Consider the following 72,089-nt stretch of genomic DNA (forward strand, 5'->3'; position numbering starts at 1 on the left):
ATTCAAGAAGTCCTTAGAACTTGTGGAATCACTGAGTTGTCTCTTTTGTTGTAGTAAAATAAAGAAGCCATCTAAGGCTGTGGTTCCATAAGCAAGATTTGTGCCTTTGCAGCATTGAATTCATCATTTAATCCTTTTAGAAAACATATGACATACTCTTTTTCCATTTGATCTTTTATCATTTTAACCATTCCACAATGACACATGACCTCACATGCATAGGAAGGCATTGGTCTTAATGTTTGAAGTTCTTCCCATAAGGTCTTGATGTCAGTAAAGTAGTTTGAAATTGCTATATTTCCTTGCTTTATGGAGTGTAGTTCTTGAAGCAAGTCTGACATTTTGAAGTAGTCATCTTTTGAAAACCTTTCCTTGCTTTATGGAGTGTAGGTCTTGGAAGATTGGTTATGTGCTTCAATCCTTTGTTTTTCCTGCTATGTGATGTGGTAAGTTGTTGATACTAGCTTTTCTATTCTTGGCTAGAGTTTTTGGCCAGAGAAAGACTTTCTTGATGAGTTTAGTCAGGATTCTTGACCAATTTGGATACGGCTCTTTGCCTAAAAAAAAGATTTTGAGAAGAGAGAAAAAAAAGCTCTTGATACCATAAAACGATTTTGAACTGAATAATACTTCTCATGTTATTGAATGATAGCATCAAAGTGTCTTTTATAGTACAAAACTGGTTGCTTAAGAAGCAAGCAAACCAAAAAGTACCTAGCTAACTTAACTAACTTTTGATGAGAACTTAACCATGTGATCAATTTACTAAAATGTACATTTGTGCTCTATTAAAAAATAAAAGCCATGAATTATGCTTGAGATAGCCCATAGTTGATTTTTAGTCTAGGCCATATTCGTGTATTAGTCTTGGTCATATTGGCTGGATTTTCTCGTTCAGCTTTGTGCACCACGTCTTCCTTGTCTTGGTCTGTCTCGTGCATCACACCCATGTTTTCTCGGTCAATCTCATGCGCCACACCCACATTGCTTCAGTCATTTTCATACACCAAGGTCATATTATCTCGGTCAACTTATTGTGTCATGCCTATCATGTCTCGGTCATTTGTATGAGTCACACCTAACGTTGTCTCGATCAGTTTTGCATGTCAAGCTCAATCTGTCTCGGTCACTTTCACGAATCAAGACCAAGCTTCCTCGATCATTTCAATGAGTCAAGGTCGTTTTGCTCTAGCAGTTGGTGTAGTAGATGATGCAGGTTTTGTCCCTTCGTTTCAAGAAAGATTGATTTTCTTATACTCCAAAATTAGACATTCACAGCAGGATTTACCACTTTCCCGTGGGAAGTACTCAAGCACGGGTTCAAAGAAAAGTGTTGGGAGTCTTGATGATGTTCAATCTAATGGATGGGTGGATGCCATGATGACCTTTTCTCCATCAAAGAAAAAAAAGGAAGAAGCTGCTTAAATTATCAATCAATGTCATAATCTTCTCATTGGAAGCTTGTGGATTTATTTCTTTATGAGCATGGAAGATATTGCTGCTTGCTTTCTCTATTATTGTATTTGCAACTAGATATGTTTTATCTTCTTTCTCATTGATGATCCTCACATATGTTGGTGGTGTGGTTCTCACCACACTGGTGGCTCTCCCTAATTGGCCTTTCTTTAATTAGGGATATTCCACTCACTCTTGGCACAAAATCTGCTAACCAAGAATCTAAAGGTGGCTAGAATTTATGATACATTTTTCTAAGGTCGTGCAGAAATATTTCTTCAACAATTAAATTGAGATAAAGAAGATCGTTCTCTATCAAAGAATTCATCTTGAGGCTTCTTGTATATGTTCTTGGGATTTGAGATGTGGACTTTATTGTCTTGCATTGTGTTTCTTTTCTCTTCAAGCTGCAAATTTTATTACAACACATTTGGAGCACATCTCATGCAAGACCCTCTCTAGACTTGTTAACATGAAAGGTTTAGAATCATCCACCAAAATCATGGAAATTGCAGTATTAAGATCTTGTTTTCTGTAACACCGTGAAAATTTCATATATTTTATTAATTATTTATTTTTAACAAAACCTAATTTTAGAAATTAATCGGTAATGAATTAGGCTAAACCGTAGTTGAGTGTTAGTCCTTTTTTGTGAATTCATATCTTGTGGTAAATTTTCGTAATTTTTTGTGACGAAAAGTGTTTCGACTGCTGTCGGGCTCAAATTCGCCTGAATTCGGCCCAAAAATGTGTTTTTGAGTTCCGTAGCTCGGAATCGAATTCCGATTGCGCCTTTGACTTTGAAATATTATTTCGAGTCAGGATAGATATCAAGTTTATCCAAAATGCATTTCCAAATATTTTTCCACTCCGAATTCGGCATTTCGAAATTCTAACCGTAATCGGAAGATTTTAATATCCAACCAAGTATTAGCCGACAATACTTGGACATGGTCTCATCATGAATAATTCGCCGAAAAAGTCACCTCATTTTCCTGAGTGAAACTTGCGTGGCGAGCAAGCGAAACTACTCATCTTTACACTAAATTTCGTAAACCCTTCACTTATCCATTGCACCATTAATCTTGGAATCCCTTGGTTTGCCTCCATAAATCAGATTCAATTTGCCTTAAATCTGATTTATTCCCTTTAAAAGAGTCATTTACTCTTGAAACCTTTGGCTTGCTTCTCTAAGGCTAATTCGTTTCCTTTAAAAGGACCATTTAACCTAAAGCACCCTTGACATTTCATTCCACTTTATTCTTCATTTGGCTCTCAAGAACTCCAAGGTAAGTTCATAGTTCTTTGTTCCTAATCTCTTAGAAATTTAGTCGTTCATTGTTCTCGATATTCGAGTATAATGTTTATGCTTATGTTGCGAATATTTTCAACCGTCAAAATTTTCTAAAAAACCTTCCTATCTCTTATTATATGCAAGAGCGCGAAAAATGAGTTTTCGTGAATCTAGAAATTGTTGTTTTGAAACTATGAAATCTTGTCGTTCATGGGGCTGTTTTAGTGTTTTGAATATATGCATGTTATTTATGTTGATGAAAGATGATGATTTTGAAATCAAAGAAATATTTTAAACCGAAATGTCATTTTGATCATGAGATCAATCCTTGTGAAAAGGTGTTGAAATGATCATGAACATGATAGGGATCGGGAACGAGACTTTCGAGGATAAATGATGGTTTGGGATTATTAATCTTGGACCGGATGGATGAAAGTCTCAGATGTTCTTAGAATGGATTAAAATGATGTTTTTTATCTTAGAGTCACTAGGAAAGCGATTTAACTCGTGAACCATTGATTTGTGTTTTGTGTTAGTTTCGAGGCGTTCGAAGTCTGACAACCGATCCACTCACGAAAAGGGAATCAATCACGCTATAACCTAAGGTGAGAGAGAATACATCGTGACATAGTGGTGTCCGAATATGACACACGGATCTCCCAACTATCTTGAAAGTTGGGAGTTATTGATGTTTTGTTAGAAACTCATACTTAACCAAATCAATTCGTGTCTGGATTAAGTACAATGTTTCTTTAGGCTGAATGCCCCTAAGATAGTATAAAATGTCAAGTCTCGTGGTTGTTATCCGTGAAGGAACACCACTCGAGAACAATGGAGAGTTTCGATCTGGTAGCCCAAAAGGGCGAGGAAAATGGTCCTGGTAAATGGACCACCTCGCCCGGGCGAACCAGCCTCACCTAGGCGAGGGAGAAACAGAGAAGAATGGTTCTAAATAGCGCTTGGGCGAGAAACCTCTCGCCCGAGCGTTTCTCGCCTAGGTGAAGGCCATAGGGCCCGTTTTGGGCGTTTTTTGCGTCCAAGCGACCGTATTTCGCACGGGCAAGGCCAGACAGGTATTTTGACCAGTTTTGGTGGATTTTTAGCTTGAGCGACAGTCCCCTCGCTCGAGCGAGAACCATGCAGGAAATTGAGTCTGTTTTGAAGAATTGGTCGCTTGAGCGATAGTGTCTCGCTTGGGCAAAAGACAAACATAAATTGTGACTGTTTTTGATTAATTTATTGCTTAGGCAATATCCCTAGCTTGGGTGTGAAGTATATTTACACTTGTGAAAGACTGTGGCTCAGAGGATTGAGTCTAGTGTCCAAATCAACAAACTTATATTGTTACTTTTGGTTCTTGCGCCTTATGTGGACAAGGATTCCGACGAGGATGTCGTGAGCAAGGCTATGCCTAAAAAGGATTACATGATACCATGCAGCGTGGTCGTATGACCGTAAGAGGCTTGGCCATGTGGCCGTCCAAGGTAAGTCAGCGATGATTCGTAGTGGTAGGGATGTTATTCCTATATTATATGATACCACGCGATCGGATCCCACAAGAAGCATTCCTTTGGGATATGTCTTAGGATGGGCCGATCATTTTCAAAGACTAATTAAAATATTTACTCGATTAACTTCGGTTAGTGTGCATATTCATTATAAATAATGAAGTAGTAGAGAGGAAATTTATGGGAGATGAACGAGCCCCGCGATGTTGAGAGGGATGGAGATGGCGGTGATTCGTCAGAAAAGTCTTGAGGGAGAGTCTAGGTGAGACGAGTCCCCTGTATTCCTGGATAAGGTATTCTGTTGGATCGCACAGTTCTCACAGCGCAAACTAGAGATCTCTGCAACCCCTCTTTGCAATCAGGATCAATGAGAGGGATGCCCAGAAAGTGTTTGATACGACACCATCCTGAAATGGACCGTTCTTTGGAACCGATCGATCACATATATATACATATATATATTTTCTAGGAATAATTTTATGTGCGATCGAATCGGCTTGTTATGGGACATTTACTCTTGGTTATTTCCGAATAGTATATTGGAAGGATATTGGTGTAAGGATGGATGAAATAAGCGTAACATTCATACATTGAGATCGTGGATATTAATCCCTATGATCTGAGTTATAACTGCATTCATCATTGTGCATTATGTTTGTGATCTATATTGTGTATATTACGCGTGTCTGTCTGGATGTGATATTTCGTGTAATTTCATGTCGTCAATGAATTATATTCATTATATGTCTTACTCTCTCTTCTCTTCTTTTCTTTTCTTTTTGCATGTTCTCGGTTCACGTTCTCGTTCAGACAGACTGTACGGCGAGGATTCGGAGCTACTTATTCTCGATTTCCCAGGAGGGGACATGGAGTAGTGATGGACATAGATCTACCTACATAGGCCCTTGTGTCTTAGAGCTAGAGATGGTTTGTGACGGCTCTACGATGCGCTTCCCTTCTCAACATGCAAACTTGGAGGCTTCATTCACCTTGCCTTCTCGGAGATTTGCGCCTACTGCGCCACCCATTCAGTCTTTGATCCCTCATGGACCCATTGATGTTGGACCATCTTCTCGGAGACATAGTAGGGATGATGTGCCCAGTTCCCCACCAGGGAAGAGAGATGCTATACCGACGCCGCCCGATCTTCAGGCAGAGGCGAGAGTGGGAAGAAAGTCACAGGGTTCGTCCAAGAACCTAGAAGAGGAGCGAGAAGCCGAAGAGGAAGACCGTGTGGAGTTGGTATGTATAGAGGACTCCATTGAGGTTGTGGACCTTTCTTCTGATTCTGAGACGGAGGAGGATCCCAGCGAATGTTCCAGTACACCCGCTAACCCCGGAGCTAGTCGTTAGTGGTCATTTCTATTTCTAGTTGCCCTTGAGGCGAGTATCTGTGTAGGGTACTTATAAGGTTCTGAATAAACCAGACTATTGTAGATATTTCAGTTTGGATTAAGATGTATTCTACTTTGTCTTTGTATATATTTACAGTTATTTCAATACAGGATCATTCCACGAATTATTGTTGTCTTTTCCGCATTTTAGGTTACTAAATGTGATGTCCCGAAAAGGAATTAAATGTAAATGAAGAGTTTTACATTTTATAAAAAAAATTCCCCATTTTTGGGCAATATTGTTGGAGTAATTTTCGGGGCGTTACAACATGGTATCAAAGCGGTTCTTTTCTATTCGGCCTTGGGAATGGCCTCACATGCTTTCTTGTGTGACTTGTATGCTTAATTGCTTGCTTGAATTATTCGGTTGAGAATGTGACCCATTCTTTCATATCTAATGATGTTGTCAACCGATTAGCATTGCCTATAGTATCCTTACCCTATGACTTAATGTTATCTACACCCGCTAATGAATATGTCATAGTGTCAACTATGTGCTATGGATGTCCTATAACTTTAGATGAACGAACCTTTTGATAAGTGTCAAACATACCTAAAAATCATACACTTCTATGGCACTTAGCTTAAGCATAATTGAGAAAAACCAACTTAAAACAATATTTTTTGTATAAAATATCACAATTTGGTATATTTGTGTTTGTATTGCCTTTTTATGTATTTTGTAGGAAATAAAATGAAGAAAAGAGGAGAAAATATTCATGGTCAAAAAGCAACAAAAGTCAAGAAAATCAAGGTGCTCAACCAGACAGCTGAGCGTGGAAGAAGCTCCGCTGAGCTGACATGGCCACCTGCCTGACCTAGCCACCTGCCTGACCTGGCCACCTGCTTGACCTGGACCAAACTGCTCAACCAGGCAGCTGAGCGGACATGCTTAGCCGCTCAGCCTAGCACCGGACTAGGCCTGGCACGGTCAGAAATATGCTTGACACGGTCAGACACGAGCTTGGCACAAGCCAAGCTGTTAAACAAGTTGCTCAGCGTTCAAACCAAGCTGCTCAACGGAGAACCAGACTCCTGGCCAGATCAGCAAGCACCAAGCCGCGTCCCAGTCAACACGGTCACAAGCTGCTGAACAAGCAGGTGCGATGGGCGGTGTTTACCAGACTTGACTTAACCATCAAGCAAACCATGAAGTCATCCATGAACTCACCTCAAGTATCCAGCATAGGCTTTTCAGAAGTAGCTCACAATAGCTGGTCTCATAGTCCACAACTAGCTTTGATGAGTCATACACAAGGAGGTGACTAAGCTACTTGGTCAAGGGACCAAACCCATGCTGAAGGGTTTGGACAACTGCTGAGTGGTCTAGCTCAGTAGCTCAGGGGTCTGGAATGGAGTCTATAAATAGAGGCCATTTCCTTCGAGCAAAACAGATTGTAATTGACAATTTCTTCACTAAATTCTCTAAAAAAAACACTTGAAGGCAGAATTCTCTCATGTAGGAATTCTTTCTTAGTTTAGAGTTTTCATTTTCAAGTAAGTTTTGTAATTTGTAGTTTAGAATTCAAGAGGAGAAAAGGAGAAGGCAAATGAGATACAAAAATCAATTTTGTACTCTCATTTGGAATTCAGAAGCTTCCAATCCTTGGATGGATAGCTCATGCTCCTAAATATTTTCTTTTGAACGAGGTTATGTCTTTTCTACTTCTTCTTAATTTACAAAAGTTTGGATTTTAATCATTCAAGTTGGTGCTTTGGTTAATATTATTTGTTTGAGAAGAACTTAATGCTCTTTTTAGATTGATCACCTAAAAAATGATTTCAAGTCAAAGCTACTTGTCTCAAACACTTAACAAATAAAATTTGGAGTAGTTGTACTACTTAGTTTATTTGCCAAGTTAAACATGTTTTTCTTAAGATCTTACATTCATCACTCATTCAATATTAGAGTCACCAATGGTTAGGGTGTGACAACCTAATCTCTTTTATGGTCGTAGTATTGTTTAAGTGATGAATATAAGTGTTTATGATTCTACCATTTTTAGGTTATACACTACAAGGATGATTTCAAACTTTGGTGTTTGGGGTTAACCAAAGTAAAACATAAGAACTTATCTAAGTAGTTCAAACTCAAAAGAAGATGAGAAATATATTTTCCTTATTCAAAAAGATTTTGTCTCCTCAAGAATTTGTGAATACTTAGTTTATTTTTATTGTATGTTTATTATGTGTACTTGTTCATATTCACATTCAAACCAACCAAAATATGTTTAAACCATTATTTGTGCTTTCACATGTTTGCATGATCTATTTTATTAGGCAATTCCTTGTGGTTCGACATAACCGTATACTATACTACAATTGAATCTTGAAAGAGGTGTAAATTGTAAAATAGTAAAGTGTTATCAATAAATTTATTTGTTGAAAACACCTTTTAATATACAAAAGTTATGAAACTAACTTACTAATTTTTATTTATTGTTATTTACTTTCCGCATTTTCTTTATTAATACCAACCTTCCTTAAGGAAGAAGTTTGGTTTGTTAATAAAATGAACCCGAAATGGAGTAAATAAATAAAAAGTCACTAAATTTATTATTCTTTTGTTCTTTATTAATTTCTTTGTATCTAACAACTAATTATTCATCACCTTTATATATTAGAATACCATTAAATCGATGTTGGAATTTATTCCACAAAATCGAGATGATATTCAAAGGTACTTAATAATTATGTAATAGGTAATTGCATCGNTGTAATAAGGGATTGCTTCGATACCATTGTACCGGTGTTAGAATTTATTCTAACAAAGCCGAGATGTGGCAAAGAAGGAATGTCTTATTCACATGATTATTAAGAAAGTAAGTTGTAACTGGAATATTCTTGAAACCATTATACCGGCGTTGGAATTTATTTCAACAAAGCCGAGATGGCGAACAAAGAATAAAACTGAGTTCTCTTACTTACAAAAGGAACATAACGAAAATGAGAGTATTAATCTTTCAACAAATTGACATTGCTGTCAGGATGATTTGTTAAGAGAAGAAAACTCCCAACTAAAATGAAAACACCAAATTACCCTTTCAACACCTTTGCAGTAGACATGATATGTTTACCCTTAGTCCTATTAGATATCATCTTTGGGAAGGATAGGTGGTCTAACAACCATGTTCTCTTGAACCGCTTTAACAAAACCATAATCTTTAGCGATCCTAAGAACCTCATTGAATCCTCTTATGAAACCAAAAGCATCACCGCCAATCAAATGAAGAAACTCTTGATGGATGGAGCTCAAGTATTTATGATGCTGGAATCATTGGAGAAGAAATGTGGAGAAAAGATTCAGAACCTACCCGTGGTTAGAGATTTCACCGCAGTTTTCCCGGATGATATTCCTAGTTTGCACCCAGTGTGGGAGATAGAGTTTGCTATCGATCTAGTTCCTGGAACTGGACCGATCCCTATAGCTCCCTACAGGATGGCACCATTGGAGTTAACGGAGTTGAAAAAGCAATTGGAAGACTTACTATAGAAACAATTTGTAAGACCTAGTGTTTCACCATGGGGTGCTCCGGTGCTATTCGTGAAGAAGAAGGATGACAGTATGCGGCTGTGCACCGACTACCGACAGTTGAATAAAGTCACCATCAAGAACAAGTACCCATTGCCAAGAATTGACAACTTAATGGATCAACTAAGAGGAGCTACCGTATTTTCAAAGATCGATCTTCGGTCAGGATACCACCAAATACACGTGAAGTCAGAGGATATTCTGAAGACTGCTTTTCGGACGCGTTATAGTCACTACGAATATCTTGTGATGCCATTTAGTGTAACTAATGCTCCTGCAGTGTTCATGGATTGCATGAATCAGATTTTTCATCCATATCTCGACACATTTGTGGTTGTATTTATCGATGATATCCTGATTTATTCGAAGAGTCAGGAGGAACATGTGAAGCATCTAAGGATAGTGTTGCAGATTTTGAAAGACAACCAACTCCATGCCAAGCTGTCAAAGTGTGAATTTTCGTTAGAATCGGTGAATTTTTTTGGACATGTGATATCAAGTGAAGGAATTGATGTAGACCCTACTAAAGTAGGAACGGTGATGAAATGGAATTCTCCGAAATCCGTAACGGAGATCAGAAGCTTCCTCAGTTTAGTGGGATACTATCGAAAGTTTATTGAAGGATTTTCGAAGTTGGCATTGCCACAGACTACATTAACAAGGAAAGGCAAGGCTTTCGTCTGGACAGCGAAGTGTGAAGAAAACTTTCAAGAATTGACGAAAAGATTGACTACAACACCTGTGTTGATTCTACCAGACCCGAAGGAAAACTATAGCATATAATTTGATGTGGCTAAACAAGGCCTATGTTGCATGTTGATGCACCAACAAAAGGTGGTAGCTTATGCTTCACGACAATTAAAGACACATGAGCAGAATTATCCGAAGCACGACCTGGAATTGGCTGCGATCGTATTTGCTCTCAAGATCTAGAGACATCACCTCTATGGAGTAAGATTTGAAGTCTTTAGTGATGACAAAAGCTTGAAGTATTTGTTCGACCAAAAGAAGCTGAATATGAGACAGAGACAATGGATCGAATTCCTTAAGGACTATGACTTTGATCTTCAATACCACCCTGGGAAAGCTAATGTGGTGGTTGATGCCTTGAGTAGAAAGTCTCTGCATATATTAACCATGATGGTCAAGGAGATGGAATTGATTGAGGATTTCAGGAATTTAAGCCTTGTGGTGCAAGTAAAACCTAAGAGTTTGATGTTAGGTATGCTTATAGTAACAAATGAATTTCTAGAACAACTGAAAGGCTTGCAAAGTTCAGATCCAGAATTGCAAGAGAAGAGAACCTTGTTAGTTGAAGGAAGAGCCCCAGAATTTCAAGAAGGAACCGATGGAGTGTTGCGATGCAAAAACCGAGTATGTGTGCCAAGAGACCCCGAGTCGAAAATGGCGATCTTAGATGAAGCGCATAATAGCAAACTAAGTATTCATTCTGAAGCTACCAAGATGTATCAAGACTTGAAGAAGATGTTCTGGTGGCCCGGTATGAAAAGAGAAGTAGCAGAGTATATCTCGCGCTGCTTAACATGTCAGAAGGCAAAGATCGAGCACAGACAACACGAAGGAGAACTACAACCTTTGGATATCTCCGTTTGGAAATGGGATAGCATTGCAATGGATTTTGTAAGCGGATTTCCTCGGACTCAAAAGGGTTATGATGCAGTTTGGGTGATAGTGGATCGTTTGATGAAGACAGCTCACTTTCTACCCATCAATATGAAATACCCCTTGGAAAGTCTAGCAGAGTTATACATCAAAGAGATTGTCCGATTACATGGTATTCCTACAAATATCATATCGGATAGAGACCCACGTTTCACTTCGAAGTTATGGAATGGTTGTATTGTTGCTCTGTTGTATGCCATATTGTTGAGCATTTTTTGTGCTGTATTTTGGAGACACGCTTGTATTCCTATTTTGATCATAGTGGAGCTTGATTGACTGGCTTGTGCCCGTAGTATTTTACTTCACACATCAGAAATATTTTCCACATTAAAAGTCTCTTGTGTGTTCTTACTTAATGACATTATTTGTTATTGCTCCTCATATATTCTAGCAAATTGAGAAAATTATTATCTGCTGTATATACTCTATTAGAGTTTTCCTTGTTATTGTGTTGAATTTCTCATCAGAATGGCATCAGAGCTATTTGGTTTGAGGTGATTTGACTTGCTTGAATGATGGAGGCAAATACACATAGAAGGACATGTTTGAATGACACTATCTATCACTTATGGAAAGGAAAAATAAAAGATTTATTATTTGTGAAGAATTTGCATATTCTTGTGTTTGCTACTGAGAAGCTAGAGTCGAAGTCTGATGAGGATTGGAGTTTTCAACATCAACAAGTTTGTGGTTTCATTCATCAGTATGTAGAAGACAATGTCTATAATCACATTGCTAATGAGGAAAATGTAAAATCTTTATGGAATAAAATTGAATCATTGTATGCTTCTAAATCCTTGTATGGTATACTTTCAGGATTGAAGAGAGCAGAGTTGTAGAGATATTCTCATTGCATGACTAGTAAGTAGACCAGAGTATCCTTTAAGAAACGTCATTTTTCAAGGAAATCAGAGTTGCTTGAATTGGTGCATTCTGATATTTGTGATCCATTGAAGGTAAAGTCATTTTGTGGTGCATTTTACTTTGTTACTTTTATTGATGATTGTTCAAGAATGCTTTGGGTCTATGCTTTGAAGACAAAGGACCAAGTGCTTGAAAAGTTCAAACAATTTCATGTTTTGGTTAAGAGACATTCTGGCAAGAAGCTAAAATGCATTCGTACTGACAATGGTGGTGAGTATTGTGGATCGTTTGATATTTACTGCAAGCAGCAATGTATTAGACATGAAAAGAGTCCTCCTAAGACTCCTTAGTTTAATGGCTTAGAGGAGAGGATGAACAAGACTTTGATTGAAAGAGTTACGTGTATGCTTTCTGAAGCAAAATTACCTAAACATTTATCGGGTGAGGCTTTGTACACAACAGTGCATGTTATTAATCTTAGTCCTGTAGTTGCTCTGAATTCTAAGGTGGCAGACAATATTTGGTTTGGCAAGAATGTCAGGTATAATGATTTATGAGTCTTCGGTTGCAGACATTTGTGCATGTTCCAAATGATGAAAGGTCCAAGTTGAATATGAAGACAAGGCAGTGCATCTTTATTGATTATGGTGAAGATGAATTTGGCTACAGTTTGTATGATCCTGTTAAAAAAAAGGTTGTTAGAAGCTGTGATATGAAGTTCAAAGAAGACCAAACCATTGAAGGTATCAATAAGACGAAGAAAACTACATCCGAGGAAGATAGTAGATTGTTTGATATTGATCTATTTTAGACGTCTGTACATGATTTGGATATAGTTGAGAATAACATTCAAAATGGCGAGCAACATGATTATGGTGGTGATCAGCAGCTTGGAGATGAGTTAGATATTCCCATTGATATTGGTAAATATGAATATGAGATGTCACAAGATGAAAATCTTGGTGATTCTCTTGAACCACCTCAAGTTCAACTTCAGATGTCTAACAGTTAGAGGAAACCATCTACCAGGTACCCTTCTGATAACTATGTTATTGTGACAGATGGAGGAGAACCTGAATATTATCATGAGGTCATGGAGAATGAGGAAAAAAAGAACTGGTTTGATGCAATGCAAGAGGAAATAAAGTCCTTGTATGATATTCACAATTTTGATTTGGTCAAATTGTCAAAAAGGAAAAAGGTTTTGGAAAACATGTAGATTTATAAGATGAAGCAAGAAAGTAATTCTACATCTCCAAGGTATAAAGCCATTTGGTGATTAAATGTTTCAGGCATAAAAAGGGTGTTAATATTAGTCAGATTTTTTCTCTCATGGTGAAGATGTCATCCATTAGAATTGTATTAAGTTTGGCTACTACTCTTGATTTGAAGGTAGAGCAAATGAATGTATAAACTACTTTCCTTCATGGTGATTTGAAGGAAGAGATTTATATGAAACAACCTGATGGTTTTCTTATTCAAGGGAAAGAAGACTATATGTATAGGCTGAGAAAGAGTCTATACGGTTTGAAGCAGACTCCATGATAATGGTACAAGAAGTTTGAGTCTGTTATGTGTGAAAAAGACTACACGAAGACTACTTCTGATCACTGTGTCTTCATTAGAAAGTTTGTTGATGGTGATTTCATCATCGTGTTATTATATGTTGATGACATGCTTATTGTTGGAAAAAATATTCCATGATTGACAGGTTAAAGAAGCAATTAGGCAAGTCATTTTCCATGAAAAATATGGGAGCTGCTAAGCAAATTCTTGGTATAAGAATTATGCGAGATTGGCAAGAAAAGAAACTCTGGTTGTTACAGGAACACTATATTAAGAGAGTGTTACAGAAGTTTCAGATGGAAAATGATAAGGTGGTAAGCACTCCTCTTGCTACTCATTTTAAGTTGAGTGTTAAAAAATGTCCTTCAAATGAAGCTAAAAAAATAAACATGCAACTAGTTCCTTATGCATCCGTCGTGGGCAGTTTGATGTACACAATGGTGTGTATAAGATCAAATATTGCACATGTTGTTGGTACAGTTAGTAAATTTTTGTCAAATCTAGGTAGAGAGTATTGGAATGTTGTGAAATGGATTTTGAAATATCTTTGTGGTACTCGTAGTTTGAGGCTTTGTTTTAGAGGTGATAAACCTACTCTTGTGGGCTATACTGATTCTAATATGGCTCGAGACATTGATTCCAAAAAGTTCACATCAAGTGACTTGATTAAGTTTGCAGGGGGAGCTGTGACATGACAATCTAGGTTGCAAATATGCATTGCATTGTCCACTACTGAGGTAGAGTTCATTGCCATTACAAAAGCATGCAAGGATTTGCTTTGGGTGAAGAAATTCTTGCAAGAGCTTGGTTTTGTCCAAGACAAATACTTGTTATTTTGTGATAGTCAAATTGCAATTCATCTTGGGAAGAATTCAAGTTTTCATTCTAGGTCCAAACACGTTGATGTGAGGTATCATTGGATACGTGATGCTTTGGGTGCTAAGTTGTTGGAATTGACTAAGGTTCATACATACGATAATGGTGATGATATTATGACTAAGGTCTTATCAAGGTGGAAGTTTGAAACTTGTTGTGAGATCACCGGTTTGGCGATTCTCTCCACATAGTTGTGAGGAGGAGATTTGTTGGGTTTGGACTCTCTTCCTATATGGAGAAAGACCCAATTGGAAAAAGTATGTGAAGTGAGTTTGGGCAAAAGGAGGCAATAGAAAAGTGAGAGAAGTTGAAGAAAAAACTCGCAGGAGCTCATAACAGTTGTGAGAGATTTGCGACTACGTCTTCGTTTATCATTTGATAGGGCTAAAATTTGGATATTAGGTTCACAACTTCTGATACTTCATTCTGAACAGTTGGATTGGTGAGAAGTCATCCGATGTGGTAGAAAATGAGCCATAACAATGGTTATTTTTTTTCGTTTTTCTGCAACTATTTTGTTCTCATTTTCAAGCTTGTTGCTCTGTTGTATGCCATATTGTTGAGCATGTTTTGTGCTATATTTTGAAGACATACTTGTATTCCTATTTTGACCATAGTGGAGCTTGATTGACTGACTTGTGCTCGTGGTTTTTTACTTCTTACATCGGGAATGTTTTCCACGTTAAAAGTCTTTTGTGCGTTCTTACTTACTGCCATTATTTGTTATTGCTTCTCATATATTCTAGCAAGTTGGAGAAATTATACCGCATATACTCTATTAGTTTTCTATGTTATTGTGTTGAATTTTTCATCAATTCTTTCATTTCTAATTCAAGCTTATTAGTTTTTATTCATGTCATATTTGAAGACAAATATATTTATATTTTGATGTTATTATTTATAACTAATTTTTTACTAGAATTAAGTATTTAATGTATTGTCAAGACTTGATTGTCTCTATCTCTTCATATTTATGTCAAAAGTGCTGCATACCTATTCAATTATCCGATTTGATTTAACTACTATGTTATTTGTCCCAGATGATTCTCAGTGTTTGCTTCTTACTTGTGGACATAGGTTTTGAGTGGTGATGACAAGATTTAGCTAGATATGATTTCGTAGTAAAATGTTTATTCTTAATATGATATTTATTTTGTTCTGAAAAATATATATTCAATTTATATTTCACCGGTAGATATTAATGTTTTGTAATGAATTATTAATTCTTAGAAAACAAAATTATATTCTCCACTTTTATTAATAATTACCTATAATATTAGGTAAATTGACCATAATTTAATCCACACATATTAATTTCATAAATTAATTAAAATGGGGCTGTACAACTCTCATTATATTATCTCTAAGTAAAAGACACAACTTAAGAGGAGTTTTGTTTAGAATCATTATTACTTGATGATCTTATTTTTTTGTTGGTACACATTACTTAATGATCTTAAAACTATATATATATACAGAGAAATATAGAGAGAGAGAATTCTAATTAAGAATCGATAGAATACTAAGAAATAATCTACGATATAACCAAAATGTAATAATATAAAAAACATACTGTACCAAACTAAAAATAGAAAATAGCATAAGCCCAATTAAGCGATTTTGTCTAATGTTAAAAGGGGATTAAGTTAAAAAAAAGATAGTTAAGAGCTTAAAGTGTAAATTATCGATAAAACTATTTCTTTAGCACCCTTTGGGTTCTACAGTGTAGCACCACTTTTCTCTGTGCGTGTGCGGTGGTGAAAAGGGTGAAGATGGCTAGCGGCGGTTTAAAGAAGATTGTGGCTTTGGCACTCACAGAAGGTATTACAGAAGCACGAGCCAGAATCTTCGGTCATCAAATCAACCCTACTGGTCAAAAATCTGCTCACAAACTTCTCCGCAAAAAGCTCATCGGTGAGAAAGTTGCACAATGGTACCCTTATGATATCAAGAAAGATGATCCTCTTGTTATGGCACGTCAAGAACAAGAGTAATCTCTCTTTTACTCTGTTTTACTCTCTTTTTTTGCTCATTTTCAGGCACTTTTGGAATGCCTGCTACGTGTTTGTTTTATGTCTCTGATAATATTCCATGTTTCTTTGATTTTCACTGTGTGCAAATTTCTGGGTTTTACTTATTTTTTCTATCAATGAATGGAGTGATACCATAAAGTGTTTGGGTAGGATGAGAAAACATACCAGATACAATAGGATTATGGATGAATGTATTGGAGATAATACTGTAGCATATATTGTAGAATTTATGATAGAATCTTGCCATAGCTGATACTTTTTTGGTATAACCAAGAGTATCCCAACACCTAATAGCTAAGGAACTAATTCTCTTTCGAGGTGCGTGGCCGCCCCTCCAATAGGTGTCACTCCATGGAATCAACCTTTTGGCCTATCTGGCTGATATGAGCATATGTGAAAAAGACGTATAGAAGCCCCTATGAGGAGATCATGGAGGGTAGCCTACTATAGACTTATAGAACCCTATCTAGTGGGCAAATGCTTTGTTGTTGTTTGGCATGAGATTTGACAATTGAGAGCTTCATTTAGCTTAGAAAATATGTGTAATATGAAACCCATTTGCACAATTTAGTCATGGTAAATAAGCTGCCTCAATTTGGAAGTTGAGTGCAGTGGTGAGGTGTGGACTGTGAACAACAACAATATTGGTTGTTCTTTTATGCAACATGTTAACCCTTAACAGTATCTCATGTGTGCTACATTAGAAATAAACTCCTTAATATATTGACATTTACATGTTAATACTGTTTATATATTACTCTATTATTCTTCTGTTTTTTGTCTCACTTTCTCGGTATTTTTTGTTATTGCTATCCACCATATGCCTTCGAGCTTAGTTTACAATTTTTGAACCAAAATGATAAAAGGAATAAGGTTCAATGCAAATTATATTTTGTTTAAGCTTCCTTTACTAGTTACAAATCACCTTCTATCAATGGGCTGAGTGATAGTCTGGAACTATTGTCACTCCCAATTGTCTATTTACTCTATCTTTTTACCAATCATAATTTAGATTTATTTTCTTTATACAATTTATGATTGGTTAATGTGGAGTGTGGATAGACAAGAATGCCAATGGATCACTCCCATCAGAGATGGTGACAATTTCTGTTAACTTTTAGTTATAAGTTTTCTGTTTCTTTCTCATGATGAAAACATCTTAAATAGTTAAACCAGGTGATGTTACTCTCTGGTTTCCCCTGTGAATTTAGCAATGTTGTGTTGCCTCAAGTGCGTTCTAGTATTATCATTGATGTACATGTAGAAAAATTAAGCAAGCAAAATTTATGAAGGATGTCCTTTATGTTGCTATCAAAATCTTCAATAGCTTTTACTAATTATCTACATTGGTTTCCACTCATTCAAGACTTTTGATACACTTATTATCATGTTCTTTTCAGACGCTTGTCGAAGCTTGAAATGTTGAAGCGGCGGGGAAAAGGACCACCCAAGAAGGGCCAAGGAAGGCGTGCTGCCAAACGCAACAAATAAATTATCCTTTTGCCTGTGGCTGGAATCATATTGTGGGTACTGTTTTGAGTTAAAGACAAGTAGTCTGTTCTGTAAAATCTCTCTGAATTTGGTTTCCTGCTATTGGAATGTTTGGTTCCATCTTGCCTTTTTCACTTTAGAGTAAATGTAATACACCAGGAACCATTAACCTAACTCTGGCTGGTGTTACTAGGTCTCTGTCCTTTCTATGCGAATTAATTTTCCAGAAATTGATTCAGTCTTCTTTGGAAGTTGGATTATGAAGTTAAACTAGTCTTTTTCAGCTAAATGTTTTGCTATCCTCCTAATATATCATTCTAAAAAGAAACGAAGGGGAACAATAAAGATAAAATAGTTTGCACAACCTATGGAGACAACTACGACAAAAGCGCGAAGGTTACTCATTCCTTTCACCATTTCATTACATAACATCACCAAATCCCTACTCAACCTTTTAATAGTGGAATGATTTAACTCACAAAAACTTTCAAAACTTTGATTTTCTCAACATTATTTTTATCTAACGTTATTAGTATCCTAATGTGAAGATCAGCAATTTAATTCTCTAACCAACAGTTCCTCAAATGATTAATGAAATGATTTGCAATAAACTTGTATGTTATCTTGACTAATTAATCTAACTTTATTCCTAGAATTTTGATACACTAAATGATATTTTTTAGTTTATACTCAAACATGATTTCCAACAACAAATTTAAGATCTAAAATAATGCTCCAAGTGATCAAACTAAAACAAGAATAAACCGTAGAAATTATTGCAAGGACATGAATATAATGAAATGAATGAAAATAGATATATCAAAGTGAGTAGCTATATATAATCCCGACAAGAGAGAAGTTAGTTACAAATTTCCATGGTAACCTACAAATGGAGAAGAGAAGATAAAGACCTTTCATGGAAGAGCAATGCTTTCAATATTCAAGTATCTCTCTCGATTGAGTTGTAAAACCCCTAAAATTACTAGCCTAAGAAAGCGAAAATGATCGACAAAAAATACGGGCATTATGTATCATTCTTGTTTTGTGACCTACCGTTTGCTCAATGAGAATATATTGAATATGTTGTTGATTTGATAGTGCATATTGAAGTTCTATATGTTAGGAACATCCTATCTAAAAAATATTCTCGATCCAATGTTGAATGACTGGAGTATCACATTTTTTTCTCAAATTGCTATGGTTTGAATCATTACATTTCCTTTCAAAATATACCCAAAAATAAAATATTAATTATGATATATTGATAATTGCATGAATAAATAAATTATACTAAAACTGAGTTAATTAATTACAAATGTAATCATTTGGAGTCGAAAAGTACTATGAAATGATATCCACAATTTGTAAATCTTACAAAAAAAGATTTCGGCAATAGAAGATGAATCTCCATTTCAAATTTCATATATTATGGTCACTAATGATAAAAGTTTAATACTTTATATAATAATAATTAACAAAAAGAGCAACCATGACAAATGTATGGAAGTTATGGCATTAAATCAACACATTTTTTTAGTACTAAACTGAAAAATAATTAAATAACCAAATAAAAAATTTATTATTTTTCAATGTACTTTCCATATAAAAATTTCCTATTTCGAATTTCTTATTTTTTAAATATAAAAGAGAAAAGAATAATTAAATAATAGAGATGAAGATGTGTAAGAGAAGAAAACTTGGGCAGCTTTTAGGGAATAAAGGAAGAAATGTGGGGGAAAGGTAATAAAGATAAAATAGTTTGGACAACCTAGCAAGAGAGCTAAGACAAAAGTGTAAAGGTTACTCATTCCTTTCACCATCTCCTTGTTCATAACTATCTTCCTTTAACACCTTATAACATAACTGCACCATAATTTAAATCCATTATTCAACCTTTCAATAGTGGAATGATTTTAACTCACAAAAACTATGTATACTTTTGTTTTTTCAAGACTATTTTTATGTTATCCTGACTAATGAGAAGAACAACAGGTTAATTCTCTAACCGTTATTTCAAAGTGGTTTATAATAAGATTGTATGTTATCCTTACTAATCAATATAATCCTAATAGAAGTTCAAGAGAAATATTTTTTTTCTTCCTTTGGGTTAGATGAGAGTATGGGAAGAGAGAAAAAAAAGTGTAGTAGAACCCATATATTTTGTTTCTCCTTTCATGTGGAGAGAAAATGGAACAAAGATCTATTGTCCTAAACTATATCTTAAATTTTGTTCCGCACTAATGATAATAGAGCAAGAACAGAAAAAATAATGAGTATTTGATTTTTTTAATTAATATGACATATTTTTCATTAATGTGAGACAAAATTTGCGAAATTATTTAGGATAACAGATCTCTATTCGAGAGGTTTGAGAGATCTTTCTCTTTTCTTTTTATCTAAAATCAGACAACACAAAAATCTACTATATTTCTCACATATTTCTCACATATTTCTCTCTTCTTACTTTCTCTTGTACAACCAAATGAAGTATAAATGACATTTATTAGTTTAGACTCAAACATATGATTCCAACAACAAATTCAAGATTTAAAATAACGCTTTAAGTGATCTAACTAAAACAAGCATTAGAACAAAAATAACCCATAGAAATCATTGCATGAATATGAATATATTGAAATGAATCAAATTAGATACATCAAAGTGAATAGCGACATATAATTTCAACAAGAGATAAGTTAGTTACTCATTTTTATGGTAACCGACAAATAGAGAAGAAAAGATAAAGACCCTTCATGAAAGAGCACTAAGGTGAGTTCCACAAGGTTGCAATGCCTTCAATCTTCAGGTTTCTCTTCAACGAGTTATAAAAGCCCTAAAACTACAAGCCTACGAAAGTAAAAATAATATGCCAAAAGTACGAGCATTTTGTCTCATTCTGGTTTCGCGGCCTACAATTTGCTCAATATGAGTTATTTTGAACAATTCGTTGATCTGGTCGTGCATATTGAAGTTCTATAAGTTAGAAAAATCATATCTAAAAATATTCTCGAACCAATGTTGAATGATTTGAGTATCACAATTTTTCTCGGATGCTCTAATTTGAATTCTTGCTCCTTTCAAAATATACCTAAAATTAAAGTATGAATTATGATATATTGATAATTGCATATAATTAAAGTATACTAAAATTAAGTCAATTAACTACCCATATAATTAGGGTTGATAATGAACCGAACCAACTTGGTATTCATTCAAAACTCGACTCGTTATTTAGCTCGATAAACTTGGTTCATGAGCCAAATGAGTCGAACTTGAATTAGAAATTGAGCTCGTTAAATAAATGAGCCAAATTTGAGCTAGATACAGTTCGACTCGTTAGGTTCATGAGCAGACTCGATATACATATATGTATATATATATTATAATAATACTAATAAACTAATTTTTTTATGTTTATTGTTATTATACGAAGACTCATGTTTATTAGTATTATATATAAACAATGTTATATATATAATTTTTTTGTAGTATTTTTAAAATAAATTAATTATTTGAGTTGTCTAAATGAACAAATTCAAACTGAACCAAACAGTTCAATAACTTTAATCGAGCCGAACTCGAGCTAAAAAATAACTCATATCGAACTCGAGTCGAGTTTCGAGCTGAACAAATTCTTTTTTTTATCGACAATTGTTAGTTATTAGTATGTTAGTATTTTGTTGTGGGTGAGACTCCACCCTCAACCTCCTGCACTCCATTCCTTACGACCGCCCTCTTCACCATCAGACCACCTTATGAGTCCCTGAGCTGAACAAATTCTTATCGAGCTGAACTGGGCCGAACTCTAGTTCAACTTGTTTCCATCCCTAAATGTAATCATTTGAAGTTGAAAGATACTATAAAATGATACCACAATGCGTAAAACTTGCAAAAAAATAATATTCCGATGATAAAAAATGGACTCATTTTAAATTTGATATATTTTGATAAAAGTAACATTTATAAAATAATTAAGAAATGTGTGAAAATTATAATATTAAATCAATACATTTTCTTGAGTACTAAAATTAAAAATAATCAAATAAACATTTTATTATTTTTAATGTACTTTTCATATAAAAAATTTCTATTTTATTTTATAAAAAAGAAGAAGAATTAAACAATAGAAATGAGGTGTAAGGAGAAGAGGTTTTTAAGAAATAAAGGAGAAATGAGGGGGGCAAAGTAATAAAGATAAAATAGTTTGAACAACCTAGGGAGTGAATTAAGACAAAGGTTACTCATTCCTTTCACCATTTCTTTGTTCATAACTATCTTCCTTCAACACCTTATAACATAACAATCACCATAACCCAAATCCATTCTTCATTTCTCACAATCTCTCTCTTTTTCTCTCTTCAATCACTCTCTTTCTTTGTACGATACCATCAATTCTCAGATTTTATTTCTCATACCTTTTACCCTAAACGAACCGTTTCGAGTCTCGTACCTTGTACCGTTTTCTGTAAAGATTTAAGAGATTTAGGTTTTTAATCGGTGGAAACAAAAAATGGACAATAGTAACAACAATAACAGAGGGAGATACCCACCTGGTATAGGTTATGGTCGTGGTGGTGGTGGTGGAGGGTTCAATCTGAACCCTAACCAAAATCAAAACGCAGCGTTTCAACCAAGGAACAATTATCAGCAACAGCAGAATCAACAGCAACACTATGTGCAGAGGCATTTGGTTCCGCAGCAGCAGCAACAACAGCAGCAGCAACAGTGGCTGAGAAGGGCACAGTTGGGTGGTGGTGCAGATTCAAATGTCGTCGACGAGGTCGAAAAGAATGTCCAGAATGAAGCAAATGACTCAAGGTTGTTGATTTATTTAATTTAATTTAGTGGATCATAGTTGGATGATTACCGTCATTTGTGCTGTTTGGATTAGGGTTAGGTTTAGGGTTTGTATTGAATTGTTTTATCAATGTTTGTTTAATTATGAATGTGCGTGTGATTGTGTAAGTGGATTGTTATTATGGAGTTATGGACTGATAAAGTGGTTTTGTGTATACTGAGATGTTAAGTTAAATGCTTGTGGTATCTCTGCAATGCCCATTGCTTGATAATTATTTAGATAAAGTTTCCATTATTTTAATTCCAAAACTGCAAAATCAAGCTGTACCGATGCAGTGGTTTTTAGTTATTTTAATTGTTTTTTCTTCAAATTAGTGTGTATCGTAATGGAATGATTACCATTTTTCAGTGAGTTTGAGTTGGTTTTAGGGTTTGAAGTGACATGCCCCCCACCCCCCTATAAGGAGGGATACAAATACAATAGCTGTGTACACTGAGATGTTAAGTTAAATGCTTGGTGATTGTTTGGTTGATTTTTGCGTGGCATGTCTGTGATGACCATAGCTTGATAATTATTTAGCTCAAGTTTCCATTTATTTTAATGCCAAAACTGAAAAATCAAGCTGTTCCACTTTGGTGATTTTAATCATTTTAGTTGTTTTTTCTTCTAATTACTGCAGTCCTAATGGAGCAATTAGTTTTTGTTCAGTGTGTGGGGTTGGTGTTAGGGTTAAGTTTGATTGGCATGTTTTTTCAATGTTTGTTTACTCATCTATGTGTGTGACTGTGTCTCTGCCAGTGAATTGTTATTGGGAGTGATACAGTAGCTTTGTGTATACTGAGATGTTTAGTTAAATCCTTGATAGCTGACTGATTATTTGTGGTCTCTCTGTAATGTCCATAGCTTGATAATTATTTAACAATTTTTTTTATATATTTTAATGCCAAAACAAATGCAAATCATTCTGTATTGCTTTGGCGACTTTTACTCATGTATACTAAGGTAGAGTTTTTAATGGTGGACCGAGTGGACACAATAGTGTCGCCGCAGAGTGGAGCTTCTTTGCTCATTAATGGTTCTGACCTAACTATTCCATGCTGCATTAGTTCCTACTCGCAGTTTTAGCAGTGACAGCTATTGAAGCATCTTTTTGCGTGAACCCATCTTCTCCTGGTCGTTGTTGCCCATTTGGTAGAATCTATCATCCAACCTGCCAGATCCTGAAGTCCTGTTGCCAGCCTTTGCTTTATGAGCTGCTTCCCATGTTCAGAACTAAAATGCATGAGAATTTTTCATCTGTTTGCACAACTCCATGTCTGGATGGACAGCCTTCAAAATTGCCCCCTCTCAATCTTCTCAAACAGATAACCCTTCCAAAAAGGAAAAGATGCCACTGTTACTGTTTTTGGGGTTATTTATGTCAGAACCTTTTTGTTTTTTGTAGGCAACAAAATGTCTTCCTTTTTATTTAGATATGCTTGTTAGACTTTTGTTATGTTTTTAAGTTTTTTTAACACCTCTAAATATAATGATAAATGCATCTTTAACATTTGAGTGTTAAAACTTCTATTTTTTGTTCATGGTATTAAGTTTTAAAACTATTAGGAGTAGGATTAGAAGTTAATTTTTTCTACAAAATGTTTTAGTTTTTCATTTGTAGCTGCTATAGTTGCTTAATAAATCACTTTGTTTGCTGAACTTTTTCTTCCCTTGTAATTGTTTCCATGTTTATCATAAAATGCAAAGTAGCATTGAAATTATCTACAACCTTGGGTAACCCCTCCTTGTTGCTAATGTTTTATTATATGGAGTGGCGTTTGTGAAATTAGGAACTTGTGATAGGTTTGGAAATTATTGCCATGTAACTGATGTAAGATTAATTCCTTTAGTGCTAGATAAAGCTGTTCTATTAGTGGTTCTGTTCATATCAAAGAATGTGTTCTCAAATTATCCTTAAGTTGTTTTTGGTTTTCCTTTATTAGTTCACAAGATTGGAAGGCAAGACTAAAGGCTCCACCAGCTGATACACGCTATAAGACAGAGGTATGGTTATGAATACAATTCCTACTCAAGTGTTTGGGAATTGTATTTTAATTTTTAAGTCATGTTTTATTTGAGATCCTTGGGGCAGTATATCTTCACATGATACTTATGTTTCCTTTCCCTTTATTGTTCATCTTTACTACCATGGAGTTCTTATTTTATACATGATACATTAATATATTAATAAATGTTTGTTGAAGTTCATTCTGTTCCTAACTTTAACTAGCATTTTGTTGATTGATTGATTCCATTTTTATTGCTACATGCTCTACTAGGCATCTTTAATAATATTTAAAAAGGCTCTATTTGGCATCGGAGATTAGTGTTTGGCAGTTATTTAGAATAGTCATACTTGTAGAACTTACAAACTCCTCCAACTATTTATTCATTGTCTAGATATTTTGGAGATATACTGAAATTTTGTCATTGTAATCAATGTGGTTAATTGGTATTTTCCCTAAATTTAGTGCTAGATTTGCGAGTATGACTTGATTGTATTTTTGCATATCTACTTGATACAAACTCCTCCAACTATTTATTCATTGTCTAGATATTTTGGAGATATACTGAAATTTAGTCATTGTAATCAATGTGGTTAATTGGTATTTTCCCTAAATTTAGTGCTAGATTTGCGAGTATGACTTGATTGTATTTTTGCATATCTACTTGATACTTTCCACTTGAAAGGCTATAACGATACTATCTATGTGTTCTCCCCAGGATGTGACAGCGACTAAAGGAAATGAATTTGAGGATTACTTTTTGAAGCGTGAGCTGCTCATGGGAATATATGAGAAGGGTTTTGAAAGGCCTTCTCCTATCCAAGAAGAAAGCATTCCAATTGTCCTTACTGGTAGTGACATTCTTGCTAGGGCAAAAAATGGAACAGGCAAAACAGCCGCATTTTGCATTCCTGCATTGGAAAAAATTGATCAGGATACTAATGTTATTCAAGGTTCGGCTTCCTCTTCTTACTTTTTTATAAGATTCTCATAGGTATAGTTGAAAGTACTGTCTGTAACAATGTCTCAGGTAGAGTAGTCTAAATGATTCTAAGATAATGTTGTCTTAGAATGGCATCAAATTGGTTTCCATCTTTTGATATCTATTCTAGCTTTTCGTGCTGAAGATACTATATAATATATATTGTGCACTCAAGTTTTATGAAATTGAGTGTTGAGTGTATGATGATTAGGATTTGACTGTTGAGTGAGTGCTCTTTGTAATCTTCATCAATCATAGTGAACTTCTTTCTTGCCTCTGGATCACTGTTGGCTAAACTGTTTTAAAATTTTCTTTTTATTTCCTATCCTCCTTATTCTCCATTGCACATCTGGCTACAACAAAAACATAAAACATCAGGGAACACTTGTTCTTAATGAGTACCTTTATTTAAAATTTGAATTTTGTAAATTCCATTGAGCAAACTGAGATATTGTTAAATTATCATTTCTGTGAATAGTTACTTTAGACTTGAAGATAAATGCTGATAGATTGTGTTACCAAAGCGATAACCTCTCCTCTTGTTTTGACTACTCTCTATATTTTAATACCATGCAGCTGTCATACTGGTCCCTACTCGAGAATTGGCTTTGCAAACATCTCAAGTGTGTAAAGAGCTTGGAAAGCATTTGAAAATTGAAGTTATGGTCACAACAGGTGGTACCAGCTTGAAAGATGATATAATGCGCTTATATCAACCAGTTCATTTACTAGTTGGAACTCCAGGAAGAATATTAGATCTTGCTAAGAAGGGTGTTTGTATTCTGAAAGATTGCACTATGCTTGTTATGGACGAGGTAAATACATTTCACCTGAATATTACTGATACAATCTGGCTGAGTAGCATGAGCTGCTTGAAACTTGAAAGTGTTGCACTTTTAAAGGTCTTGGGAAGACGAATGTAAGAAACATGATGGATCTTATTAAAGAAGTGTGGTCTTGTATAAAGCTATGTTTATTTGGTTTTTAATCTGTCTTGCTAGGATTAAGAAACTGTTGCCTTACTGAAGTTGGCAATGGAAGTAAATGTTTTTCCCTTGCATTTCTCACTCATGTTATAGTAAATGCTGAGCACTATATTTTTTTGTTTTTGGGTGTTTTTTCATTCTCTGGCACTTTAGCATTAAATGTCTTTAGTAGTTATGGTTACCTATGAATGTTAGGGTTTACATAACTTTCTGTGTTTCTCAGGCTGATAAGCTTTTGTCCCCGGAGTTCCAACCTTCTATTCAGCATCTGATTCAATTTCTACCTTCAAACCGTCAAATTCTAATGTTTTCAGCTACATTTCCTGTTACTGTAAAGGACTTCAAAGATAGATATCTTCAAAAACCATATGTCATTAACCTTATGGATGAGCTAACTCTGAAGGGTATTACACAATACTATGCATTTGTCGAAGAGAGGCAGAAAGTCCACTGCCTGAATACTCTATTTTCTAAGGTTTGATTTTTTCTTTGTTAAGATACTCTGAATTTCCTTTTTGCTAACTGTAAATGATATTAAAAATAATAATGGCTTGTATTCCAGCTGCAAATAAACCAGTCGATCATCTTCTGCAATTCAGTGAACCGGGTTGAACTCCTTGCCAAGAAAATCACAGAACTTGGTTATTCGTGTTTCTATATTCATGCAAAGATGTTGCAAGACCATCGTAATAGAGTATTTCATGACTTCCGCAATGGTGCATGCCGAAATCTTGTTTGTACTGGTATGTTGCTGATGCTTTAGCAGCCTCCTATAAATGGGAATTATGTTTTTTCCCAGTTTATTGGGATTTGGGAGTGATGGTTATCCAGCCAGATATAACTCTTTTCGATGTTTTCTGCCCCCATTTACTTTCTTTTTTAATATGACCTTCATTCATTTATTTTAAGTAATAATGTATATAGTTAGGAATCTTTAATTTGATATATCTGCTCCTTTTTTATTGGGTTAAAGATATATCTGCTTGATTTAATTCATGGTTTGATTTCCTTTTTTATGTATATATAGTCTGTGCTAATAATTTGATTTTTTTTGTCTTTCTTCCTTGCTGTGAAACATTCACAGACCTTTTTACTAGGGGAATAGACATCCAAGCAGTCAATGTTGTTATTAATTTTGATTTTCCGAAGAACTCAGAAACTTATTTGCACAGGGTATTTCTTTCTGCTTGCTTCCTACCTAATTTGCTTGCATTGATACTGATTATGTGTACATGTTCTAATGATGTTCTGCTGATATGCAGGTTGGTCGTTCAGGGAGGTTTGGACACCTTGGTCTAGCAGTGAACTTGATCACTTATGAGGATCGCTTTAACTTGTATGTAATTTGCTGTTAGTGAATTTTAAAGTTTTTTGCTGAAGGTTTCTGATGTATTCCATCTTTTGTTCAGATATAGGATTGAACAGGAACTTGGCACTGAAATAAAGCAAATTCCTCCATTTATTGATCAGGCGGTTTATTGCCGGTGACTGGTGGAAAATACCATGCTTGTGTTTAGAACTGGTGAATAGCAATGGTGAGTGATTGGAAATTTCCCTTTTCCTATTTATGATGGGTATTCTGTGTCTTGGTAGGAGTTATGATCTGAAACAGAGATAAATATATGTATTTTCATAAGCATAAAAATCTGCAAGTTGGTTCAACATGGAATGACTTTGGCATCATAACTAGTTTCTCGTTAGGAAAACATAAATGCGTAAACCAGTTAAAAACATTTTTATTCCTTGTCCTTTAATGATACATTAGGTTTATTATATATGGATATATATTTCTGTTTTGTTACCTTAATTTATTTAGATGTTTATTAGTGTAATCTTTAAGAAAATCCTGACCTATGTTCAGATTTGTGGATTCCAAATTTAGGTACTAGTTCTGTGCGGTGGTTTATACCCTGTTGCTTTAGTTAATTTTCGTCACTTTGTTCACTAAGTTTCAGTTGTGTATTGTGGTTGCTGTTGCTAATGTATGCATTTCCTTACAGGTTGATGTTACTGTCATTCAAGTGTGTGCATATATGTTCTGGCATGAGATGATGCAGTATGAAAATTGGGTTATTGTTGGACTCTTTGTTGAATGGTTTTAGATCAATTTCTGGTTTGGAAGCCCTGAAACATTATTAGTAAGAGACTTCAGTATTGGCTTTTAACTGCCAGATAATAGTTCGACCCAGTATTGGGTTTCCCTTTATTACATTTGCAGAAGTGTTTGTTACTAACTGTTGTTAGTAATGTAGTTTTTTTAATGAAGGGTCAAGGGATTTACCTTTTTAATAATAGACGAATATTATATGATTCGGTCTAGGTTCGGTTCTCTTAGTAACTGCCATTTCCAATCGTTTATTAAAAGAGAACCTTTTTTCAGTTGTTTAGCAGTTCAGGAGTGTTCTATAGAAGAATGTTGGATTTGTTTTCGAATTATAAAATTAAGATATTTGGTAGACATTGGATTATTTGATTACTTTTTATTCATGATTTTATTTTATTTATTTATTCTACCTTTTATTCAAGTTTATTCCTAGAATTGTGGTGTTAGACTTATGAATACTACTGGTTTGTTGCGCCTTCCTTTGGTAGTAAGAATATTATTAGACATGATTCTCCGCATAGGCAATTTAGAAGTTGTATACATCATATAGATTGCACCGATTCAAAAACTAACTTCTCGATTAAGCCCTTGACATTAGAATCTTGTGACTGTAACGTGAGGTTGATTCCCCATTCTTATCCATTTTGTCTTCCTTAGTCTTACATTACTATAGAGGGTGAGCCTAAAGACAATGATAAAATTGTTTGTTTTGTTTAAAAGTAGGCTAGCCACCCACCCTTTCAAAGTCTTGTTTGAAAATTGTAGTTTATTTATTAACATTTTATTTAAACGTATTTTTCTTACCAAACCACTTGTGATCATATTAATGAATGCGATAACTTAGCTTAAAACTCTAGGCCACATTTATACTTTATGGGTTTCTATTAAAACTCACATACTTTTGGATAGCTAGCTCTTTGTTTTTTTTTTTACAATTTCAGATAAACTATCTAATGGGTATATTTGCAAAACATAATCTTGGGTGTTGGTGAGCATGAATTTGGTGTCCCAAATCATCACCCGAACTAAAAAACCTAACTGTATGCCAGTTTAATAAGATAGAGTGAGCTGGTAGAATAGAATTCTTCTGATCAGTCTCATTAATCTTCAAATTAAATCTTTAAACTATTAAAAGGTCTTGGAGGGTCTTTTAATAATGAAGAGAGAGAAACTCTACACAATTCAACAACCTGTATGCCACAAACTTTATGTTTTATCTTTGGATAACTTTTCTTGCACACAAGAAATAATATACACACAAATTTGACTATTACTATGACATTTAAAAGCACCCAATGTGCTTCTTTGGAGTAGTTCCAGTTGCACGAAATTTTGCAGCCAATTCCTCTGCCTTTAGAAATTCTTCACCACGCTTGGCTTCAACCATTGCCCTCTTCTCTTCTGCTTGTTTGTGAACTGAGGCTATCTTGTTTTTCATTTTTTCACCATATTCTGCTTTCTTTTTCTCCATTTGTTCCTGCTCAAGACTCAATGGTGTTAAAAAGTGGAATGCAGTAATAAAAGTGCTTGCATGTTTATGTGAACCTCCTTGATTCTTAACCTTCTTCACAACATATGCTTTTTAAGTTATCCTTTGAATGGAAAGATATAAAGAAAAAAGGGTCCTCAGTAAAGAAGTCATTTATAACTTCTGCTATTAGATTCTGAGTTTTTTGATACCCACTCTCGCGACCCAATTTTCGGTTGGAAAACCGGCTTTGCGATTCTCACTATTTTAAAGTCATGTATTAATAAAAATAGATGGTACAACACCTCTTACATGGATATGGCCTAATTTTGTCCATAAAAACTATTAGTTCCTTCCTGTCTAAAGGTGCTTATTTCATTACTAAAAGCATATCATATTCTTTATGATAAAAGGATTTAACTTAGGTGTGCCATAGGTATCTGATAAAATTAAAATTATAGTTGGATTAAAAGTTCCAAGTGTTGGTAAGAATAGAAGGAGTAAAGAAAATGAATTAGCTGGCTCAAAAATCAACAATTTTTTTGGATGTCAATAGAAGATTACTATGATGTACCTTATATTCCATCTTAACTTTGAAATCTTTATTATATTGTTCTGACTTTAGACCTTTAAAAAGGAGATGCTTCTAAGTCATGAGCCAAATGCACCATGGTGTCATGTATAATAGAAAAGCAATGTCATAATTTCAATGCATAACTAAAACTAAAGATTAAGTATTACCTCAATTTTTCTCAGATCAGCTTCAAGAGATGCTTTCTTGCTGTTTTCCCAAGCAGCAACAGCAGAAAGCTGCTTTTGAGCTCTGTTATCATATGACAATAAATTTTTAAGTATACAGAATATAAAGGATAGAGAAAAAAACTTAACTTTTAAATCACACTTAAAATCTGGAAAGTATTCCTCCATTACAATATCTCAAATAGAGGCATTATCTAATCTTGAAGTGTATAAATACAGTACATATTTGATAGATTTTATAAAACTTCTAGTAGTTTTGTTTTTGCAGGGTAACTTGGTTAGAATACCAAACTGCATAATGATATTAACATAACGTCTTACTTATTCTCTGCTTTGGATTTTTCACTTTCTTCCCATGCCTTCACATAAGACAACCTTTTCTCTTTCTCTACTTCTGCAAGAGCAATATCTGTAGACCACATAAATACGTAAAATCATTTTCTAAGGAAGAAAAATTGATTGGAGGAACATTATGACCATCTCTAGAAAAGTTATATGTGCAGATATAAAGATGAGTAAGCAAGAAATTCATGCATATATTTGCAACTTGTCAAAAGAATAGTTTGTGCAGAAACCTTACAAGGTCTCAAATTAAGTCATAAAATTTGTTATTAAACAAATAGCTGAAATATTTATTAGTTAAAAAACAGAAATGTAAACTGAAATATCAGAAAAGTGTACTAACCTCTATCAAGAGATCCTTTCTTATTTACAGGTACAGGATCTGGTATCTCTGTATACCAAAAGAAAAATGGTAAATAAATGCAATGATTATTACATCAAGTGGAGAAGTATTTATATCCTTTGATATTAAAACCAACTAAGTAGAAGAGTTCATGCACTTGTTCAATTAGTAGATCTTTACATAAAATATTAGATTCAATGATAAATTAATCACCTTTCTTGGAATGCTTGATCAACATAGAAACTGAAAATATACATCTTATGAATATGATGTAACTTAAAAACATTATGTCATTATATCATTCCATGATTGGGTAAAACTATCAAGTCTATGAATCTGGTATTGGATTATTGAATGGATTCTCTCAATTAAGCTCATTCTCCCAACAAAATATAGACAATAGTAAACTGAGGCAACAGTAGAGAGATATTATTAAGTTCAACGTAGATGCCATATAGCAACTAGAAGAAGCAGATGCAAAATCTCAGTCAGCAATGTTTAACCAAAAAAAGCAGTTCGCTAAATCATCCATGTTTCCCTGTTGTAAAGATAAATTACAACAACAACCAAGCTTTTATCTAACTGGATGGGGTCGGCTACATGAATCGAATGACGTCATAATATTATATCATAAATAGTGTTCATTGACAAAACATTAATCTCTAAGTCTTTCATAATCATTTAACAAATAAAAAGGGAAAATCGATACATATATAAGTTATCTAGATGCCACAATCCACTTAAAAAGAGAAAAAAAGGTAAATTAATAAAGAATGCATGCCCCCTTTAATTAATAAAGAATGCATGCCCCCTTTAATTAATAAAGAATGCATGCCCCCTTTAATTAATAAAGAATGCATTTTGTCAGAGAGGACAAAATTATATTTTATAATAAGGTGGAGGGCCTAACTAGAATCTCTATATTAGAACAAGGGAGATATTATTGATTGATGTATATAACAAGAAATGATGCAATATGCCTCGTTGATGAAATATTGCAAGAGTGTAAGCCTAGTTAGGTATATGTAAATAAATAAATATGATAAAGGAGTATATATACAGTTAGCCAGACAAACAGTTATGCTGCAATAGTAAGCATTAAAGAAAGAGACAGTTAACTTTTGCAAGTAAAAGAATACAGATCATATATGAAACCATGAGGAGTAACTAAATGGTTACCCCATTAAGAAGAGAAGTAATTGAAAGGGCAAGCTTACAAGATAATTGGTCAGACTTAAAAGCTATGATTGAAACAAAACCCCAAGATATGCTAAGTAAGCCATAAGATAAAATTAATTATTGGAACAAAGATAATCAAAAATCAAAAGAATCCTATGAAAATCTTTAATGAAAGAGAGAACATTATAACAGAAATGTGGGAAAAAAAACTTCAGTGATGCGAATACTAATAGTCTAATACTAATTCAATTATGCAGTAATCCTGGTATAAGATTACTAATAGAAACCAAGAGCCATAATCTAAGCTCCACCTGAATTCATTTTCCATGTTCCCAACACTTTCTCAGCAACCAAACAGAAATTAAAAACAGTCACAAAATCACACTCTATAGTGGTATATTGTAACCAAAACCAGACAGAATAATCATCAATCATGTGAAGCTGCAATTTTGATGAAAACCCATAGAAAATTGGAATAAGAATGAATAGTACACTGAGCCCATAAACTATAATATAAATCAAGCTCCGTATATAAACCTTTGATGAAACAGAAAAGGGAATTCCAAAACAAAACAAAACATCACTTATGTAATTAATTACCAATTAAATTAACAAGACAATTACTAAAACCAATAAGAGCCATACTTTGCTCTACTTTCTGTTCCATTTCCCAACTCATCAACTAAACAGGGAAAGCTATTATATGATTAGAATTTAGAACTATGAAGCAGGTAAAAGTTTATATTTTGGTGACAACCCATAATCTTTTAGAAACAAAAGTTTGAAAATTTGAATATAACTCACTCTCTTTCTCAACAATAGCAAGAGCCTTGGTTTCCTCTACCGGTGGTGGTGGAACCACTGCCTTGTCATGAACGGCGGCAGCAACCGGTGGTGCCTCAGCCAGAGGAGGCTGAGGGTCCACCGGAGCCGTCGCCGGAGCTGTTTCATGGTTGGTTTGGAGCACCGTCATAGCTTCGGAGTTTGGTTCGGTTGAATAAAGAGACAGAGAACAACGTTATCCGAGAAAAAGAATGCAAAGTGAACGTAGCAATGTTATGTTCCGTTAAAGAAGGTGTGCCTCTTATAAAGGTGAAACGTGGAATCTTTGTGAGCACAATGTTGTATTTTGGTGGCCGTTGATTAAGGGGTGTGGTTTCATCGTAGGGTGGGAATTAAGTGCCGACAGGTAATACAGGTAATGGGAATATGCCACGTGGCGGGGATGAGAATGAGTAGAATGCTGGGAAACAACTATGCTTATATTAAATGAGTTTTTTTTTCTCTCATAATTTATTATACTCACACATTTAATTTGTTGGATAAAAAAAAATGGATACAATTAAGTATAATTAATGTAACTTAACTTTAACTTTATTAAAATCGGATCCATCATATATATATATATATATAACATATTTTTAATGCTCCATAAATATTATTGGAAAATTTACAACTCATTTCTTGGTACAAACAGTTTTAAACTCATTTTTTGGTACAAACAGTGTACAACTCATTAATCATATATTTATTTCATCACAACTATAATTAATAAAAACAAGAGTAATAACCCATTTTGATCTCTTATCTTTTTTATGGTACTAATTTAGTCTATAAAAAATTTTAAGTGATATTTTCGTCCCTAACAAATTCAACGTTGAGTCATGTTAGTCATTCCATCATCTCGATACCGTTAATTGTAATAGATTTGCTCTCGTTATACGTTAAATAGTGACGTGACCTCTAGTGGATAGTGTGAAGAAGATCTTTGCTCCTGAGCTTGACAAGATTTTGACGAAAATATTAACATCACCAAAAAGAAGAAAAAGAAGAATACTTATGAAGACAAAGAAGATTAAAACTTCAAGAAAATTAGATTAAGTCTCTATAGGTACTTCTATCCTAAAACTCTTAAATATACAAAACAATAATGCTCAAACTATTTTTAAAGAAAAATGAAACACTTTAAAAATACTTAAAACATTTTTCAAAAATAGTGTGTAACAGATTACTTCATCTAAGTAACAAGTTACGTGTGTGGGAAAAAGAGTTACCCAACTTAAAACTGTTCAGAGTAATCCATTACTGCCTTTGAGTAACAGATTACCAGTTTTGAAAAAGTTGAGTAACCAATTACCCAAATGGTGTAATCGATTACTCTAATTCATTTTTTAAAAGAACAATGGATAGAGAGTTTGGGTAATCGATTACTCACTATCAGTAATCGATTACTAAGAGTTGTTACATGAGATTTCAGATTTCAAAATTAAATGTTTTCACTCCAAACGAAATCTCTTCACTTCAAACAACTCATACACTTTCAGAAAGACACCATGATTGTTTGGAAAGCCTATATAAAGGCTCTAACTCTCACAACACAAAAAAACACAACTCTTATAAAATTTCCAAAAGCTCTTAAACTTATTCTGAAGTTATTTCTCTACACTTTTTGCAACTAGCACTCAAACTTTCAAAAGTTATTTTTCTGAAGTTGCTTAGAAGTGTTTCAAAGTTTTTCTAAAAGAGCATTAATATACTTAAAGAGTTGATTGGATTGCAAGTTATACTACTGTCAAACTTGTAAATGCAATCTGCCATTTTTGTACATTCTTCAATATTGTCGCATAATACTTTCTTTCACGGGATGTGAAAAGAAAGGGGATTAGAATCACTTGGAAAAGTGTTTTCCAAGCGTGAATAAGAATTAGGGAGTGTGTAAGATACATAGAAATCTCGGGGTGATATATTGTAATTACAACTCCTAATTCTTAGTGAAGAAATCTCTTGTGATACAAGAGTACTGGACATAGCCTTCGGTGGACAAGAAGGTGAACCAATATGAAATCCTTGTGTAATCTCTTCTCCCTTGTCTCTTTGATTTATTCCTTTTTTATTTTCTGCATATATTTTCCGTTGCACGTTAACTCTTGTTTTTGCAGAAAAAGTGGCCATAATTTTAAATCAACTAATTCACTCTCCTCTTAGTTGCAACAGCGTTCTTACAATTGGAACCAGAGCTATATTTGAGTAAGATATTCTCAAGTCTGATCCTATATCAAGATGACCTCAAGATCATTTTTAGGAGAAGGTTCCAACATCAACCGCCCTCCAAGGATGGTCGTACGTGTAGAACTTGTCATGTCATCAATCGGTTATTTTTTCCCTTACAAAACAATGTCGTTTTTTGTTCAAATAATATTTTTAAATAAAATAATATATTTATTATTTTTAATCTTATTATACAAAACAATGTCGTTTTGCATATGATTTTTTTAAATACAGTAAGCAAAATGACGTCGTTTTGCTCCATCTTCTTCCTTCAAACATGTTCACCCGTACACCTCCTCCTTTCCTTCAACATTCTTCACCCTTCACACTTAGAAACCGAAATCCATCCATGTCCCAAATCTCTTCTTACATTGTTCACCCTTCACACTCTAAAACCTTTTTTTATTGGTTTATGGCTCTTATTTAAAGATAAGCAAGCTGCGATTTTGAGGTATGTGATTCCTTGTGTTTTTTCTTTTTGTTGCATGTGGTCCCAATTCCGTTCTTAATCCATATTGTAGTTCGTTTGTAGTTTAATATTTATATATTAGGTTGTGTTGGGGTCCATTTTTTCATTCTTTTATTCTGGTTCTATAACTTTGTGTTTGCCAAAATATTTGTCCTTTTGTATTAATTGTTTTCTTTCGAGTATTTAATATGTAACATTGATACAAATGTTTGAATATATTGTTTTGATTTATCACCATGGGGTTGGTTTGTGATGGACATTGATGACAACTTCTAATACATGCATCAAAAAATTGAGAGAATGCCCCATTTGGACATGGATTTGATAAACCTAATGGATTTAAATACATTATTTGTTAAATATGGTTATCACAATTTCCAGGCAATGTATTGGCAAAACCCTAAAGGTCCATATTTGGAGAGTGGATTAATGACACTGGAGAATGATAAAGATATCAATGAAATTGTGGCTGCAACATTGAAGACCAAGAATGTGAATAAGATGAGTGATTATGAGATGCATGTGTACTTTGAACATCCTATGTTGAATGAGGAAGATACAAAATTTGTGCCTCAACATGAAGATGGTAATGATTCGAAAATGTATTCATTGCATGAAAGAAGTTGTGATCATTACCAGAACTTTCTGAACCTGCAACTCAACCTTATGAACCTTTAGCTTAACCTTATGAACCTGTAACTCAATTTGATGAACCTGGTGCTGGTAATGTAGTTGATTTTGCACCTATAAATGAAGATGGTTACCTTGTTTAGGAAGGTATCAACAACAACAGAAAGAAAAGGAAGCCAGACATGGAGAAAAGGAAGTCATTACTGAAGAAAATGACGTCACCACCAAAGAAAAGGAATTAGCACCAAAGAAAAGGAAGTCAACACCGAAAAAAAGAAGTCATGCCTGAAGAATGCAAAGAATGTTACCCTTGAACCTGAGGCTGCTGATAAGGTGAATGAACCTGTACCTGAAGGTCTTGAAACTGAACCTGAACATGAATCTGAAGGTGTTCAACATGAACCTCAACAACCTGGAGCTTCTTTTGAAGATCAGAGATATTCATATAATAGTGAATATATGCATATCCATGTTTCCACTAATGATAACGAAAATGCATTTACTAAGTACCACATGTTCAATGAAAACAGTGCATTTGGACATGTACATTTGGAGATTGGAATGAAGTTTGCAAATCGCAAGGTTTTTAAAAATGCTATCAAAGACTACAACATCTTCAAGGTTCAAGCCACTAAGAACTAATTCAAAGAATGCTAAGAAGAGATAATGAACAATTTATAGTCGTATAGTGTTTTGATTATTTTATTGTAATGCACTTATTGATAAGATGTTAAGTATGTTTTTATATTTATGTATGCACTTGTTATTAGGATGACAATATGCACTTATTATTAGGATGCTAAATATTTTGTAATGCTAAGAAGCGACTATTACATTGCAACAGAGTTATTTTGTGTTGTAATTTGTACTGCATTGACTATTAAATACAATAGAGCTATAATGCAGTGACTATTGATGTTTTTAACTTATATTTTGTTCAATTTGTGACAAAACAGAGCCATAATGCACTAACAGACTAACAACAAACTTCATCATTTCATTTATAATACAAAACTTATATAACTTGCATAACTTACATAAATCAGAACTCCATAACTTCATTTCATTGATAATACAAAACTTACATAACAGAATCATAACTTGATTACATAATAGAAGCATAACCAAAACTTACATGAATACAAATCCTCTGTCCCAAAATGATGGTGTCTCCCTGTCCCTGACCAATAGAATTGTAGTGAATAATATAAAAATAATAGTTTTTGTTTTTATAACTTTTAAGTATCATTTTCTGATTGGACAGAGACGTGAATGGGGACGACTAATCCCCATTCAAACTTACATAACTTCATTTCATTGATACTACTACAACTATTTGATCATTTGAAAATACAAATAAAAAACCACTAACAACAGATAACATACTAAACACAACTACTATAACTATAATTTTTTTAGACCATGTCACATGTTCTTTCATGATCATTTGAATTCATTTTAGATTAGCTTGCAAATTATTCATGTCTATAGTATGATCAATCTCACTTTCTTCCTACATGGCTTGATTTCTTTCCCAATCTTCAACCCACATAAAAAAACTTCACACAATATTTGTTTCCTTATTATAAAAGAATGAAAATTGTTTAAGAATTGGAAAATAAAAATAAAACATAACTTCACACATACTGAAAAATAAAAAAAATAAGAGTGTAACCCTTGAAATATGGACATTCATAGAACTGTTTCTTTGGAGTTTTCATAGTCTTTGATGTGTATACAACAACAACACTTCTGCAATGATACAATGAAGGAAAAAATCTTCCATCTATAGAGCTAACATCACCGTAACTTTGATAAAAGGTGCAGTAGGAGTTGACATCACCATAGTTTTTCATGTCATATATAAAAGGATGATAAAATTAGGTTGTTATGGTTTATGATGTACGAAATTGGGGGCAATTTCACATTTTCTTGACCTTGTGTGTTTTAAGGATGAAGATGGAGCAAAAAGACGACGTTTTGCTTTTTAATTTTTTTTCAAAACTTTTCTATGCAAAACGACATCGTTTTGCTTAATGTATTAAAAAATCATTTAAAACAACGTCGTTTTGTAAGCAAAAAATAAAAAATTATTTAAAATAAAATAAAATATTATTTTATTTGAAAATATTATTTGAACAAAAACGACGTCGTTTTCTAAGGAAAAAAAATCGGTTGATGACAAGTTTTACACGTAAGACCATCTACAAGAAGTCACGTCACTATTTAACGTGTCACGTGAGTAAATCTGTTACATTTAACGGTATCGAGATAACAGAATGTCTAACATGACTTGATGTTGAATTTATTTTGGAGGAAAATGTCACTTAAATTTTTTTAATAACTAAGTTGGTACCTATGAAAAAATGAGGGATCAAAATGAGTAATTACTATAAAATTAATTATTTGCATATTTTTTCTCTATCAAATTTTTTTTTTTTGGTTTCCCACGGATATCCTCGCACTAGGGGCAATCCTGTCCGAGCTGGGAACATCAATAGGTACGTGGAGCTAAATCTCCCAGCGGATATTTTTTCTATCCACAAGACTCAAACTCGAGACTTTGCTTAAGAGAAATCAAACATGTACCGCTTGAACTAACGCTCGTTAATCTTCTCTATCAAGATTGAAGACGAGTATTGATTTGAATCATTTATCACAATTTTATATATCTGTGAAAGGCTAATTTATTACATTTTTTCTCTTCTCGTTTATTATTATAACATTGAATTGATATATTTTGTATATTTTTTCTTTCTTGACAAATGGAATAATAACTATGCTAATGCCATGCTTACAAGTTACAAATGATTTTATTATTTTATTACTTAAATTATCTATTTTGCAGAATATTAAAAAAATAAAGCACTAGCATATCAATTAAAGTGTGTGGGCCATAAAAAGTGATTTAATTTTATTTCCTAACATCTAAAACGTTAATGTAGAATCCAATCACCAAAAAATGTCACTTAGAGAAATATAAAAAGACCGAGTTAGATTGATCTAAAGAGGATTTGGGTGGAGGATTCTGGACAGTTTTATTTTATTGATAATAGCTGTTATTAGTATTTGATCATTATAATGATTATGATTCCTATTACTATATCATAACTTTAATGTTGCCAACTAAACAAACGGTTGAAATATTTTGTTGCCAACTATATATATTATTTTTCACGACAGCCAACTGTTTTATACCTTGCTACAAACCTTGCCCATGGAGAAACAGTACAACTTTTGTTTATATAAACGGGAGAAACCATGTTATTATAAACTTTATCTCATTACCATAATTATTAATGATAAATAAAAAATAAAAAAAAGATAGGAGAGGGGGGAAGGAATATGAGTTGGGAGATCTTCCTGAACTATGATATTTTTCTATTCCTAAGTGAAGAAAACATATAAGTGAACTTACATTATATATTGACTAAGATATTAGGTCTATAAGTTCATTTACCTATGCTATTTTTAAGTCATCCACTTTTACACAACATGACATTTTTTTTATTCAAATTTGGAATATCTAACATTTTCTCTTAAGCGTGAATTAATTCCCTTAGAGTACTGAATATATTAGAGCTCAACTCTCTATTTACTTGCATCGTCATTGACTTATGATCAATGAAACACACTGCCTTAACCTCTCATCAGGAAGACTTTTGACACAATGATCTCATTTGAATTTATCCATCACTTATCGCTTCAATACTTGGTTGATCTATTGAACTACTAGATCTAACATCACTTGTTGAGAGATGTTCGCCCATATACTATAATATTCTTCCATATACTAAGTGACTATGTCTATGGGCATCTAGGGTCTCCCTGTTTGCAAGTTAAGTGCAACAAGTGCGCTGCATAGGCACATAGTTAATGGAGACCCAATTTTTTCATTTACATAACTAATTTGTATTCCCGTAATTTGTATTCTTATATAAAAAGATCTCAATACTTGAGAAAATGTTTACTCTTGGATTTATTATTTATTACACTACCCATGAGTTTGTTGAGTATTCTCTTCATAATCGTATTATATCATCATAATTGATATAAAATTAAATGGAGGAGCCACCCTATGTGAACCAAGTATGAAATTATTAATGGTTCATTAAAAATGTATCAAAAAATAAAAAAAATATGATGTACCAAAGTCCTCAATGAATAATAATAATAATAAAGAAGGTAAGAAAATAAAATATATCACATGCTTTCACAATTTTTATGATAATTTTTCTGAAACGTTTGTATGAATTATTTTAAATAATTAAATTATTTTTATAAATAATGAATACTCATTTTTCCATCATATTTTACTTAATTTTTCAAGTATATATTTATTTATTTTATTATAATGATTAAAGATCCTCATTTCTTTTCTGCACAATGCCTATAAAATGTTAGAACTGGTCACGAATCTATGTATTTATATTCTTTAACTCATCAACTTTTATATAATGTGAGGCTTCCTCATTCACACTATCAAAATAATATGAAACTGAAAAATGTGTAATTTTAAGAAAGTAAGTTTGAATAGAAATCTTCTCTGGTCATTACTTTGTATTATTTTTTATATCAAAGAAAAACAATCAGGTAATTAATATTAAAGAGAATGAGCGAGCAGTGCACAATAATGGATAAAGATTTCCATTCGTCTGGTTTGTGTAAATCCCGCGTATGCACTTTGCCTTCATTTCGCCGTGTGTTTTTGTTCGTGTCGGTAATTGTTGTGTCTGGTCTTTGTTGTGTGATAAAGATGAGTGATGGATTTGGTTTAGGTGAGTTATTTTTCTTCTTTCATTTTGTGTGCTGTTGTTTTTCCTCATTTCTCTTTGGGAACATCATTATCAGTTTTAAATTAAGGTTCAAGTGTTGTTTGCCGTTCCAATGACAACAAAATCACGAGCTATATCTAGTGTTCTATAAAAAAAATATCTGATGTGGCTAGTGATATATTGAGATTATGATATACTAGTGTGTTGAACAAGTACCTAATGACCCACATTTTCTTTTATACAACTAATCATTCAATTTTTTATATACTTTATTTTATATAATTATTTTTTTTTGTATTTGGTATACTTTATATTATAAATTTTTATTAGATATACTTTAAATTTTAATTTTTGTTTTTATTTGGATGTATCCTTTAAGTTGAGAGACATAATTTCAACTTGTAAATAATATTTAGGTGGTGGTTATTATATATTTTTTTGTAAAAAATAAAAAAATGTTAAGTTTAAAATAAGAAAACAGAAATTACACCATAATGATAGTTAATCATATTTTTTCTTGATATATAGTATAAATATGATGTGTGAATGTGTATATATTGATTTCAAGTCTATAAATTTTCATAAAATATAAAGAGTAATTGATATTTCACATCATTTTATTTTCACACATAATACATTAGTTAAAATATATACACGTGGATGCACATTATATCTCTTAAGTATCCGTTGAAACCCCAAGTGAATACGTATACGGCTATAGGGGTAGAGGCGAATACAAGTATCATTTCCTGTGTGTAGGACAAAGGCAGTGGGTAACTACTATATATATATATATATGCCCGTTGTCATCCTTGTTCATTAGATAACCACTTTCACACGATTTCCTTGGGTGCTAATTACCCATCTTATCTACACCACATAGCATCATTCCGCCATGCAAGCCGTTTTTTTATAAGTAAATTCTATTAAAAAATAGAGATAATGAAAGTACCCCAAATATAAATTAATATAATTGAGAGTATTAGTAAAATAAAATACCGGTACAATTACATACCCAACCCACTATTACTATATAACATTTAAAAAAAATTCTATGAAAGGATCCCACAACATCAAAATTCAACTATAATAACAATATAAACAAAGAATTGAATTAGTATTTCATTCAAACCAAGGCATGGTTGCATGCTTGAATTTTCCTTTGATCTAAAGCTATGACTTGAGTTTTATTTCATCCACAATTCCTTCATGATCGTGTCCTTGTTGATGAAAATTGTTGCATTCATACTCTCCAAATTGCCAAATTTCAACCATCCATATCATCAAAATAGTGCACAAAATTTTGCCTTCTACTAATCAGGAGTGTTATAACAGATGCTCCTGTCCTGATAATGGTATACTGAATCAACACCTAACTATTGGTAAAGTGGCTACCATACCAAATACGAAAAATGACATGAGAAAAATAGATAATCCACAGATTTATCATGAGTATAACACCAGATGCATCTTAAGTTCTTGCATGTTCACATCCATGATATTAAAAAGAAATCTATTCAGTATGACAGTATCCCTCTCCATGTCTTTTCCATGTTTGACTTCATCACAAGATATTATAATTAATTGATTCTCTTGCTTAGCCTACATATCCTTATCTACCAACTGAATTTCAACTCTGTGCTAAGTTCTACAACTTATAATCACAGTCCCTTTCAGGTTCAGGATTTTCATCAGAGAAATCATATATAATTGAGGGTGTAAGAATCTATGCTCATGTGACTGTTTGTTTTCAAATATAAAGCCATTCCCTAATTAGTTCTTCCTTTTTGGATTCATATTTGTGGTGTATAACTCACCAATTTGTAAGCAGACATTCAGGCCTGCACAAAGTGACAGTTTTTTCCTTCATACCTTATTGGAGACGTAAATGACAACTTTAATTTAGTTCTTACCCACTTTTTAGTTTTTTTTGTTAATTTTCATATGAAAAATCTTACTGATAATTGATCCTGCAGTTTTTCTCCATTTATTTGAATGAGTAAACAAATGTATGCATTAATGGTATATAAATTTTATATACTACTATTGTATCAATCATCATTCATATTTAATTATCTATCAACATAGTTTGAATAGTACGGCTTCAAATTTACGAAAATTTAATTTGCTCTACCACGAAAATTTACGAACTATTTCAGGCGTATCAGTTGGCCGTACCATTTGTTGTAGTTCATAGTGCACTAAATTTTTTGTTAATGAATTAAAAGTGATCGTTGTGTAACATTGGTCGCAACAATTAAATAAAGGACATATGTCCCTCAGAGAGTTGAACGACTATCAATATATCCGATATTTAGTATTGGTTTTTCTTCTCTATTCTAATACTAGACAATGTAAGGTTTCATACAATAGTATATATCAATCATCCCCAACAATCTTCACCTTGGTTGAAATAAACGAATATTTTCTAAGGAAATCTACGTAACAATCTTCACCTTAGAGAATGTTTAGTTTGGCCTTGCTCAACCACTAACTCCCCTCACTAGCTCCTCCACTAAGAGACTACTCCTAATTCAGCGCAAGCCTTGCCGCTATAGAGAATTCATATCTCCAAACTTGTTTTGCAACTTTTGTTATCATCGTCTAACAGGATACATTATATAACTCTCCATTGGTAGTAAGTCTTTCGATATTATGAAATCTTTGTACTAAAGTTCATCAACAATCACCCTCTTAATATAGGGTCAAGCTGAACCTTTGAGCTTTTTTGAAAAGCCTCAATCACTACCACTATTGTCTACTTCATCAATTAGAATTTAAAATGACTATCATACTCCACTATAAAGACTATATCCACAACTCACTCTTTGTGTCAATGTCAACCATTGCCTGAGCCACACCTTTCCAACCAAGCCAATTTTGTGCCACACTCGATATCGTTATCAATGCATGTGTTACATCTTGTGTCCAAGCCAATGCATGTGTTACACCCAGGATTAGAGTCAATCAGCGCCCATGTGCTTTTATGGACTCGCTTGTATGAAACCCTTCGTTATGATTTCACATACATGCCATAAGGATACACTACTTCTCATCTCAAATAAGATCATTCTCTCCAACATCTAAAGAGATATTTTGAGTATTTGTCTCATATCTTGAGGTTTCATGCGAGTCTCTGCCTGGTGCTAATCCGATATATGAACTTCTGGTGCCGCACAATGATTAATTATACACACATTAGTGATTAATAATATAAAATATTCATTCGATTTCGCACCAGAAACCTCATTAATATTTAACTTTTATGTTATATTATTTCAATTTATTTTATAATTGTATTATTTTAAAAAATTCTATTAATAATGTACAATTATACTTTAGAATTATAGTGAATTCAAAAAAACATTTCAAGTAAGTATACTCTTAATATATTATATTTGGGAATGAAGTATCTCCTGGTATAAGGAGATAAGTTATCTCTTTCTGCCAGTGAAATCATGACACGTGTCATGTTTCATCATTTTCTATAAAAATATTTTTAAAAATAAACCAAATAGTGCACATGTCACATTTTTTTACTGGCGAAAGGAAATAAATTATCTCCTGATATGAGGAGATACATTATTCTCATTATATATTTACATATATTTAATATAATGGCATCGCATATTAAGTATTAGCAGGGAAGAGAGAATATCAGGATACATTATATAACTCTCCATTGGTAGTAAGTCTTTCGATATTATGAAATCTTTGTACTAAAGTTCATCAACAATCACCCTCTTAATATAGGGTCAAGCTGAACCTTTGAGCTTTTTTGAAAAGCCTCAATCACTACCACTATTGTCTACTTCATCAATTAGAATTTAAAATGACTATCATACTCCACTATAAAGACTATATCCACAACTCACTCTTTGTGTCAATGTCAACCATTGCCTGAGCCACACCTTTCCAACCAAGCCAATTTTGTGCCACACTCGATATCGTTATCAATGCATGTGTTACATCTTGTGTCCAAGCCAATGCATGTGTTACACCCAGGATTAGAGTCAATCAGCGCCCATGTGCTTTTATGGACTCGCTTGTATGAAACCCTTCGTTATGATTTCACATACATGCCATAAGGATACACTACTTCTCATCTCAAATAAGATCATTCTCTCCAACATCTAAAGAGATATTTTGAGTATTTGTCTCATATCTTGAGGTTTCATGCGAGTCTCTGCCTGGTGCTAATCCGATATATGAACTTCTGGTGCCGCACAATGATTAATTATACACACATTAGTGATTAATAATATAAAATATTCATTCGATTTCGCACCAGAAACCTCATTAATATTTAACTTTTATGTTATATTATTTCAATTTATTTTATAATTGTATTATTTTAAAAAATTCTATTAATAATGTACAATTATACTTTAGAATTATAGTGAATTCAAAAAAACATTTCAAGTAAGTATACTCTTAATATATTATATTTGGGAATGAAGTATCTCCTGGTATAAGGAGATAAGTTATCTCTTTCTGCCAGTGAAATCATGACACGTGTCATGTTTCATCATTTTCTATAAAAATATTTTTAAAAATAAACCAAATAGTGCACATGTCACATTTTTTTACTGGCGAAAGGAAATAAATTATCTCCTGATATGAGGAGATACATTATTCTCATTATATATTTACATATATTTAATATAATAGCATAGTACATTAAGTATTAGCAGGGAAGAGACAATATATAGCATATTAAATAACTATTTTCTAAATTACTTTTGTGAAGAGATGAATATTTCGCCCTTTGTTTATCATCAAACTATCAGTAATATTGGATACCACTGTGGATCAGTACAGGCAAGGGTACAGAATGATACACTATGGATCACAGTTTTCTTTCACTACTCAATGAGTTTAGGGTTTATGAATTGAGATACATACATTTTTTAATCAGCTAAACTGAATTGCTAATCCCAATCTCAAATAATTAGTCAATAATTTCATGCATGTGGGACTTTAGTAACAAATATCTTGTTTTTGCCTCTATTCTATGTCTTGTTTATTCCTAAAGTATGTACAACAATTGTTTTCTGATACACAACATTTGGTATCTTGAGTCGTTGGTGTTCACTCTTAACCCATGTGTTAGATTCGTGATGGAAAAATTAATGAAATTGGTAATTTTAAAATGTGATAAAAGAAGGTTCATGATGTGTTAGGTTCAATAAGGTTTATGGAATGGAATGTATGATAATAAAGCAGTTGATACGGGTGAACTTGATTGTTGACAGTAATACAAACTGTTATTCAAATGATATTCATTATCGACCTACAGTTATTCATGTTTAATAAACAAATAAGTTTAAAAGTGAAATACCCATTTAAAAGTAAGAGTATACAAACACCATCTACTGGACTCTAGGAGGAACTACTTTCTTGTTTTTCTCTGGTATCGTGAAGGTTCACCTTGGATTAATTCTTTTCGGGTGTGTAGTATAATCAAGGGTATCACTTCATCTTATGGTAAGGACTAATCATTTTCGGGGGTGCGTAGTTGTTCATTCTAACAAGTGTAGCTTATAGAAATTGAACCGATAACCTTTTCATTATCTTGAAGATCTAACGGAGCTTTACACTATTAGACAAATGACTTGTTGGTGAACTAAGATAAAATTAGGAACCAGTGGGATTGCCTGTCTAGAATTACTCATAAATACAAAGTCCTCTTAATTTATCAAATTCTTAAAAGGAGGATTCTTTTTTGAATAAAAACAATGCTTAACTTGGTCAATGTCATGCTGACAAATCTAACATATAGGCCATCCAAATTCAACTCTATTAACATCTTAAATTCTTAATTATGAAATCCTCAATTAAGTAAACCTATTTTTAGTTACATCCCATAATTTCTACCCATTGGAATGGTCAAACACCATTCACTCCAATCAATTAGATCAGATCCACAAATTTCATCATTAATTAATTTTCCATTTTTGCTTAAACATTTTGGGCCCTCCAAACACTTAGTCAACCATTTTTCATTAGGATATAATCAACTATAATTTGATACAATTTATTTTTCCTTAGACATATCCAAGACCTTGTTCAATCCCCATTTGTCTAAGGTGAAAATTCTTGTTGAACTTTGTTCCTCAGACACCCTTCTGAATTAAGGAAAAACATTAAGACAAGCAATAAATATTCTTAAGGAAGGGAAAAATGTCATTCACTGGAACTTTGGACAAATGCAAGGCTTGTGATAAGACTGTTTATGTGGTTGACTTGTTAACTCTTGAAGGCATTCCTTACCATAAAAGTTGCTTCAAATGCACACATTGCAATGGAGTACTTACGGTATAGTTCTTCAATACATTTGATTTTATGTATTCATTTATTTATGGCTTCATCTTGTTCTTATATTCTGCTATCTGTTTTTTTTTTCATATGCAAATGTTTAACTAATTACATGCATAATTAGTAACCTGAAATACAATATAACAGGCAATATCAATCAGATTCAATGTCATCCATAAGTACATTGGCCCCTAGACTCTACCACACTAAACAATCTTTGAATACAATAAAACATGTCAAATGATGTCATAAAACATGTCTATAGAAAATGTCTAAGCCATTGTTAATAGCATATTATTGACTGATACACATGATAGTTTTTAAGCCTCTTGGATTCCTAATTTTGTGATATAAACTGTAAATGAAGTTATAAGGCCGAGTTAGTGGTTTGATATGATTTGATTCATCAAAGCAAAATATTTAATTATGTAGTTTTATCTTGTTCCTAAAGGGGTGCTAATGATGCAATTTTATGTTGGCCAGATGAACACATACTCTTCAATGGATGGTGTCCTCTATTGCAGGACACATTTTGAACAACTTTACAAGGAATCCGGCAATTTTAGCAAGAACTTTCAAAATGGTAAGATGATTTCCACTTCTTCCCCAATCTCTTTGTTATTGTTTCATTCAAGATTCATCCTCAATTCTGATAATGAGTTGCATTGTTTTTCATGACTGTAAATTTAACAGGAAAGTCTTCTGAGAGGCACCACGATTTGGTATGTTCATTATCCTACCTTTGCATAGTCCATCATTGTATTTTTATTATCAATTATTTGCCTGCAATATGCTTATGATCATAGGGAAATGTATTTTATTTTCTCCAATTCCTCTGTTTTACTCTTTCTAATATGTCAATTACAATTATGTTTAACAGAATAGGACTCCCAGTAAAGTCTCTTCCATGTTCAGTGGAACCTTAGACAAATGCTCAGTTTGCACAAAAACAGTCTATCCTCTGGAAAAGGTTTGTAATCTCCAATATTAATCATACACAAAAACATATAGAAAAAGTACAATTCCATGCCATTGCGCTTATGGTATACACAAGGTGCACGAAAGCTTGATTCCGCAACTCGAACTTATGACCTCCTTGATAATGCATAAATGTGTCATATAAATCATTAAATGATAGAAAGTCTTAGATACTTTCCAAAACTAATGATACAATACTTTGTGATGTTAAATAGATGACACTGGAAGGGGAATGCTTTCACATGAATTGCTTTAGGTGTGCTCATGGAGGGTGTCACCTTACACATTCCTCATATGCTGCTCTAGATGGTGTCCTATACTGTAGGGTCCATTTTTCACAACTTTTCATGGAGAAAGGGAACTATAGCCATGTACTACAAGCTGCTGCACACAGAAGAAATGGTTCTTCTACACCTCCTGAAACAATTGAGTTCCCTTCACCAGAGCCACAACCTGAGGACAAAAAAGAAGAACAAGAAGAAGAAAAAGAATCTTCTTGAATGAAAAAGGGGAACATGAATTGCTTCCTCCCTTTTCTTTAACAGCAGCAGGGTCATCATTACATTTGGTTAAATTCAATTTCATTTTTTGTCAAACATTTGATCATTAATTTGTTTTTGAGTTTAATTGTAATAATAAGGTTTGTTTGTGTATTCAGATTCAGTTTATTCAAGCAAAAGAAATGAGCAATACAATATGTTTTTTTTATTCTTTCTGTTGGAATTTGTATTTGATCTTGCAACCCTTTATAATTTGATGCCAGTTATATTTTTCATGTGCAAATACTAATTTGATAGAAAAGTACAGAATTTAACAGCATCTGGAAATTTTGCTACTTAATTGGAGTTTAGTGAGCAACAAAGAATAATAAAAGGACACATCCACAGCATAGTTGATTGGATTTTTGCAATGTGTGTGCAAAATGGTTTGTTGGAAAAAAGATAACTCAATAGTATCTTATGAGGAAGACATTTGATGATACGAAAAAAAACTAAGAGTATGACTCATTTAATATAAGAATTTATGGATATATGTGGTCTTGTATCTGTTGAAGAATAGAACGTATGTCATAATTATAGTAACTAGAGGATATAACTTGTTTCCTGATATAATGGGATACTTTATTTTCCTTGTTTTTATGATATTTAGCTTTCAAAACATTGAACATTCCCTAATTCCTATGCTCAGAATAAATGAGAGGATGTAATGCCCTTTGTGCTAGTCTGATTATCTGCCTCTCTTATTACTTAATGCTTCATATTAGGAGAGAGGGGGACAGGGAGCTTAGGCAAAGTCTAGTGGTATAATGCACTTATGAATTATCAAGTATCATATTAGACCAAAGAGGTTAAAGTTTCAATTTCAGAAAGAATAGAGTGTGTACTCAAGGGTATTTAGGAACTTAGAAGTGTGATTTTATCTTTAAGCAATAAGGTGTTCATCCTCTTTAGTTCTCTAAATCTGAAATTGGAAAATTACATGGACTTGAATTGGGTATCAATGAATTTTTTTTTTCTTTGGAGAGGGACACATGCATGATTACCAACAAATTACCTATACCACATGCATACATTGTAAATTGTAATGCACTGTGCATATACTATTTACATTTTGATAACCCCCTCAAGGTAACATGGCAAAGATGGAGTTGATCCATTTTCTAAGCATTTTCCACAATAGTGTAACATTATTATCAGCTTAAAATTTTATAACATCATCCACTACTAATTTTATTACTCAAATAATCAAATATGAATGATGAATGATATAGTGATAGTATAATTTTTTTTATAAATGCATACATCTTTTTTCTTCCAACAAACCAATATAGAGAAAAGTGGTTGCCAAATCCATTTAAATTTTCAAGGAGTTTGTAAGTGTTGCAGGAACTTGTAAACAAGAAGGGGATGATATGGAGAGAACTCATGCAAACACCACGTCCATAAAATAGCACTACTTCTAGGATTATATGGCTTATGAGTTATGACCAACACAAAATGGAAGTTAGAGTGATTTTCCCACACAATACCATCACAACACAAGTACTTAAAACATAGCATTTAAGTTTTGTTACTAAATAAAGATTACATTTATCACTCACATGTCAATTAAATTTTATTTTTTCCTTTGTTTGACTTTCATACTATGTTAGGTTTTCTCTGTTTTCGTTGGATATACAATCATGCATAAGTGTTTAGCATAGGTCCAATAATCCAGATTTTTTGTTCTTTATTTTTTACCCAACACACACACATATATATATATATTGTACAACTATACCTCCCACGTTGCTGAGAGCTGAACACAACATTGGTTCACAAACGCAAATGGCTTCTTCTTCTATTTTGTTCATTGACTCTTCACCTTCCTCCGCCGTTCGCCTCCTCCATCTCCGCCATCGCCACCCTGTCATTCCCTTACACCGCTTCGTAGGTCCCCTCCGTGTGGGACCAACTCACTTCCGTTTCGCCCTTCATTCCTTTCCCTCTCACCCTCCACCATCCTCTCTTATTCCCCTTGGTAACTTTATTCCTCTCTCTCTCTCTCTCATTCACCCTTCTGTGCCATTTTCCCTTCATTCTTCGATCTGGGTCCATGCAAAATGTTCCTTTTTAATATATATTTTTTTGGATGTAAAAGCATTTCCATGCTGTTGTGAATTCTATCTTGTTTGAGGGTTGTGTTTGGAATTAGATATATTTCTACTATATTTTCACTCCAATTCTATGAACAATCCATGAAATGTGTCTTTTTAATAAGCAAAGATTTGTTTATATACTTTTTCAAGCGAAGGGTAAGAGTGTTAGATTGCACTTCCGGGTTTTGAACCTAGGCACTTACATGAATAACCAACTTAACTAACTCTAGGTGACAAAAGTTGGAATGTTTTGAATCCACAGAAAGAGATGCAACCAAAGAGAGCATAACAGAACATTCTCTTCCATCCTATTTTGTCTGTATGCTAAGTGAAAACTCTAGGAATGAAGGATCAATTATGACATTTATTGTTTCTACTGTGTCTGTATATGCTCTGCTCTAATAATCAACACCAACAACCAAGCCTTTATAGGCTTGGATACATGGATCCAATGATGCCACAATGCTCTATCATTTCCCCAGTTAATGCATTCTTTTGAATATCAGCCTAGTGAAAAGTGCTTTTCTTTCTGTGCTGCTCCCTATGTTGTCTTTGTTCCTATCTTGAACATTGTAACTAAGGTTTTAAATAGTAGTTGTGGTAGTAGAAAATCCAAAAACCAAACCATGAAGTTTCGGACAAAGGCGACGAATGTGGCAATGATTACTGTCGTGTTATGGTTTCAGTAACTCCCAAAAGTTTAACATATCAGTCTTTGTAATGGTTGCAGACTCGAATTTAAAACATTTATTGTAACCTTTGAGTTACCTGATATACATTTATTTTTGGTACCCATATGTATGTGATAAACTTTTTGAGTTACCTGATAACTTTTCCCAATCTGTTTCTATATGGCTTTTTGTGCAGCTTCCTTGACTGCCGAGGCTTGTGCCAAGGTGATTGATGGAAAAGCAGTGGCAAATCGAATCAGAGATGAGATAAGGGCTGAAGTCTCCAGGATGAAAGAAGCCATCGGTGTGACTCCGGGCTTGGCTGTAATCCTTGTTGGAGATAGGAAGGACTCTGCCACTTATGTGTGTAACAAGAAGAAGGCTTGTGATTCTGTGGGAATCATTTCTTTGGAAGCTAATTTGTCCGAGGATTCTACTGAACAAGAAGTGTTGAACTATATTTCTGACTTCAATAATGATCCTTCCGTTCATGGCATTCTCGTTCAGTTACCTTTACCTAAGGTATGCTTCTAAATCTCTAATTTCATTTACATTTTAGGAAAAGTTTAGTATGATATGAATTTGAGAGTAGCGTATGTTTATATTTCCTAACTCACAAGTGCTTAGAAATCTACATTAAGCTTTTCAGGTAGGTAATATTAATATTGTAGTGTTTCCCCAATGGCTTAGTTTGAGAACACCAAATACTTCAACTTTTATTGTTTGTATATTACAAGTCTTCTCAGAATACATTGTATGAAAGTTTTACTAAGTTTCCTTGGTCATGTGACAGCACATGAATGAGCAAAACATCTTGAATGCGGTTAGAATTGAGAAGGATGTCAACGGTTTTCACCCGTTAAATATCGGTTGCCTTGCCATGCGTGGAAGAGAACCAATGTTTGTTCCCTGTACACCAAAGGGATGCATAGAGCTACTGCACAGATATGGTATTCCTATCAAAGGAAAGAAAGCTGTTGTGATTGGTCGAAGCAACATTGTAGGAATACCGGTTGCACTCTTGCTGCAGGTAACATTCTATTGAACCAAAAGTTTAAATATTGTTGCTAATCTTAATAACTAGTTTTAATTAAGCATAACTCTTTGCTTCTTTCTTTTTAAATGTTTCTACTTCTTTGTGTATTTGTTGTATCACCAGAGAGAAGATGCTACTGTCAGTATTGTCCACTCCAGGACCATTAACCCCGAGAAGATCACAAGGCAGGCAGATATTATCATCTCCGCTGTTGGGCAACCGAATATGGTCAGGGAAAACTGGATAAAACCTGGCGCAGTCATAATCGATGTTGGAATCAACCCAGTAGAGGTCGGTAAACTTGTTGAAGGTCTGGCTAATAGTATACTAGTGTGGTCCTATATTCATTGGTACCAGTTAGACTCTTAAGAGGATGAACATATTTAATGCTGAATTTGTATGAAAATCCTAATTGCACCTAATCTTTTTCGTAAAATAATTTATGAAACCTTTGGTCATTCGTCAAATTTTGTCACCAAGTGTTTTGTACTCAATATCATCCCTATAGTTTTGTGTAGGTTATTTAACCTATGTGTTTGGTTTTTGTGACAGGATTCAAATAGTCCTCGAGGTTATAGAATGGTTGGAGATGTTTGTTATGAAGAAGCAAGCATAGTTGCCTCAGCTGTTACGCCAGTTCCAGGAGGAGTTGGACCGATGACAATAGCGATGCTTCTCAAAAATACACTCATCTCTGCAAAGAGGATCCACAATTTTGAATAACATATATGGTCAATTGCAACCTGGTGAAAGCATGTGTATCATTTTGAGCCATCTATTTTTGTTTTTGGTCTATTCCAGAGAGAAAAGAAAGGGAAGTTTCTTCCCCTCCTGAACATCCACCTCATTCATGTTGCATCATTATGTGATGCACAAATTGTCTAAGAGATTTTTTTATCAGCAAATGTTAGTATTTTGTTGTGGGTGAGAATTGAACTCACAACCTCTTTCACTTTATTCCTTAAACTCACTATCAGACCACCTTATGACTTCCAATTGTTAAGGAGACTGATGTCTAAGTTTTCAAAAGAAAACTCATGGAGATCATGCCACTATGAATTCATTAATCTTAGGCATTCTTAAGGATATGAGTTTAAATGATTGTTAGATGAGGTGTCGTTACTCTAAATTCCCTTTCACATTCATTCCCAACCAATTATAAGTTTTAATTTTATAAAATTATGATTGGTACACTATTAGTAATAGACATTTAAGAGTGTCCATAGTCCTGTCTTGTTAGATGTAGTATTTTTGTAACGTACATTAAAGTCAATTGCAACCGAAGTTTTTTTGGTTTCTATCTTCGCACTGGAGGCAATCCTGTCCAAGCCGGGAATATCCACAAGTACGTGTGGCTAACTCTCCCAACGGGTATTTTTTCCATTAAAGTCAATTGCAACCGAAGTTTGATGTAGTTTATTATGAAGTTTAATTTATTAAAAAAAATAATATAACAATAGCTGATCTGGTTTATTCTTTAGTTTGGTTTAGTTGTTAATGTGCTTCAAGGCTTGCTTTCACATGCTGTAGTGTATACCTAAACTATATTAGGTAAGGGTGGAAACAGGCCAGACCAGGCCAGACCAGACCAGGCCAGGCTTTGCCTTAAACAGGCCTAGCCTATATAGAACATAGGAGCCTGGGTCTGACCTGTTAGTCTGTTTAAAAAAAATTTCAAAGCCTAGGCCTGGCCTGTTTAAAAGCCTGGTCTGGCCTGTTAGCCTGTTTAAAGGCCTATTATACTATATGCTCATGAAATAGGCTACCATGTCTACATTTTAATGAGCTTATAGGCTTATTTTTAGTTAGACCCATCTAATTCTAATAATTAAATTATATTTTTATATTAATATTACACATATATAATAATATTGCTTATATTAAAATAGTATAATTTTAACATTTTTATATAATATAGCTAAATAGACCGGCCTGTTAGGCTTTATAGGCCTTTTAGGTGGCCTAAAGCCTGGCCTGTTAAGTTAAATAGGTTTTTAGAAAGCCTGAGTCTGGTCTGTTCGTAAAAAAAGCCTGGCCTGACCTAGCCTGTTATAGGCCAGGTAATAGGCCCCTGATAGGCGGCCTGACCTGTTTCCACCCTTAATATTAGGTCAGTCATATCATTCAGAAAAACTTATATGAAAACATATACAACACATCATATTTGAATATATGTGTTTGCTATCAGATTAAATGTTAAGTAGAATTAAATTTTTAATAGTCTTTCTCTAAATAGTTTAAACCAAATACAAGTGATAAAAGATCAATGGCACTAAAAAATGAAGAAGATGGATAGATCCAATTAGTCCAATATGCAATGGGACTACTTTCATGTGTCACCCATACATAAATCTGATTTACATTAATTAAATCCATTTTATTTAATTCAGAAGAAACTTAGAACATAAAATATCATGTCTCAACACTTATATCAGAACAATTTCATGTCTTCAAATTAGTAGGTCCAAGACAAGCCATATAGATCAAAAGGAAATAACTTCATCCATGAAATAAAAGAGACCTGAAGGACCATTATCTGGCAACAAAGCTAGCTTAACAGGACATTCAGCACCTTCATCAATGCTTAAAAACCCTGTATTCTGGTTTATATCAGTTTTTACAAAGCCAGGGCATAAACAATTTATGCGAAAATGAGGGAACTTCTTAGCCAACAACCTTGTGTAAGCATTCAATGCTGCTTTTGACATTGTGTAACCAGAAACAACAATTGGCCAGTTTTTGGTTTTCAATGATCCTTCTTTGTAATCTTTTAGAAATTCTCTTAGAACCTCACCTAGTTTTTTGTTTGTAAGGAGGTTTTTTTCTATGTCATCACCAATCACTCTTCTTGCCCATTCATTTGGTATGTTCTGAAACAACAAATTAAGAAATATAATAAAACATTAAAACCTTATCATAATCTCATGTTAGGTCATTCATAACAGCCATGTCAAGAAAATCAATTCTTTTATAAGATGCATTAGTTCTACAAAATGGTTTTTACTCCTGTTTTTTTCACTACCAACTACTAAGATTTTAGAGCTAAAAAATAAAAATATTATACAAGAGAAAATAATCACTAACATCGTAAGAGTTTTTCATTCCATAAATACATCATCAACTATTCATGCATTCACCATCATCAAATAAAAAATATACATAAATGATAGATAATTTATTGAGTAAGTAAAACAACTTTATATTAATAATGCTTACCTATTAAATTCAAAATAGAATACATAGACCCTTTTAATTTTTTTATAAACGTGTGAAGTTCTATGTTTTATATAACAATGTTTTTCAAATCGGAAAAATAAAATAAAAATTAAAAACTTGATATTTATTTTAATTATGAAAATAATTATACCTGCAATACTCCCATTCTAGAGGAAAGATTGACAATCCTAGGTGAATTGGATAGTTGAAGTAGAGGAATAAGAGCTTCAGTTACTCTTTCTGTACCAAAGAAGTTTGTTTCAACACTTTCTTCAGCTAACTCATAACTTTGGCGCACTATTTTATTCCAATCTGACAATTCACCCCTTTTCTACAATAGCAAGTTAAAGTTAAACCAGTGATCCATGAAGCAATTCATGATTGAATTAACAAAACCAATTTATAAGAAATTGAAAATAAAAAATACAGGGAATGCTTTTTTTAATGAAAGAGTGGATACAATCTTAATAATTAATAATTAATTTGGCTTTGATTAGAGAACCTTGATGTTACTTCTAAATAATGGACCAACTATTGTAACACTACATGGTATATAATATGTAATATTCTATAATGTCTTTGTCATCATCTCCAAATTGTTTTTATATTTATTTTGCCACTTATATATTTTTATTTTGCACAGTTACCTTTCAGTATTGTACATTTTTAAAGTTAATTATATCATCTAAGTTTATCAAATACACTTAAAACTAAATTGTACCCAAAATAACTTAGTAACCTAAATAAATTCTAATTTTTCTAGGATCTCCCACTCTATACAATTCACTGATTCTCCTTAAATAAATAAATAAAATAATTCATTTTGTATTTATTGGCAATTTTCTTACAAGACTGAATTTCAGTTTGCGTTCTTGGAACTTGCAGAGGTTTTAATTTTTAATTATGAAAAAAGTGATGAAAATATAAAAAAATATTGTATTAAATATTATGAAAATGATATGGAAGATAAAATGAATATTGGGAATCTTTTTTATTGAATGAATCAAAACATTAAAAGCTCTATTTATAGTATAATAAACAATTCAACATGTATTAAATGTTTAAAATATGTAAAATATGTAAAATGTTATAGCTTTGTTTTTCGATATTAAATAATGAGATATATATAGGGCAAACTTAAGCATTGAACCATTGATGACGCAGCCTTTTGATGAATTGATACGCAACAGTGTATGAAGATTTTATGCATTGAACAAAAGTGGTTTCTGCTTTTCCAGTGATGGAGAAATTGTGATTGGAATAGTATAGGATCTATTATTAGGATTTTTTTAATAGAAACTACTAAAGAGGAAAGATAATGAAACACTTATCTACAGTTAAAAATGTAATTGTGTAATTAACTAATAGGAATACTCATATTAATTAATAAAGAGAGGTAGTGACTTATCCTATATAGTATTGTATAGATTAGAGAAGTCAATATATATATAAATAAAATAAAACATGAGTGTAATATTTATGTACTATTTGTTAAAAATTTATACAAAATTAATTCATCATTTGTTTATATTTTTTTTTTGTAAAATCTGATTATACATAAATAATGGATAATATAATAATATATAAAACTCTATACTGTCAACATATATATTTTTCTCATAAAATATTAGCTATGATCGTCATTTAACAACAAAATTATAAGAAAAAAATGTATTTATATGATTTTATTCACTATAATTATATTATTCATCAATTCATCTTTATACTAAGTGCATATATATTATTACACTCGATTCTTATCTGAAATTTCATCTATTGATTCTATATAGACTTTTTATTTTTCATTGGATCAAAGTGCTTTGTATTGAAGAAGAAGAAGGAACCTTACCCTTCTAAGAACATTCTCTCCATCTACTATTCCGCCAGGAGTACCCGCGTTGTTCACCTGCACAATATTATGTCAAACCTATAATACCTTCCGGAAATAGATTAAATCAAAAACAGAAAATTTTCGGCTTATTTTTCCTTTAAGAATTTGAAACCAAATGGTTCTAATTCCAAGTACACAAAATTATCATTATACATACCAAGATATCAAGTTTTCCAAATTGGGTTTTAATGAAATCTGCTAGAGAAGCAACACTTGCAGGATCAGTCACATCAAGTTGATGAAAAATCAGAAAGTCAGAGAGACCAAACTCTTTCAATGTTTCAACTGCTTCTAAACCTCTTTTTTCATTTCTAGCCGTAAGTATAACCACAATACCAATTGAAGCTAATTTCTTGCATATCCCATAACCAATCCCCTTATTAGCTCCGGTCACTACCGCATACCTAACCAAATCAAGATACAGTTCTGGAAGAGTTAATAAAATAACTAAATCCTAAAATACATATCATTCATCATTAATATTTAATTATTATTGAATTTTCAAAATAAATAATTCAAATAAATAGTAGATGATATAATAACTATGTATACACTCTTCATGTGTGAAAATCAGTGTAGCACATAACTTATAAACTATAAGCTACTTTTTGGCTTATCAAATAAGAGCTCATAAACTGATTTATTGTCAAACATCAAGTAATTACTTTTTGACTTTTGTCAAATGCCAAACATCCAGTAATTACATTTTCTTTTTCAAATATATTAGTTGACTAGCATATAAACTATCTCATGGTATTGGCAAACCTACCATACTTCGTTTACAGGCACTACTCTCATGTGAAAATTCACAAACATTTTTACCATTAAATTTATATCTAGGATTTTTATTTTAAGATCTATATATCTGTAATAATCTATTGTTTTTTCCCCTTGGACTTAAGAGAGTTTTCAACATGATGAGAAACTAATCTTTATGATCTTCATACTTTGATATAGAATTCTTATCATTTGTTCTAATAGTATGTCATAAACCTTGTTCTCATCCAATGATATTGTGAGACCTATTAAAAAAATTGAGTCAGGGACATAAAATTAAAATAATATGTTATTTTTTATTAGCTGACACAATTTTATTAGACGAGATATGATTTGAAACACACTTTTGAGATAGATAATCTATGTTCTTTGATATGAATTTAGATTAGTTGTCCCAAAAGTGTGTCACAAATCCTGTCACTGTCACACTAATATTGTGACACCTATACTTGTTGGCCAGGTATGTCGATTTATAATCTAATATAACTTCAGTAAGTTAGTAACATACAAGATCACAAATTTTTTATCATATTAAGTTTCTCTATACCTTTGTGCTTCTTCCATAATGATGATAAGCTTTTTTCCCTCTCTGCCTAGAGTGAATACTGAATAGAACTGTAGTAATGAGATTGTTTTGGTTTGCTTCATATGCAGAATTGCCTCTAAATTTTATAGTGTAGCTGATCCATCGCCCTTGTTTATTTATTTTTTTTTAAAGTATAGAGCCATTACGTAAGCAAAATTGGGTAAGCATAAAATATAGATACGTTCACAATTATTGGAATTTGAAAGTAACATATTGGGAATAACAAATAATTTAAGCTGAAAAAATGATAATTAATGTATGGTTTGTAGGAGTCCCAAATCAAAATTAACAAACTCCAAAATTGTCATTGACACAACAACAATCATACTCTATGAAAGACATTGTTTTCTTACTAAAATAAATAATAAGATATGATACTTTTGGTTAATACCATTAAAATATTAATAACTTATATGTTCACCAGAAAATAGTTAATAAACTATGTTTATATCACTATTTATACACGTCATAAAAGGGACATATATGTCTTTGTTTGATTGCAAGTAGTAATATTGGGGACCAACAAAGTAGTTAGAACATATTATATATAGTAAAACGATGCAACTTCAAGTATTAAAATTTTCACTAACCAAAAGAAGATGCAAAATATAGAAAACTATTTATAATTTTTTTAGAATAAATTATACTATATATGAATTTTAGTGAAATTAGAAGTAATATTCACCTTTTTTTTTACTTCTACACTTAAGTATAAAACCCATCAAAATCTCTCCAGACTTAATTCTGGGTACCATCAATTCTAAGCTATTATAATTTTTGTAATTATTTTGATTGAATCTACCTTAATCAACATGTCCTATAAAACCCATCAAAATCTCTCCATTCCAGACTTAATTCTAGGTACCATCAATTCTAAGCTATTATAACTTTTGTAATTATTTTGATTGAATCTACCTTATTCAACATGTCCTATAAAACCCATCAAAATCTCTCCCTTCAAGACTTAAGCCTTGTTTGGTTCTATTGAAAAGGAAAGGAAAGAAAAGGAGGGAAGAGAAAATAGATGAATTTGGATGTTTTCCCTCCTTTGGTTAGCAAAGAAAATAGGGTGGAAAGAAAATTTCGGGTGGGTCCCACAAAAAAACATTTCCACCCCAATTTGGAGAGAAAATGATGAGAAATCTACCATCGAAGTAAAATTACAATCTTACCCATAAAGAATCATAGATGAGATATTATAGTGTAGATACACAAACATGATAGATTGAGTTGCCTTGAAATTTGTGTTAATAATATTTTAATATAAATATATTTTTATACATCACTACTTATAGAAGTATTTAATTTTAAGATAAATGTGAATATTTGTATGTTAATTTTGTATCTTTTTAATTGTGGATATTTGTGTCATTTTGTCTCAACACATGTTTTCTTTCCTCTCTCTTCTCTCTCTTTTTCTTTCATACCAAACAACTAAAAAATCATTCTACTTTACACTATTTTTCTTTCCTTCAATTTTCATTCCTTAAGTTTTCTTTTCTCTTATTTTCTTTCCCAAACCAAACATAGTGTTAATTCTGGGTACCATCAATTCCGAGCTATTATAACTTTTGTAATTATTTTGATTGAATGTACCTTAATCAACATGTCCTACAAAATATTAATATATTTTATTTGAGAATAAAATGTATGATTCTTAGCTATAAGAATTATACTTTTATGCGCTTCAACCTTATCTCATTATAGGACAGAGGTTATATGTTTCAAACGGTTTCTTACTTCCTATCCCAAGTCTTTATTCTTGTATCAATATGTGATTGGCTTGAAACAAGAAATAAGACACAGTTAAGGACAAGTGATTCTCGTCACTCATTATGATGCTCAAAAGTGAAAACTAACCAAAGTCAACATAAGTTTCATTTAAGACCATAGATTAAGTCCACTTGAACCAAATTAGACCAAGAACAAAATCAAACTATTGCCACTTTATTAGAACTACTCACTCCATTTACTTAACCAAACTATTGCCACTAATACGAGTTGAACTGGTCAAGTAGCACAAAACAACTGCGAAAATCAACTGAGAAATAACTTGTTCTGTATGAATTAAGTACATAATTTACCTTTATGTAGTAAATTAAAAAATACGTATGACACTATAATGTAAAATCTGTATACTGATAGTGTAAAGATTTATACACATGCACACTATCATGGTGGATGATACAATGACATTGTATAAATGTTGTACATTGTCAGTGCATACATCTTTTTCTCATGACACTATTTATAATGGGAGGGATCTATTAGAAATAAAATGTAATCCAAATATATTAGAAGATAGTTAGTTGCATTAGTGAATGATTGGGTTAAGTTTGTTGAAACTTACTATTTTTAGTTCGGGGAGTTTTGAAATTCTATTTTCTGTTATTGTGTACTTTCTATAAGTAGAAAGTTCTTCTTTGTTAAACAATGCCTTTGTTGAATCAATATACACGATACAAACTCTTTCTTCTTCTATTTCTTTGCTTAGATTCTAACAATTGGTATCTAGAGCATGTTCCAAATCCAAGGACATGAGAATCACACTTTAAAAATCCATCATCTCACAAGATCTGCTACTGTGTGTAGAGTGCAACTCGAAAATTCACTGTGTGTGAATTAGGTTGGTGTGTGGTGTTGATTGCAAGAGGAGCGAAGGCTGCACATAAGAATTGAGGAGCAGAAAAGCAAGATTCGGTTCAAAAATGGTTGGAAATGGAGGAAGTTTGCCATCAATGAGTCTTCCTGTGTTAACAGAGAAAATTTGGGATAGATGGAGCAGACAAATGAAAGTGTTGTTCAACTTTCAAGAAGTAAGTGATGTAGTTGAAGATGGCCTTCTTGTACCTGATCCTGATGCTACTGAAATTTAGAGGATTGTGTTCAAAGAGGCCAAGAAGAAGGCTAACAAAGCATTGTTTCTATTGCATCATTGTGTTGATGATATACATTTTGAAAAAATCCAGAATGCAACCACTGCAAAGAAGACATGGGATATCTTGATTCGTAGCCACTCTGGTGCAGACAAGATCGAAAAGGTAAAACTTCAAACCCTTAGAAAGCAATATGAACTAATTCAAATGAAAGAGAGTGATAAGGTTGGTGATTACTTTACAAAGGTAATCATAATAACCAACCAAATGAAAGGTTGTGGAGAAGTGGTGACAGATCTCATGATCATTGAAAATATTATGAGATCCTTACCACAAAAGTTTGACTACATTGTAGTAGCCATAGAAGAATCTAAAGATATCTCTAGAATGAAGATTGAGGAGCTTCAAAGTTCTTTAGAAGCTCATGAAATGAGGTTGCTTGAAAGGAATCCAATCAAGAACCCTGAACAAGCCTTGAAGGCGACAAATTTCAGAGATGAATATAGCCATAAAATCATGAGGTGGAAGGGAAAGAAGAGCAGAGGAGATCTCGATTGGTCTAAATCTTCAAATAGAAGAGGAAGACCACGAAGGAACCTGAAACAAAAGAAGTATGACAAAAGGAATGTTGAGTGCTTCAAATGCCACAAGAATGGTCACTACTCGTATGAGTGCTTTAGTTAAAAAGGCAAAAAGAACCATAATGAGAAAGAAGCCTAAACAGTTCAAGAAGAACTTGAAGAAGAACCACTGACTCTCATAGTCACAAACTCTGTTGAGCATAGCCATGAGTCTTGGTATGTTGACTCATGATGCTCAAATCACATGACTAGCCACAAGGAGTGGCTTGCAGATTTTGATCCTAGCAAGCAAAGCAGTATAAAGTTTGCAGATGATAACACTCTGGAGGTGGAAGGAACTGGAGATGTTGTGATTCTGAGGAAGAATGGCTCAAGTGCATTGATCTTTGATGTTCTGTTCATTCCTGGAGTGAAATGCAATCTATTGAGCATTGGTCAGTTGGTGTAGAAAGGCTTCACTTCAATAATGAAGAATGGCTAGTGTGAGTTATTTGATGTTGAGAAGAGACTGTTAGATATTTACGGAACGACAAGTGCACCGTATCGTACAAGTAATAAAATCCGGTAAAGTACTGGGATATCGTCCTCAGGGAGTAGAGTAGATTTACATTAATTCCTACAAGAATGAATTGAGTATCTATTTACACGAATTTGTTTGATAAATTGATAGTGGTTTTGTAACAAGGTTAAATTCAAATAAAAAGCTAACTACGAATTTAAAAGAGTTGGGATCGAAATTCATCATCTTTCCCTTTTTACATGCATAGATTCAATTCCAAGCAACTTGCAAAGTTACTGATTCTTATGCACATTTTCGGCAATTCATTTACATCAATTCCTTGAGTGTAAAATTCTTAGATAATCACTCAATTACCAATTCCTTGGCTAATTGACTGATTAACTAGCATTAAAAACAATGTAAAAGCAATTCATACAACATTATCCATTCCTGAAATAATGGTGTATGAGAGAAGATAATCCAAATCAGGTGCCAAATTTAACTTTCCAATTAAACTTGAACCCAAGAATAAGAATTCAGTAGCTAATTAAACTCATGCATTAAGAATGAGATAAATTTCCCAAAATCAAATAACAATCACATTAGAATTGAATCCATGAGTACAAAGGTTAGAAGATTACATTTCAAATCCTAACAACGAAGAACTAGCCACTCATCCTGGTCATTACAATACTCTAATTATGAGAAATACAAGAAATTCTGTGAAGTAAATTCGTTTCCATGATTTCTATCCTAATCTCCCTATATTTCGTGCCAAGAATTGCTTCAGAAGTGTTTCGATAACTGGCTTTTCCTCCAGAACTGCCTATATCAACCACTAACTATTACTCTCTCGCTCAAGCTAGAGATTCTCGCTTGAGCAAGAGAAGATGCATCTCCACACTTGAACATCTCGCTTGGGCGAGGCTCCCTCGCTTGAGCGAGGGAGAAACAGTAAGTATGAGTTTTTTGGTCTTGAAATAGCGCCTGAGCGAGGCTCCCTCGCTTGGGCGAGGGGTACCAGTGTTTTCTGATGATTTTCCTCTGAATTATGGCTTGAGTGACCATTACCTCGCTTGAGCGAGGTTTGTGTTGGTCATAAACTTATTCTTCTTCTTTTTTTCTCCTTTATTCATCATTTCTTACCCTGAAAACAACAACACGTAATTAAATTCCTAAAGAGTACAAGATTACTGAATTGTCGGAAATTGTATGCAATTATATCATAAATCTAAACAAAGTTCCCTAAAATCATATACATTTCATTAACATTTTGACACTTAACAAATTTCCCCCAACCTAGAATCTTGCTTGTCCTCAAGCAAAGTAACACAATATAAATCAATTGAATACACCTGGTTTTCAAAACAATTACTCATCCAATCATGACATCGGCGAAATTCACTTACTTGTGCACAGAGACTTGTTTCATGATCAATCATAGTGTACCAAGTTCCAACTAATAACAGAATGCACATACAGCTCAAGTTCAAACAGAATAGCAAGAATAACTACTCAATTCTATCAAAGGACTCTCTCAATCTCACAGGTTATGTGTTTCTCTCATTTCTTTGCTCGACCTAGAACAATTAGATTTTGCCTTTCAGTTCAATCAACCCATATACACAAGTTCAATCATGGATCTTAAGGACTTCATCAGGGTTTGAGGCTTGGCTACAAAAAAATATTGTTTTTTTTTTTTCTAGGATTCAAAAAGGGAGGTAGACCACTAGTGCATACTTACCTTTTCTTCCCGTGTTCCTTTTCCCATTTTGTTTTACCATGTTCTTTTCCATCAACCATCTAATTCTCCTTCTTCAACTGACTCTTTTCTTTTGAGTTACTATTTTCTTGCATGATTTATTTTTGACTTGTTTCTTTCTTTCCTTTGCTTCATGCTTTACCATTTAAACGTATGGTTGAAGAAGGAGTCTTTTTGATTTCACTACCTTCATATTCACAAACTTAATTGACATTGCTCACCAATACTCATATGCACTAATGATCTCTCTCCAAAGGTATGGGGATTGATACATTTCAATGTGGCTTAGGTGCATAATTTACATTAAAAAAAATTATTTCAGCTCAATGGGGCTAGCAAAAATTGGTTCATAATTTATTCGGGTTGGCTTTCTGGCTGTAGTTCAACTATCCTAAAATAAGCCTTAGTCATTTCCATGCTATTCCATGCTTAATGACAATAAAAATCAAGCAAAATTCATTGGTGAGATCCAGCAAAGACACTCATCTGTATTTGGGGTGCACTCACTTACCCGGCTATAAGTTTTTGTCCTTTGACTAACTGCTCATTATTCAACCTATTCGATTAGTGTCTGAATCAACATCCACATCCCGAAAACAATCAAACTCAGAACCCCAATCACTCTCAATCACAGAGTCTTATGTCACATTTCAATTCATATGTCTCTAGCACAACTACACAATTGAACTCAACAAACACTTTCATCGACTACATTTGTTACTTAACTTGAAAAGCAAACAACAAAACACAAAGTACATACTGAAATTACACCTACCTCCTAAACATGCATCCTACACTTACCTCCTACACATGCATCCTACACTTACATCCTACACATAATTCTAAACATACATCCTAAACATACAGCCTAAACATACATTCTACATCCTAAACATACATCCTAAATTACACAACATAAATAACAAAACAAGTACAGAGGAACCAGTTTTAGCCCAAAGCCTCATCAGAGTATGAACTCCATATCATCATCTTCATGATTATCACCCTCTACAGTTGGACCATCTCCAGTAGTCCCATATCCAGTGGTTCTGGAAGGTCCTTCCCCCTCCGGAAAGATAGGCCTGACCCTAGGCCAAGGGAACTGTTGGGTGAAAGTGTGTGCGGAATCCCAGAATTGGTTCCCTGGACTCAAATGCTGGAAAGCAGCATACAACCCTTGCTGCTGATACACCTGCCCTTGTCTCAGGATGTCATTTTGGAGCTCTATATGCTCCATATACAATGTGAGCTGGTGAAGCTGCTCCTGAGTAGTTCCCTGATAAGGTGCCGAAGGAGGCATCTCTGGCTGCTGAGGTGGGAATGATGGCTGTGGAGGTGACTGTGGATGGTGAGACCTATCACCCTACTGTACTCCAGCCTCTTCTTTGTCATTATGACAGATGTACTTACATAATACAATGCAATGCACAACAACAACAATATAGCATCGAGAGCAACTAGTCCATCCTAAATGTGCCTAAAATGATTAAATCTTAACACAATGCACAAATGAGAATATGATGAAATGAAAAATGCACTTACATTCCGCTCATGATGCTTGCTAGTGTGTGTGCAATAGATGATGAAAGGATCCAAATCTTGAAAAGGGCATGAGCTTGAAGTTTATGTTTGGTTTCTTTGCAATGGGGTGTGAGGAAATGAACCCCACAACCCCCTTTTTAAAAACAAAACTCGTGCCCTCTCCCCCGGGCTAGGCTCAAGAACTGAAAGGCTTGTCATCCTCGCTTGGACGAGGGAGAAACAGAGAGTAACTCAAATTAATTACGCTTGAGTGAGGCTGTCTCGCCTGAGCGAGGGGTTTGGGACAGAAAGGCCACCCTCTTCGCCTGGGCGAGGGAATTCTCGCCTAGGTGAAAATTGCCCATAAATTCTCTTGTTCTTGTTGAGTTCTTTTTTTATATTTTATAATGCAAGCTGAAAATAAAGTTGGATTGCCTTCCAGTTAGTGCTTGTTTAACGTCATTAGCTTGACGCCTGTTCTGTTAAGCCTCTAATAAGTTGATGATTGTGGTTAGCCGCTCGACGTCACCACCCAAGTAAGGTTTCACGCTCTGGCCATCTACTACCTAGCTCCTCTACGATGCTGGATCTTGCAATTCTGTTGCTCCATCATTTGTCTTCAGGACTTCAATCAATCTTTGTTCTTCCCCAGGTGATAAAGTGTTGCTGATCACAACCAATTTATCACCTCCACCCTCTATACATGCATACTTCAAATGCGAAGGTAGCATTTTCAGGTCCAACTTCTGAGTTTCAATTTCCTGAGTTTTGGTTACCTCCTCAGTTTGGATGGGTTGAGATGAAACCTCTCGGTATACACCTAGCTCTGCTACACAAGTCTCAATACTATTATCATCTTCTGCATTTATACCTTCGAGTGCAACCATCAAAGCTTTCTTTAAAAGACTGCTTTTGTGCAGATGTGTGTCATTCATGTATAGTTCTTCACCGACATCTACTCTGAAACAATGTTGCTTGTCCTTCGGAGGATGCATGACTTTAAACACATTGAAGTTCACTTCATCGTCTTGTCCCCTGACTTTTAGCTTCCCTCATCAACATCAATATTCACCCTAGCAGTCTTCATGAAGGGTCTGACCAAAATCAGAGAAACTTTTGCATCCTCTTCAATATCCATTATCACGAAGTCAACTGGAAATACCAATTTGTCTACCTTAACAAGGACATCTTCTGCAACCCCATACGGAAATTTTATTGACCTATCTACAAGCTGTAGAGTCATCCTCGTGGGTTTGATCTCTAAATCTCCAATTCTCTTCAGCATAGACAAAGGCATGAGATTAATACTAGCACCCAAATCCAATAGTGCTTTCCTGACAGATAACTCTCCAATAGTGACGGGTATTGTGAAGCTTCCCGGATCCTTAGTCTTTTCAAGTAAAGACATTTGAATTATAGCACTACAACCAGCTTCAAGTGTCACTGTCTCCTCAGAAAACTTTATCTTCCTTGTCAACAGATCTTTCATGAACTTGGCATAAGTAGGCATTTGTTCCATGGCCTCCATGAAAGGTATATTGATTTGAAGGTTCTTGAATATGTCCATGAACCTTGTATATTGTCTCTCCTTGTCTTTCTTTGGATAAGGAAGATTCTTCAATTGTGGCAGATCACTCTTCTTCTTTTCTCCCTCTTTTTGTTTATTCACTTCCTCACTATTTAAATTTTCATAATCTTGTGTCTCTCTAGACTCACTTTTTTCTTCCTCAATCTATTTTTCTTTCATCACCTCTTCCTCCACCGCCAAATTCCCACCAACATCCTTATCAATCACCTTCCCGCTCCTAGTAGTAATAGCTTTGCAATGCTCCTTGGGATTAGTCTGAGTGTTGGCTGAAAAATGTTGGTGATCTGAATGCTGCTCTGCCATCTGTTTTTCCAACTGACCCACCTGTGTTTCCAGATTCCTGATAGATGCTTCAGTATTTTTCTGGTTTGTGATTGACACTTGCATAAATTTTTCCAAAGTATTCTCCAATTTAGTTAGTCTTTCATGCATTAGTGGATGTTGATCATGTTGGAATGGTTGCTGAAATGATGGTTGTCTATTTGATAGACCTGCTTCTGGTCTCTAACCATAATTCTGATTCTGATTGCCCCTCCAACCCTGCGAAAATTGATTATTATACGAAGGATTGTTGGAGAAATTCCATTGTCTAGGTTGGTTGTTGACATACTGCACTTCTTCCGCCTGATTAGCACTTGGCATAGAACAGTGACCAGTTAAATGATCACCTCCACAAAAATCACACCTCATCACTTGTTGTTGACTCGGGGAGGGTTGCACAACATTTAGTTGTTGCGGAAACTTGGACATTTGCTTTGCAAGTGCTTCAATTTGTTGAGTTAGATTCTTATTTTGTGCTAAGATAACATCTGATGTATTCAAATCAAGCACTCATCTCTTTTGTACTGACCTCTGCTTGTGTTGTGCTTGCCTATCTGTTGAAGATAAGGCAATTGTGATCCTTGTAGCTTGTTCAACATCCACAATCATCATTGTTCCACCTGCTGCTGCATCTAAAATCATCTTGGTCTCATGCTTCAATCCATTGTAGAATATGTTAAGCTGATCTATATCTTAAAAGCCATGGTTGGGGCATTTTCTCAACAACATCTGAAAACACTCCCAAGCTTCATAAAATGATTCATCTACATCTTGCCTGAAAGTTGATATCTCAAATTTCGCATGCACATACCGAGCTGGTGGAAAGAACCTTGTCAAAAACTTTGACTCCAAGTCACTCCAACTAGTCAAGCTCTGAGTTGGATGTGATTTTAGCCACTCCCTAGCTTTGCCCAACAGAGAGAATGGGAACAACATCACGTATGCAGCTTCCCTTTCAATATTAGTATAACCCGTTGTTACCAGCAATTCATAAAAATTGTCTAAATGTGCATAAGGATCTTCGTAATCTTTCCTAGAGAATTGGTGTGCACTAACCAGATTCAGATATGCTGGCTTAATTTCTACTGTTCTCTCTGTGTGTGGAATAAAAATGCTTGAGTAGTGTCTGGGACCTTGATACATTGCATAATCACCTAATGTCCTTCTTGGAGGATTAGGTCTCTCATTATTTCTAGTTGCAGCATTTGCAATCTCCATTTTTTTAGATTGAGATTATGAGATTGGTGTATGTTGAGAACTAGACTGTGCCTCCTGAATACCCTGTTTCTTCTTGTCTTTTGCTTTCTTCCTGTTGCTCTTGGCTGATCGCTCAATCTCAGGGTTAAATTGCAATTGATCTTCAGTAACCTTTCCTCTCAAGAGCATAAATGAGAAGCCTACAACAAGGGTTAGCATAGAGTGTAATAAAAACGAAAACTGCTTACAAAAAATAAAAATTAATTACAACTACTCAATGAACTATCTTCAAAAACTAATATAAATCACACATTGCTCCCCGACAGCGGCGCCAAAAACTTGTTAGATATTTAAGGAACGACAAGTGCACCTTATCATACAAGTAATAAAATCCGGTAAAGTACCGGGATATCGTCCTCAGGGAGTAGAGTAGATTTACACTAATTCCTCCAAGAATGAATTGAGTATCTATTTACACGAATTTGTTTGATAAATTGATTATGGTTTTGTAACAAGGTTAAATTAAAATAAAAAGTTAACTATGAATTTAAAAGAGTTGGGATCGAAATTCATCATCTTTCCCTTTTTACATCCATAGATTCTATTCCAAGCCACTTGCAAAGTTACTGATTTTGATGCACATTTTCAGCAATTCATTTACATCAATTCCTTGAGTGTAAAATCCTTAGATAATCACTTAATTACCAATTCCTTGGCAAATTGACTGATTAACTAGCATTAAAAACAATGTAAAAGCAATTCATACATCATTATCCATTCCTGAAATAATGGTGTATGAAGGAAGATAATCCAAATCAGGTGTCAAATTTAACTTTCCAATTGAACTTGAACCCAAGAACAAGAATTCAGTAGCTAATTAAACTCATGTATTAAGAATGGGATAAACTTCCCAAAATCAAATAACAATCACATTAGAATTGAATCCAGGAGTACAAAGGTTAGAAGATTACATTTCAAATCCCAACAACGAAGAACTAGCCACTCATCCTGGTCATTACAACACTTTGATCATGAGAAATACAAGAAATTTTGTGGAATAGAATCGTTTCCACGATGTATATCCTAATCTCCCTATATTTCGTGCCAAGAATTGCTTCAGAAGTGTTTCAATAATTGGTTTTTCCTCTATAACTGCCTATATCAGCTACTAACTGTTATTCTCTCGCTCAAGCTAGAGATTCTCGCTTGAGCGAGAGAAGATGCATCTCCATGCCTGAACACCTCGCGTGGGCGAGAGAATTAAACTTTCCACACTTAAACACCTCGCTTGGGCGAGGGAGAAATAGTAAGTATGAGTTTTTTTGTCTTGAAATAGCGTCTGAGCGAGGCTCCCTCGCTTGGGCGAGGGGTACCAGTGTTTTCTAATGATTTTCCTCTGAATTATGGCTTTAGCGACCATTACCTCGTTTGAGCGAGGTTTGCGCTGTTCAGAAACTTATTCTTCTTATTTTTTTCTCCTTTATTCATCATTTTTATCTTGAAAACAACAACACATAATTAAATTCCTAAAGAGTACAAGATTACTAAATTGTCGGAAATTGTATGCAATTATATCATAAAATTTAAACAAAGTGCCCTAAAATCATATACATTTCAGTAACATTTTGACACTTAACAAAGACTCATCATGAGAAGCAAATTGACTAAGAATAGGACATTCCAAGTAAACATCATAGTTGATGAGGTTCAATGCCTTGCTGCCATGGATTCCATTGAAGAAAGTTGGCTCTAGAAGTGCACGTATGGACACTTGAACTTAAAAAACTTTCACCAACTTGGTTTAGCTAATACGGTACTTGGAATTCCCATAGCTACACTGCCTAAGAAAATGTGTGAGGTTTTCTTGGTTGGCAAGCAGTCCATAAGACCTTTCAAATCTCACTTCAGCATGAAGGCCAAAGGAATCTTAGGAGTTGTGCATTCAGATATCTATTGTCCATTTAAAGAGCCATCACTTGCTGGAAACAAGTACTTTATTACTTTTGTTG

The 72,089-nt window shown here is 33.7% G+C and overlaps 7 protein-coding genes across 7 annotated transcripts; 5 read left to right on the top strand and 2 right to left on the bottom strand.

The window, feature by feature from the left end:
* Positions 15,870-17,945, top strand: LOC109355898 (28S ribosomal protein S33, mitochondrial-like). Its single transcript, XM_019599171.1, has 2 exons — positions 15,870-16,162; positions 17,606-17,945. Exons 1-2 carry the CDS (start codon positions 15,945-15,947, stop codon positions 17,694-17,696), a joined length of 309 nt encoding a protein of 102 aa, XP_019454716.1. The 5' UTR covers positions 15,870-15,944; the 3' UTR covers positions 17,697-17,945.
* Positions 21,945-28,967, top strand: LOC109357047 (DEAD-box ATP-dependent RNA helicase 8-like). The gene is made up of 10 exons (XM_019600750.1): positions 21,945-22,514; positions 24,477-24,537; positions 25,258-25,492; positions 26,098-26,336; positions 26,731-26,982; positions 27,070-27,250; positions 27,592-27,680; positions 27,770-27,843; positions 27,917-28,042; positions 28,508-28,967. The coding sequence occupies exons 1-9, from the start codon at positions 22,207-22,209 to the stop codon at positions 27,993-27,995; spliced, it is 1,518 nt and encodes a 505-aa protein (XP_019456295.1). The 5' UTR covers positions 21,945-22,206; the 3' UTR covers positions 27,996-28,042; positions 28,508-28,967.
* Positions 29,880-33,778, bottom strand: LOC109357048 (remorin-like). The gene is made up of 5 exons (XM_019600751.1): positions 33,507-33,778; positions 31,524-31,571; positions 31,160-31,247; positions 30,821-30,902; positions 29,880-30,088 (listed from the first exon to the last, which is right to left on the bottom strand). The coding sequence occupies exons 1-5, from the start codon at positions 33,673-33,675 to the stop codon at positions 29,894-29,896; spliced, it is 582 nt and encodes a 193-aa protein (XP_019456296.1). The 5' UTR covers positions 33,676-33,778; the 3' UTR covers positions 29,880-29,893.
* LOC109356056 (LIM domain-containing protein PLIM2b-like) lies at positions 47,649-49,635 on the top strand. The gene is made up of 5 exons (XM_019599384.1): positions 47,649-47,942; positions 48,426-48,525; positions 48,636-48,664; positions 48,823-48,912; positions 49,136-49,635. Exons 1-5 carry the CDS (start codon positions 47,808-47,810, stop codon positions 49,418-49,420), a joined length of 639 nt encoding a protein of 212 aa, XP_019454929.1. The 5' UTR covers positions 47,649-47,807; the 3' UTR covers positions 49,421-49,635.
* On the top strand, positions 52,503-54,074 carry LOC109356377 (bifunctional protein FolD 4, chloroplastic-like). The gene is made up of 4 exons (XM_019599703.1): positions 52,503-52,751; positions 53,023-53,259; positions 53,389-53,556; positions 53,818-54,074. The coding sequence occupies exons 1-4, from the start codon at positions 52,518-52,520 to the stop codon at positions 53,986-53,988; spliced, it is 810 nt and encodes a 269-aa protein (XP_019455248.1). The 5' UTR covers positions 52,503-52,517; the 3' UTR covers positions 53,989-54,074.
* Positions 55,719-59,747, bottom strand: LOC109356957 ((+)-neomenthol dehydrogenase-like). The gene is made up of 5 exons (XM_019600615.1): positions 59,697-59,747; positions 58,530-58,776; positions 58,331-58,387; positions 56,633-56,812; positions 55,719-56,135 (listed from the first exon to the last, which is right to left on the bottom strand). Exons 1-5 carry the CDS (start codon positions 59,711-59,713, stop codon positions 55,749-55,751), a joined length of 888 nt encoding a protein of 295 aa, XP_019456160.1. The 5' UTR covers positions 59,714-59,747; the 3' UTR covers positions 55,719-55,748.
* Positions 62,444-63,640, top strand: LOC109356264. The gene is made up of 3 exons (XM_019599591.1): positions 62,444-62,551; positions 62,612-63,276; positions 63,445-63,640. The coding sequence occupies exons 1-3, from the start codon at positions 62,444-62,446 to the stop codon at positions 63,638-63,640; spliced, it is 969 nt and encodes a 322-aa protein (XP_019455136.1).

This window comes from Lupinus angustifolius, chromosome LG09, assembly GCF_001865875.1.
Source record: "Lupinus angustifolius cultivar Tanjil chromosome LG09, LupAngTanjil_v1.0, whole genome shotgun sequence".
NCBI classification, from domain to species: Eukaryota; Viridiplantae; Streptophyta; class Magnoliopsida; order Fabales; family Fabaceae; genus Lupinus; species Lupinus angustifolius.

Excerpts from the sequence above, each read along its gene's own strand:
- LOC109355898 (XM_019599171.1), top strand. The coding sequence starts at position 15,945 with ATGGCTAGCGGCGGTTTAAAGAAGATTGTGGCTTTGGCACTCACAGAA. Across the intron at positions 16,163-17,605 it reads ATGGCACGTCAAGAACAAGA|ACGCTTGTCGAAGCTTGAAA; the intron begins GTAATCTCTCTT and ends TGTTCTTTTCAG.
- LOC109357047 (XM_019600750.1), top strand. The coding sequence starts at position 22,207 with ATGGACAATAGTAACAACAATAACAGAGGGAGATACCCACCTGGTATA. Across the intron at positions 22,515-24,476 it reads AATGAAGCAAATGACTCAAG|TTCACAAGATTGGAAGGCAA; the intron begins GTTGTTGATTTA and ends TTCCTTTATTAG. Across the intron at positions 27,681-27,769 it reads CAGAAACTTATTTGCACAGG|GTTGGTCGTTCAGGGAGGTT; the intron begins GTATTTCTTTCT and ends GCTGATATGCAG.
- LOC109357048 (XM_019600751.1), bottom strand. The coding sequence starts at position 33,675 with ATGACGGTGCTCCAAACCAACCATGAAACAGCTCCGGCGACGGCTCCG. Across the intron at positions 31,572-33,506 it reads TGCTATTGTTGAGAAAGAGA|AGATACCAGATCCTGTACCT; the intron begins GTGAGTTATATT and ends TTTGGTATACAG. Across the intron at positions 31,248-31,523 it reads GAAAGGATCTCTTGATAGAG|ATATTGCTCTTGCAGAAGTA; the intron begins GTTAGTACACTT and ends TGTGGTCTACAG.
- LOC109356056 (XM_019599384.1), top strand. The coding sequence starts at position 47,808 with ATGTCATTCACTGGAACTTTGGACAAATGCAAGGCTTGTGATAAGACT. Across the intron at positions 47,943-48,425 it reads ATTGCAATGGAGTACTTACG|ATGAACACATACTCTTCAAT; the intron begins GTATAGTTCTTC and ends TATGTTGGCCAG. Across the intron at positions 48,665-48,822 it reads CTGAGAGGCACCACGATTTG|AATAGGACTCCCAGTAAAGT; the intron begins GTATGTTCATTA and ends TATGTTTAACAG.
- LOC109356377 (XM_019599703.1), top strand. The coding sequence starts at position 52,518 with ATGAAAGAAGCCATCGGTGTGACTCCGGGCTTGGCTGTAATCCTTGTT. Across the intron at positions 52,752-53,022 it reads TTCAGTTACCTTTACCTAAG|CACATGAATGAGCAAAACAT; the intron begins GTATGCTTCTAA and ends GTCATGTGACAG. Across the intron at positions 53,557-53,817 it reads TTGGAATCAACCCAGTAGAG|GATTCAAATAGTCCTCGAGG; the intron begins GTCGGTAAACTT and ends TTTTTGTGACAG.
- LOC109356957 (XM_019600615.1), bottom strand. Across the intron at positions 58,388-58,529 it reads TTGGAAAACTTGATATCTTG|GTGAACAACGCGGGTACTCC; the intron begins GTATGTATAATG and ends AATATTGTGCAG. Across the intron at positions 56,813-58,330 it reads GAGAGAATGTTCTTAGAAGG|AAAAGGGGTGAATTGTCAGA; the intron begins GTAAGGTTCCTT and ends TTGCTATTGTAG.
- LOC109356264 (XM_019599591.1), top strand. The coding sequence starts at position 62,444 with ATGGTTGGAAATGGAGGAAGTTTGCCATCAATGAGTCTTCCTGTGTTA. Across the intron at positions 62,552-62,611 it reads TGTTGTTCAACTTTCAAGAA|AGGATTGTGTTCAAAGAGGC; the intron begins GTAAGTGATGTA and ends ACTGAAATTTAG. Across the intron at positions 63,277-63,444 it reads CACAAGAATGGTCACTACTC|CCACAAGGAGTGGCTTGCAG; the intron begins GTATGAGTGCTT and ends TCACATGACTAG.